This window comes from Petromyzon marinus, chromosome 63 (genome assembly GCF_048934315.1).
Source record: "Petromyzon marinus isolate PM22_M1 ecotype Great Lakes invasive population chromosome 63, UKy_Petmar_22M1.pri1.0, whole genome shotgun sequence".
NCBI classification, from domain to species: domain Eukaryota; kingdom Metazoa; phylum Chordata; class Hyperoartia; order Petromyzontiformes; family Petromyzontidae; genus Petromyzon; species Petromyzon marinus.
This window is the reverse complement of record NC_133729.1, coordinates 6,228,904-6,282,253: the sequence shown is the minus strand read 5'-3', so window position 1 is coordinate 6,282,253 and position 53,350 is coordinate 6,228,904. Positions and strand designations below refer to the sequence as shown.

At 51.8% G+C, this 53,350-nt stretch overlaps 1 protein-coding gene across 1 annotated transcript; it reads left to right on the top strand.

Moving 5' to 3' along the window:
• Positions 1–25,904: 25,904 nt before the first annotated feature.
• Positions 25,905–52,930, top strand: LOC116956036 (coagulation factor XIII A chain-like). The gene is made up of 15 exons (XM_032977459.2): positions 25,905–26,182; positions 29,443–29,509; positions 33,814–34,047; positions 34,556–34,807; positions 36,204–36,322; positions 36,961–37,068; positions 38,078–38,252; positions 40,157–40,295; positions 41,260–41,363; positions 42,359–42,447; positions 43,081–43,234; positions 46,180–46,560; positions 47,198–47,358; positions 48,996–49,132; positions 51,498–52,930. The coding sequence occupies exons 1-15, from the start codon at positions 26,057–26,059 to the stop codon at positions 51,664–51,666; spliced, it is 2,415 nt and encodes an 804-aa protein (XP_032833350.2). The 5' UTR covers positions 25,905–26,056; the 3' UTR covers positions 51,667–52,930.
• Positions 52,931–53,350: the final 420 nt, after the last annotated feature.

Here is a 53,350-nt window from a genome sequence, read left to right as displayed (position 1 = left end):
CTGCACTCTGATGTTGTAGGAGAAAACATTTATTAAACAGTCTATTTAATTAAGTAGAACGTGTTGTCCATATTTATTTAAAGTTGCGCATTTTGATGTGACGTCACATTTGTCAACACCCCTCACTCGTCACACATCGTCACAAATGTCTGACCCCCCACCCCCCCAGGTGCGTGACGTCATTTATGGACGGCCTCGTTATCATTCTCGATTTGAAGCTTTCGTCACTGCAGGAATCCCCACTCGTTGGTTCTTTCGGTGAAGTCACGTGGGTAGAAACACAAATAGATCACGACGTTTCGATCGCACACAAGCAATCGTCATCAGGTTGGGGGACAACCACGGCGAGAAAACAAACTGCTCAAGTAGGCGAGAGATCTGCCGTGGCACGAGGTTATATAGTAGGCCTCGGCAGGAGGGGGGAGGAGGTGGGGGAGAGAAGAGGTGGGGGGAGAGAAGAGGTGGGGGGAGAGAGGAGGTGGGGGGAGAGAGGGAGGTGGGGGGAGAGAAGAGAGGAGGGAGGAGAGAGGAGGGGGGGAGAGAGAGAGGTGGGGGAGAGAAGGGGTGTGGGAGAGAGGAGGTGGGGGGAGAGAGGAGGTGGGGGGAGAGAGGAGGTGGGGGGAGAGAGGAGGTGGGGGAGAGAGGAGGTGAGGGGAGGTGGAGGGAGAGAAGAGGTGGGGGGAGAGAGGAGGTGGGGGGAGAGAGGAGGTGGGGGAGAGAGGAGGTGGGGGAGGGAAGTGGTGGAGGGAGAGAGGAGGTGGGGGGAGAGAAGGAGGTGGGGGAGAGAGAGGTGGGGGAGAGAAGAGGTGGGGGAGAGAAGAGGTGGGGGGAGAGAGAGGTGGGGAGAGAAGAGGTGGGGGGAGAGAAGAGGTGGGGGGAGAGAGGAGGTGGGGGAGAAAGGAGGTGGGGGAGAGAAGAGGTGGGGGGAGAGAGGAGGTGGGGGGAGAGAGGAGGTGGGGGGAGAAGAGGTGGGGGGAGAGAGGGTGGGGGGAGAGAAGGAGGTGGGGGAGAGAGGAGGTGTGGGAAGAGAGGAGGTGAGGGGAGGTGGAGGGAGAGAAGAGGTGGGGGGAGAGAGGAGGTGGGGGGAGAGAGAGGAGAGGTGGGGGGAGAGAGGAGTGGGGGAGGGAAGAGGTGGAGGGAGAGAGGAGGTGGGGGAGAGAAGAGGTGGGGGAGAGAAGAGGTGGGGGAGAGAAGAGGTGGAGGGGAGAGAAGAGGTGGGGAGAGAAGAGGTGGGGGGAGAGAAGAGGTGGGGGGAGAGAGAGGTGGGGGAGAGAGGAGGGGGGGGAGAGGAGGTGGGGTGAGAAGAGGTGTGGGAGAGAGAGAGGAGGGGAGGTGGGGGGGAGAGAAGAGGTGGGGGAGAGAGGAGGTGGGGGGAGAGAGAGGTGGGGGAGTGGAGGGGGGGGAGGTGGGGAGAGAAGAGGTGGGGGGAGAGAGAGGAGGTGGGGAGAGGAGGTGGGGGGGAGAGAAGAGGTGGGGAGAGAAGAGGTGGGGGGAGAGAGGAGGGGGGGGAGAAGAGGTGGGGGAGAAGAGGTGGGGGAGAGAGGATGCTATGGGGGGAGAGGAGGTGGGGGAGGAGAGGTGGCGGGCAGAAGTGTGGTTTCACACTTTCTGCCCCCGCCACACCTAGATAATGATTGCTTGTGTTGCAGTCGAAACGTCGTGAGAATTTTATGTTTTACATTTGTATATATTTAATGTTTCCCTTCTACGTAGGTGACTTTTACCGACAGGACAGAATATTCCTCACCTTGCTCATAATAACAGGTTTTTGGGTTAGATCGCGTTAATTTGTAAATGTGTCGCAACCCTCCACCACCCGACACGGGCCGATCGGTAAGAAAAGTGTCACGTTGACAAAAGACAAAATAGTTCACTACTTTAGCCCACCCGGTGTGTTGAAGAGTGAATCCAACATTTACAATTTGACTAGTACGACGTTTTCGCTGGAAATTACATCCAGCATCCTCAAACAATTTGCCAGAATAAGGGAGCCATTCCACCTGCTTCCGGTCTTAAATGGTGCAGGAGAACGTCATCGTTGTTGAACCCCATCAGGATTCGAGATCAGAGGCGGGGGGTGGGGGTGTATGCAATTACGTAATAGATCGGCCACTTAGCATGTGACTCACCTGTAAGGAATTGCAATGTGGTGTATTACTTAATTAATACGCTTGCAGGCTGCGCTGAGTCTACAGCTATCACCACGGTTGAAATTATTTGAATTCTTCTCTATTTCAATGGATTCTCTCACTAATCTTGGCCAGTAATAATTAGTACTGCATAACACTTCAACGGTATCAAAATCAACTGAATGTCCTTGTTGGCAAGCATGCTCTGCACTGCTGACAGCTGTGTTTGGGAATGTAATGTTCATTTGGTGTTCTTTCAGTCTTACGCTAATGTTATGTCGCGTCTGTCCAATATAACACTTGCCGCGTAAGGAATTGATCCGATATACACCTTCTGTTGATAACTTCGGTAATTCATCTTTGGTGGAAGACACTCGTTTTTTTTTAATTTTGTGCACCGTACCAAACTCTTACTTTCATGTTTTGGTCTGCAAAACACGGGCTAATTTGTCAATAGCCCCCAAGATATATGGTATTTTAATTGTTTTGATAATCTGATCACTTTCAGCAGTATTGATTTGGCATTCAGTGCTCTGTTAATTTGAGCATTATTGTAGCCATTCAGCAGGCTTCTTTAACATGCTTAATTTCTCTCCTTAAACGTTCACCATCTGACACTGCCTTTGCCCTTATGTATGAGCTTCTTGATGAGAGAGGATTTCTGTGCTGGGTGATGATGCGAATCCGCATTCACCTTGGTTTTATACGTCTCTTCACGGCCTGGCTCCTCCTCTATTCTAGAATGTCACTTTAAGTTCCTGCTCCGCTCTCTGCGTTCCAAATCTTTGCTGGCTCTTTCTGTCTCCTCCTCCTCTCCGTGTGCACGCTAGCTCTCTCTCTCTCTCTTAGCTCCCCTCTTCACTGGAATCACTGCACTTTGCGCGTCAAACAATCACCATCTCTCGTTCCTACCTTCCACTCTTTCTCTTAAACCCCGCTTCTTCTCTATTGCCCACCCTTCATCTCCCCGTGTCGTCCTCCCCACTAGCACGAACGCCACCTCCCCTGTCCCCCCACTCAACCATGGCCACCCATCACCATCCACTCGTCTCATTTCCATCTACGTCGATTCCACGCATCGTCACCGTCACCACCACCACCTCATTTTACACACAACAATCCCATTCCACTCATCTCGTTTTCATCTCACCAACCATCCTTGTATCATAGTATTTTATTCACGGCACGGCGTCTTCGTTAAGGCGCTATCTAAATGTACGATGACACGAAATAATTAGTTTGTGCTCAGACAGTCGGGATGGCGTATCCAGCAAAGCCCAAAAAAAACACGACTTCAGTTTCGTCACGAGAGGCTCGCGCGGTTCACTTTTAAGTCCGTCAGTCGCCACGCTGGGGCAACGTCGCCCGCACGTTGCCCCAGCGGACAGAGTTTGCTGTGCCTTTGTCCACTGCCGACAACAACAAGAACACAACGTGAGGCAGCGCTGCGAAGCGCATGGGTCGACAGCTGCTGCTGCTGCTGCTGCCGCCGGTGCGAGCTCGGTCCATCGCTTCCAATCCATTGCTGCGGCCACGCCAATGTATCCCCACCCCCCCCCCCCCCTTTTTTTCCAGCACAACGTGTGCCGCGTTGGGCCAACCATTTGTTGGCACGGTGCGAAACGTCGTTCAACACACACACACAGTACGGCTGAGCTGCCCGCTAGCGGCGGATGACGCTCGACACAATCGGCCCAAGGGAGTCGGAGCGCTGATGTAAAATTGTCAACGTCTCGTGTATTTTTTTGGGGGGGGGGGCTCCACTCGATTGGCTCTGTCCTGGGGCTCCATCCCCCTCGGTCGACTCAGCCTCAAATGAGTGACACCTTGGCGCGATGCGTACATATTTGCTCTTCGAGACGAGGGCGGGGCGGGGTGGTGCTTGCCACCCACCATACATCCACCCACCCATCTATCCACCACCCATCCATCCACCATCCACCCACCCATCCATCCACCCACCCACCCATCCACCCATCCATCCACCCATCCATCCATCCACCCACCCATCCATCCACCCACCCACCCATCCATCCACCCACCCATCCATCCATCCACCCATCCATCCATCCACCCACCACACCCACCCATCCACCCACCCACCCATCCACCCATCCATCCATCCACCCATCCACCCACCCATCCATCATCCACCCACCCATCCACCCACCCATCCATCCACCCATCCACCACCACCCATTCACCCATTCATCCACCCACCCATCCATCCACCCACCTCTTCCTTTCGCCGTGCCGGTCTTCATAGGTGCTACTCGCTAACAGCACTTGGCCTCTCCCCCCACACCCAGCAACAATCTGTGAAGTATGTATGTTGGACTTGTTTTGCAAACGTATGTTGCCAACCCTGCTAATCGGGGGGATCTTTGCCTTTTGAGTGACAATTGATCTTTATAGTCTTGGTTCTTTTGGTAAAGTCACGGAGAAGGGAAATAATAATATAATAAATTATAAAACATTCTTATTTTATTATTTCCCTTCTACGTGACTTTACCGAAAGAACCAAGAATATGAATCCCTGCAGTCACGAAAGCTTTAACTGACGATTGATCATTCAACTCGGCCGATCTTCAGACACCGAGGCGTATCGATGGCAGGTTTTAAAACAATAAAAATATATATATACATATGGAGTGCTTCAAAAATGTTTTAACACTTATATGGGACCATCGTTTTGAATGGAAAAAGAACGATAATGCACTGCAACATGATAACAAATGTAATGTTAATAGCTTCAAAAAGTCAAAGAGTCTCCCCACTCGTTCGCCATCGTTGTCAACCCACGCCTGGAATCTTGTCCAGGTGGTCTTCAGAGCCCGGAGGCACATTTCTCGTGGTTATTGTTGCAAATTCTCAGAAGAGTTAAAAAAACATTTTTTTTAAACACCCTGTATTGTCTGAAAGAATCCAGAACATCTAAACGATGTCAGTGTGTAGGCACATGGCCGGGTAACGCGATGATTGTCGCGAGGATAACTCCCTCCAATTGCCGCTCCCTCCTCCAGGTCCCGTAACGCGTAACTGCGGTTGAGATATGCGGAGGCAGAGTACCAAGTTAATTTGTACCTCCGTGTTGTGAGCCAGTATCCTATCACTCATTTTCAGAGGGGGAGGGCGGAGAGAGTGTGATGGCATTTTCTCCGATAAGACACACCCAATGTGAGTGAGGGCCGCCACACATCTGAAACTATTGAAGGAACGAAACGGGTGGACTTCTCCCACAAATCTGGCTGTCCGCCTGATGAAGCTGGTTGTAATTACTGGCAAAACGTCGTACTCAGATTGTAAATGTTGTTGCTTGGCTCTCCAACACACCGGTTGGTGCTGTACTAGTGACGAATTGGCCACGTTCTGTTGACGTGACAACCCTTACTAGTTGGCTGTGTCGGTGGTGCCGGGTTTTAACGACACAACATTTATACATTTACGCGATCTAACCCATAAAACCTGCATTGCGCATTTAGGGTTTGACAGCAGCGCGGTGATGATGATGATGGGGTGTGTTTTACATGCTGTGTATTGTCGGAGGCCACACATCAGGGGCCGCCCTAAAGGGACCGCCCTAAAGGGACCGCGCTAAAGGAGCCGCGCTAAAGGCTACCAGGGGCCGCCAATGACCCGCGGGCCCTGCAATGAAGAATTCTGCTGTAAGCTAAAACAAAATTTTAATTGACTTGCTTAACTTTCCTTCATCTTACCCTTGTGTCGTTTCTTGTATTCGTTGTTGTTGTTGTTCTTGTTGGTATGACTCGCTGACTCCGGCGCGTCACCCCTTGCCGGACATCTGTGAAAGAAAAACAACTTCATAGCGCCATAGATTCCTCCCCCGGAATAAATAAACATTCGGGGATCCGATTCTTTTCAACACCTCCTCGGCCTCACCCTGCGAGCAATCCGCTAACGCGAGCGGAGTTTCGCAATACACGTGCGTGATCCGCCAAACCTCGCCCGTGCCTCCAACAGCGGCTGGATTACGGGGCAGGCCACGTACGGCAGCGTAGCCACGGCCACCACCGCCGCCACCCCGAATGAGCGAGCACTACTCGGTGCGATGCTTGCTAAATTGTCGAGGGCTACTTTGCTGAACGTGCAACAAAAAAAAGTATATCTCGAAAAATCTAGCAGCCGCCTGGAGACTCTGGGGTTTGGCCGCTATCCCACTTGGCATCCCCGAATCTCCCGCGCATCTCCCTGATATCTCAACACGAGGCCATGCCCCAATTCTCGATCATTCTCGCTGACTCTGGACGCTCGCTCCACTGGCAGACTCCACCGTCCTCTTCCGTCACCTGACGACGCTCCCTTATAGAACATTCCCATAGCCACCAGTCCCTTCGCACTCACAGCTGACTCCCCTGTCATTACCTCCCGTGACCACTAGTCCATTCACACTCACAGCTGACTCCCTGTCATTACCTCCCATGGCCACTAGTCCCTTCGCACTCACAGCTGACTCCCCTGTCATTACCTCCCGTGGCCACTAGTCCATTCGCACTCACAGCTGACTCCCCTGTCATTACCTCCCGTGGCCACTAGTCCCCTCACAAGACATGCAGGCTCTATTGTCATCGCACATACATACCCTGGTTATTGTTATTGTTGTTGAATGACGACGTCCAAAACATGTTGGTAATAAATAAAATGGCGTTGATACGTTAATATATATTTTTTAAAGGTTATCATTTAGTTAAAAGAAAACAAAACAAACCTCGCCCGCTTTCTCACATATTGCGACGCTGCACAGAAAATCGGATCCATGCCCATTACGGGGGGGGGGGGTGGGGGGGGGGGGCAAGCGCCGAGTCTACAGAATACTGAGCCATCCCCGTGTCACGTGGCCCGGCGGTTGGGCATTTCGCCACGTGATTGCAGCGCTTCGCCTGTCCTGCTGAACATCTTTCGCACCGTACGTAGCCAAACGTGCTAACGGACACGTGGAGAGCGGTGGTGTAGCGGTTAGCGCTTTGCTGCGCTACGAACCCGGCCACCCGGGTCCGACTCCCGCTCACGGCCAACACCGGCGACGATTATTTTGAACCAGGCCTGGGTCGACTTGGCCTCAAATGGGTACCTGGTGCGGTGTGTAAAAACATCGCCACTGGAGAGACAAAGGCCTGCCGGGCGTGGTGCTGGCCACCAACCCCCTCGTATGTATGTGTGTGTTGAACTTATTTCGCACTGTACGTGGCCCATCGTGTTAATCGGCGGTGCGGGGGGAAGGACAAGAAACTGAACACAAAGTGCAGTGATAAAGAAATTAGTTTTTTGCATCTTGAGCGTTATTTGTCTCCTGTTAATTTCCACGTGATAAGTCACTTCGTTGAGCTATCATTTGTGGCCAGGTTGATTCTGAAAAATAGGTCCTATACAGCTCAGTGGGTCATTCCTGGTAAAATATTAATCGTTTAAGTTTATTTATTCGTTTAATTTTTCGTGACTTGCTTCCCTTTCCTCTACTTTGCACTCCTACCCCCCCCCCCCGACTGGACATCTGTGAAAAAGAGCTTAATAGCTCATCGGATTTTTCCAGGATAAAGAAATATTCTGATTGTGATTACTGGCGTGTGTGCATATTAACAGTGAACACACTACTACCAGTCTAACACGTAGTAGCGGTAGTAGGGCTATCGCGACAGATGTTATCCACAATATCTATTTTTGGGTTACATTACGTAAATATATAAGTGTGTCGTTAAACCCTCCACCACCCGACGCAGCCAATTAGTGAGGTTTGTCACGGAAACAAAACGTGCCAATTAATTACCATACTCTCTGGTTCTTTCGGTAAAGTCACGTAGATATAAAAATAATGATAAAAGAACACGACGTTTCGGTCGCAACACAAGCGGCCTTCTTCAGGTGAGCAAGAACGATCAGTTGTTGTGGCTTTTTTCTTCTTTGGTTATTTCGGTAAAGTCACGTAGAATGAGAATAAAATAATAAATTGATAAAATAACACGATAAAATTCTCACGACGTTTCGGCCACAACACAAGTGGCCTTCTTCAGGTGAAAGGAACAAACCTGTCGTCCTTTCACCTGAAGAAGGCCACTTGTGTTGTGGCCGAAACGTCGTGAGAATTTTATTGTGTTATTTTATTATTTTATTCTCAATCTACGTGACTTTACCGAAAGAACCAAAGAAGATGAATCCTCGCCGTCACGAAAGCTTTAAATCGAAATGTTGTGGCTTTATTTAGGCACGGGGGAGGGGGGGGGGGGTGGTGGTGTAGAGTCGTAGCTGTGGGAGTTCACGGCGGGAGAGGGGGAAGGGTTTGTGGCGTGCGGGGACGGGTGGGGGCTGGAGAAATTAGCATGTCAATGAGCTTGAATTACTAAACGAAAACAGCACGGGTGGGTGAGCGAAAATCACAGCAGTTAAAACTTGACGTGGTTTATCACGTCCTTCCAATGATGTGTTTTGCGACCGAAACGTCGTGGTTTTTTTAAATTATTTTTTTTCTATCTACGTGACTTCACCGAAAGAACCAGAGAGTATGGGTTCATGCAGTCACGAAAGCTTCAAATGAAAATTCATTACGAGTTCAGCACACCGGTGTGTTGGAGAGTAATTGTAGACGTTGCGGGTTTACTCGCCAACACACACCGGTGTGCTGAACTCGTACCGAATTGGCACGTTTTGTTTCCGTGACCTTACTGATTGTCTGTGTCGGGCGGTGTCGGGTTTAAAGACGCATTAATATTTACACGCTCTAACCCAAAAAACCTCGATTGTGGACAGTACTACTACGACTACCACCATGCACGCCCACTGCTAGACTAGCGGTGCACTTTAAAAATCTCGTGATGTTCGAAACGAGGAAGCCTCTGCGTGGCACATTTTTGCCAAAATAAAAAAAATGACACCGAAATTTTGATTTTTTTAAATCAATTGAGATTACTCCAAACACAACGATCATCGCCCTCGTCCGGCAGACCAAATGCCCGCTTTGCAGGCCACGTGGCGAGTCACGGCGTGCCACGCAGGGACAGCTTGCCACTGGGGGTGCCGCCCTTTGAAAATGTGTTGAAATCAGGGGGGGCTGGGGGGGGGCGCTCAGCCCTCCCTGAAATTTTGGGAAAGTCGGTAATCGGGATAACCGGATATCCGGCTGCTGCAAAATGCTGCTGGCTGCCACCTCGTGCTGCCCTGCAGGTTGCCACCTTGTGCTGCCCTGCAGGCTGCCACCTTGTGTGCTGCCCTGCTGGCTGCCACCTTGTGCTGCCCTGCAGGCTGCCACCTTGTGCTGCTGCCCTGCAGGCTGCCACCTCGTGCTGCCACCTTGTGTGCTGCCCTGTAGGCTGCCACCTTGTGCTGTCACCTTGTGCTGCCCTGCAGGCTGCCACCTTGTGTGCTGCCACCTTGTGCTGCCCTGCAGGCTGCCACCTCGTGTGCTGCCCTGCAGGCTGCTTGAGCGGCAGCCTTTCGAACTTATCGAACTTATTAGCCACGTCGGCGGCTCCGACCTATTAATAAACTCCGCGTTCAAATCCAATCCAATTTGTTTTATACATTTGTGGCGCCCATTGGAAAACATTACACACACTGAGATATCTCAGAATATTGAAGTCAGCCCACCCCCCCCCCCCCAAGTCAAAATCCTGGCTCCGCGCCTGGTTCAGATGCAAGTCGAATTTGCTGTGGCCGGAACCGCCTTCGTCTCTCCCCAGCCGCGCTTCGTAGCAGGTGTTAACTTATTTAAGGCTGAGTCGACCCCGGGGTGGAGACTCCAGTTCAGACGCCGCTCTCGCTGCCGTGGCAGGGAGGCGAGCGCACCCGGTTCCCAGCGCGATGCGATCAACATCGCGTCGACGCTCGGACCCAACGCTCGCGTTCGCAAAGCTGCAAAGATTCTCCGCATAGCCTTTCACAGACAGTTGGGGCAAGTGCTGCTCGGCGTGCACAAATGCAGGCCAGCACGGCACACCACGGGGGTGGACACCAACAACAACAACAACCGCCATTCGCCACTAAGTGGCGGTGACGTCACCACGACGCTTGTGCCAGGCTATGTGCACCCTGAGGCCACGTGAAGTGTCGAACGCCCGCTGGCAGGAGGTCACGGGGCAGACCCAGGTGCCACGGGTCGACTGACTGAGATGACTGGCTGATGCACCACCTGTGCCCCCTACTGTGCCAACCTGCTGTGCTTTAGCCACCCGGCGCTCCGCTCGCTGTTGTGAGCGTCGCTCCTCCGCCCTCCGTTGTTGTTGGAGGGCGACTGCCTCCAACTGCCCAGTAGCATCCTTCACGAGCCTCCTCCACAGAGGCCGATCTTGACACCGCTGGTACCAGTCATCGGCAAGTCCACTCAGCTCCACGTCCTCCTGTACCACATCACTCCATCTCTTCTCTAGCCCGTGCCGCGCCCGCTTAGCCCCCTCAATCCGGCCAAACAAAAGCTGTTTCGGCATGCGGTGGCTGGGCATGCGGGCTACATGACCCAGCCATCGCAGCCTTGCCTGCCGGAGGAGCTCACCGATGGGACCCTGCCCAGATCTTTCAAGGATTTGTGAGCTCCTCACACAATCCAGTCTGGTTAAACCCAGGATGGATCGTAGGCAGGCCAGCCTAAATGTTTCTAACCGGCGAAGATGTTCCATTAGGGGGGTCCACGTTTCGCAAGCGTAGAGAAGGGAGGGAATGACCGTGGCCGAGAAGACCTGAAGCTTAGTGCGGAGCGACAGACCGGGTAGCTTCCACACAGCGTTACGCAACCGATTAAAAGATATTGCCGCTCGACTGATTCGGAGTGAGACCTCTGCTGTTAAACTGGAGCCAGTCATAAGCACACTGCCCAGGTATGGGAAACTCTCCACTCTCTCCACAACTGCCCCATCACCGATTGGGAGTTGTGGGGGTGGAGTGTCCGATGGCACAAAATACCCAGGCAGGTGCTTAGTTTTGGTGGGGCTGATGGTAAGGCCCCACCTCTTAGTGGCACGCTCCAGTCTCAGCAGCAGCGTCTCCAACTCCTCCTCTGACTGAGCAGCTATTACCAAATCATCAGCATACATAACGTGGTTGAGCAATAGGGAGCCATCCCTTGACTGCACCCGGGCATCGATTAGCCTCCCATTATATCTGTACCATATGGAGATTCCCCCGGTACAGCTATTGAAGGCTTCACGAACTACGTGGTCAAAATAGATGTTAAATAATGTGGGAGCCAGAGGACATCCCTGTCGCACCCCAAGGTGTACAGAGAATGGCTCTGACTCCCGGCCACGTAGTTTTACCCGGGCCCGCTCACCATCATGAAGGTCCTTAATGATCGTGAGCAGAGGGTCAGGTACTCCAAAAGTACGAAGAACGACCCAGAGCCCAGGTCTACTGATGGTATCATAGGCCTTGACCAGGTCAATAAAGCAGAGATGTAGGTCTTGTTGGAATTCCCTACACCTCTGCTGTAGCAGACGGACAGAAAATATGGCATCTGTACAGGACCGCCCTTTCCTGAAACCGCATTGGGGCTCCGCAAGCCTCTCCTCAGCGTGCCTGGCAAGGCGATGCTGAATAATCCTTGCCAGGACCTTTCCCGGCACACTGAGGAGTGAGATGCCCCTGTAGTTGTTACAGTCTGTGCGGTCCCCCTTCTTAAAAAGGGGGACCACCAGGGCATCCTTCCAATCCTGCGGAACCCGTCCAGTGGTCCAGACTGTTGTTATGATGTCATATAGGGCAGTCTGTGCACAAACGCCACCCTCCCTCAGCATTTCGCTTGGGAGATCATCTCTGCCCGCTGCCTTTCCTGGTCTCAGACTCCGGATCGCCTTCAATACTTCCTCAGCAGATGGCACCTCAGCCAGCCACTCACAGGGGGTGACTTCATCCAATATTTGAGGCACCGCAGCCTCAGCAGGGTCATCCTCACTTTGTGCCACGATGTTTTCCTGGCTGAGGGATTTTCCCTCCCCCAGGACCTCACAGAAATGCTCAGCAAATCTGCGAACCTGTTCCTGGGGGTCGGAAATTGGATCACCGTTTTTTCCCCTAATGATGGTAATAGGTGTGGCGATGCAGGTTACTTTTTTGATGGAGTTAAATAGAGATTTGTGATCACGGGCCACTGAGGCAGACTCCATCTCCTCAGCAACCCGCGACCACCACCCATCCTTGCAGCGCCTCATGGCTCTCCGAACCTCCGAGCGAAGGCTGCGGTAAGCCTCCTCATTCTCTGACGTGGGATTCTGTAGCCGATGACAGTGGGCCTGTCGCTTTTTCTCAACCATCCTGAACAACTCCTCTGTCAGCCAGGGTGTCTGGGGAGGTCTGGACCGCGTACCCAAAGCAGCCATGGCAGCTGCATGAGTCATAGTCCTAAACCTCACCCATTTACCCTCGACATCAGGAGGAGTCGGGGACGATGCCAATCCCAGCCGCAAGCGATGATGAAATTCTCGCTTGCAACTTTCATCATATAACTAAGACCAGGCCACTTTGGTTTGGAATGGGGTCCTGGGTGTACACCCACCACCGGAGTGGAAGAATGGCAGGCGCATCTTACAGATGACTAGTCGATGGTCAGAGGGCAGATCAGCTCCACGGTAGGTCCTGGTGTCAAGGACATGGGCTCGCATTCGCTGGTCCGTCACTATGTAGTCCAGCAGATGTTCTTGCTTGGACCCGGCATGCATCCATGATGTTGTGTGGATGCGCCGATGCCGGAACAGCGTGTTGGTAATTACAAGCCCATGGGCTGCACAAAAATCTAGCAGCCTCCTACCGTTGTTATTGAGCTGATCTGGCCCATGCCCTCCAATCACTCCAGACCAGGTGCCAGTATCATGGCCAACTCGGGCATTGAAGTCACCCAACATGATGACTCTATCCCGAGGGGCCACTTTAGCCAGCACCTGTGACAGGAGGTCATAGAAGGCATCTGACTCATCGGCTTTGCCTGCATCCCTCCACGGATGTTCATCTTCGGTGGGGGCATAAGTAACCACGACCACCATTCCTCGCCTCCGGTTGATGGGAAGGCGAGCCCAAAGTAGCCTGGGGCTTACAGCTTCCCACACCTCACCGCCACGCTCCCACGCCCCCTTCATTCTTTTGTTCAAAAGAAGACCCACACCCTGTTGTTTGGCAGTCTGCTGCCCCGAGTAGAGGACTGTCCACCCCTCATGGTGGCAGGAGCCAGAGCCGGTCCACCGGACCTCCTGAATGCCGCATAGATCCAGGCGGTACCGGTCCAGCTCCCGACAGAGGAGTGGCAGCCTCTCCTCTGCAGTGAGCGTTCGAACATTCCACGTGGCCACCCGTAGTGGCTTTTCGTTGTTTCTGGAGTAGCCCCGAGGGTAGGTATTCAATCTCCTGGCTCCGCCAATTGCGGTTTGGCCAGGAGACGTCATAGACGCCTGGCCCCCCAGGGCCTCCGGCACAAGCTTAGTTGTTACATATTTCAGTTTAATTCGTGGTTTCGTGGTAATTAATTGAAGGTGAAGGGGTTACCAGCCCCTCGCACCCGTCCAGAGCCCCCGTTTAGCCCCTGTGGTGGACACATATGCCATGAGGGGAGGAGCCAATCAAAATTGGATCTCCCCCCACAGCGCTGTCCACGACAGAGTTGCCCGTCCGGCACCGCGAGGAGGTAGGGGGTTGTTTTGCCGGACACCACCACCACCACCACCACCACGCCCGGCCACCTTTGTCCCTCCAATGCCGATGTTTACACAACCGCGCTAGGTACCATTTAAGGCTGAGTGCACCTAAGAGGAGGCCCAGGAGCCACGCAGTGATCGGCAAGTCCACTCGGCTTCACATCAACGTCCCTTCTCCAGCCCGTGCCGCGTGCCACCACGGAGACGAACTTACCCCCTATGTAGCCTGAACATCCTTTCTATGGGGCAAGTGCTGCTACGCGAGTGGCACCTATGCAAGCCGGCACGGCGCACGAAAGGGGTTGGGGTGGCCAGCAACCACGCCCGGCCGCCTTTGTGTCCCCCACCCCTCCACCCCCTCCCCCACCCCCCACCGAGATGGTTTCTTCACGCACAACGCCAGGCACCCATACTCTTTGTTTTTTTCGGTAAGGTCACGTAGGTAAAAAAAAAAAATCACGACGTTTCGGACGCAACCCAAGTGTGCTGTCGCTAAGTTCTCCCCACCTGAAGAAGGACGCTTGTGTTGCGCCCGAAACGTCGTGATTTAATTTATTTAAAAAAAATGTTACCTCCGTGACCTTACCGAACCCCCCCCCCCCCCCCCCAAAGAGTATGAATCCTTGCTTGTCACGAAAACTTCAAATCTGGAGCCAGGCACTCATTTGAGGGCCGAGTTGACCCAGGTGGAGGGGGGCCAGGATCAGCTCGAAGGTCCGCCGCTGTTGATTGGTCCGTGAGCGCGCTGACCATCGCCCGCACACCGGGACAAGCGGCGAAAGGGCGCGTGGAGAGATGGCACGCAGCGAGAACGCTCGCGGTTTTAGTACAAAAAAAAACCACACACAAACACACGTGGCCCAGTGCCGGATGAAGCTAGTTGCGGGGCCTGTAGCACGATGTTATAAAAGGCGCTCTAAATTAAAAACATAAATAACACGGAAATATTAAACACACGTACATTTTTTACTTGCATGGTAAAGTCATTGTATGTATTTTTTTTCTTCCATTTACTACACGGGCAGATAATGCGACAAATTTCTAACCTTAAACACCCAGTCGTTCATAAAAGTCGAAGGCGGTATAGTACTATAGTAATAGAGCAAGTGCAGAATCACTGATGCTGCAGCGCATTGTCCTTGAAACTGATTGGCCTACACCGGTTTTTGCTTCGTCTCACCGGTGCTAAATATGAAAGGCTGCCGAGCGGGGAACAGTCCAATGTTAGTGCAAACGCATTGCACTGACCGTGGTGGACACTGACCACAGTGGACACTGTCCAAGGTGGACACTGACCACGGTGGACACTGCCCGTGATGGATACTGCCCGTGGTGGACACTGACCACGGTGGACACTGACCACGGTGGACACTGCCCGTGGTGGACACTGCCCAAGGTGGACACTGCCCGTGGTGGACACTGCCCGTGGTGGACACTGCTATAATTTTCTACCCTCGGTATTTCCCAACCAAAGCCCCCGGTGGTTCATGAACCATACAACTCCCCCGCACGGATGGATGATTGCATGACGGATTTCCAGAGAGATGCAACCCGAGTTTGTCGTGTTACTCATAAAGTGGGGGCGAGACTAGCGGTGCAGACGGTGCGGGTGGGGGTCATGGGTTGGTCGTGGGTGGTGGGTGGGGCGATGTGGCCATCAGATATGACACGAAATACGGACATTTTAATGCTATCCCATCATCATGCAGAACCACATACCTTTCATGCGTTTACGAATGACTGCCGGAATCGGTGGCAACGAAGCACACCGCTCTTGCAAGCGCAGGGCGCCATGGCCGCGAGATGTCAACTACCTCGCCTGGTCTACAGGAGGTTCGTGGGTTCGATCCCGACTTTGACGCCTGCTGCGTATTTGGAGTTTGCGCGTGTCTCGTTCGCTCTCTCTCTCTCTCTCCCCGTGATCGCGTGGATTTTTCTCCAGCCCCTCCGGTTTTTTCCCCTTCACATTCAGACTCACCATGCACTTCAGAGTATTTGGCTGCTATGCATTTCCACGTGATGTTGATAAGCCACTTCGTTGAGCTGTGGGTTTGTGGTAGCAAGGTCGCTCTTCTGAAAACGAAGCTAAATAGCTCAGCGGGGCCTTACCCGGTGAAATAAAACAAAATCACGTAGTTTTGCACAGAGAGACAGAGAGGCAGAGAGGCGATTGCTGCATTGGCAGGGTAAGATAAGTACAAGATTGGGTATAATCGGATGGCGTGTCACGCAATCCAATGACGCAACGCGGAGCGGTGGGGTCTGTCGACTTCACGGGAGAGGTCGAGTCGGGTATTTAAGAGTTGCGAATATAATTGCAGCGTGTCATTAATGACGCCTGTCCATAGGTTTGAGCCAGCGCGTACGTGTGCGTGGCAAGACTGGCACGCTGACAGAAATCCCACGACAACTACGTATGATGCATGTTGAATTAATTGCAGGCGGCAAGTCTCGTCGCAGCTGATGGCAATGAACAACGGAATGCCCAACTCGTTAATTTATGCACATGTAGTGGGTTCAACTGAGTCGCAGACGTAGGCTTGGAGGCAACACATTTACTCAGTTCCAACACACAGGGTAAGGTTCCTCTTAACAAAATAACAACCTATGGTGGTGACCACCCCGCGAACTACATTAGTTTCTACACTAGCTACTACACTAGCTACTACACTAGTTACTACACTAGTTACTACACTAGTTACTACCAGGCTAACTACACTAGTTACTACGCTAGTTACTACACTAGCTACTGCTAGTTACTACACTAGTTACCACGTGACTGGTGTAGTTAGCCTGGTGGTGACTACCAGGCTAGCTACACTAGTTACTACACTAGTTACTACACTAGTAACTACACTAGTTACAACGTAACTGCTACTATGGATCGGGACCAACAGCTTCGTTCCGGGTCCACGTGTTGGAGACTCGTTGAACGGAGAACGCAGACGATGGGTTTCTTCCAGGACGAACAACAACGCCGGTCCCTCTCGGGACGCGGCTAATGTTCTCTGTGGGCGTGGCCGGCTCCGCCCTTGGCCACGCCCACCTTCCAGAATCCTCGGGAAGGATCTGGGTCCCAATCAGGTGACCACCCCCTAGCCCTCTCTTGGGGCCCCTTTCTGTCAGCTTAACGGGTCACGTGTCCTCCCGGGTCAACCAAAGTGCCATGGCCTCACATAACCTCATCCTTCCGGCCTGCACCCACACACCCTGTCCTGTAGGGTCGGCACTGCAAGCCAAGCGTGGTGCCATCCAGCGCTATTACATTCAGTGCTCACCGGGCTCCTCCAGCGCCGGTACTACACCCACACCGCTGTGATATCCGCGATGTCGCGACACCGCACGCAGTGCCTCTCCACGGCCGGCTCTGCACCCAGCATTTAATCTAGATTTATACCTACGTGACTTTACCGAAATAATCAAAGAGTATGCACCCAGCATGTTGACATCCAGCGATGTCACTACACATACATTCAAACAAAGCTATAATAGAGTTTTTTTTTAAATTGGGGGGGGGCGAGGGGGAGCGGTTAGATCGCGCAAATATGAATGTGTCTTATTCTTTGGGTCTTTCGGTAAAGTCACGAAAGGCCCAAAGAATATGAATTCCTGAAACTCTTAAATAACCGACCCGACCTCTCCCGAGAAGTCGACAGACCCCACCGCTATTATTTTCTTTACTTATTTTCTTTGAACCTATCTACGTGACACTTCGGTTCTTTCGGTAAAATCACGTAGAAAGAAAATAAATTAAATAATAGAATCCGACGTTTCGATTGCAACACAAGCATTCGTCATCAGGTAGAACTGAATTTGAGAGACAAAACACGGAGACGCACAGACAGACACACAAGCAAAGAGAGAGGCACACATAGATATACAGAGAGAGACACACAACATAGACACACAGACAGACACACAAGCAAAGAGAGAGGCACACACGGATACACAGAGAGAGACACACAGACAGACACACAAGCAGAGAGAGACACATAACATAGACACACAGACAGACACACAAGCAGAGTGAGAGGCTCACACAGAGACACACAGAGAGATACACACAACATAGACACACAGACAGACACACAAGCAGATAGAGACACACAGAAAAAGAGAGAGAGACACAACATAGACACACAGAGACGTGACTTTAGCGAAGGAATATGAATCTGAATTCCTGCAGTCACGAAAGCTTCAAGTCAAGATTCATTAATGTGTCATTCAACCCGCCAATTAGCGAGGTTGCATCACGTAAGCACAACCGGTGTGTTGGAGGGGAACCGTGCCAATGGGAGGTGCGATGGGGGTGTAAGGACAACAAACTAAACACACAGGAAGCAATCGAGATTTGAGGTTTTCGAGACTGCAGGGATTCACACACTTTGGTTATTTCGGTAAAGTCACGTAGGTAGAAAATAAATGAAATCACGACGTTTCGATCGCAACACAGGCGTCCGTCATCAGGTGGAACAGACACAGCAGAGGAACTGCTGACACGTGTCAGCGATTGAAGCGTCGTGATTTAATTTACTTTATTTCATGCCTCCGTTACTTTACCGAAACAACCATAGAGTACACAGAAAGCAGTCCTCTGGAAATCCGTTTGTGCAACCTACCGCAATTCTAGATTTGAAGCTTTCGTGACTGCAAGGATCCATACTCTTTGGTTCTATTCGGTAAAGTCACGTAGGAAAAAAAATAAAACAACAAAAATCACGACTTTTCGGCCACAACACAAGCGGCCTTCATCAGGTGAAGGGACCAGACTGTCTCGAGGACAGCGCTGGAGTGAACACAGCCACGCTCAGACAGCGACCTTTAAGCTGTGTGAGAGTAATTAAGGTGCCTTGACAAAGGAATTAGCATAAAAAAATTTGCATTTAATAGGCGGACTTAGCATGATGAAAGGTGGGGAGAGGGTGAACATGTGCAGGCTGGCGAGAGGGCAAGGTAGAGTCCACATTCTGGTGGTGTGAAAAGGGAATTTTAAGAAGCTGCGAAAGTTTGGGGTACCACTACTTGAAAAATATACTGTACCATTGAAAATTAGTTTAATGTTTGGTTCGATTTAGAACATATTTCCAATGGTTGCTTAATTTGAAACCATCTTCTCGGTTGAAATTGTGTCTGTGTTTGTAGATCTGAATTGCCTCGTGAACAAATCTCTGAATAAAACCCGTGGGTTTGCAAAGAACCTTGATATCGGAGAAAATTATATCGTGATCACCCACAGCGTTGTAACGGTGATCAGCTACGGCAGAATTCGTTCTTCTGCCGTAGCTGTAACAACGCTGTGGGTGATGCCAATCGGGCCGATGAATGGAATTGTAAATTTATACAAGAAGAAGAAGAAGAAACAACCTGGGGTTGGGTGCATTTTAAGGCAGGGCGATTCGCGCTTTGTGCCTTACCATCTCACCACAGCTATTATTATGACGACAATAAATAGTTTCGCAATCTATTTAATTAATTTGCTTCATTCTCCTGCTACGTGCAAGAGCGCGCGGCGCACGGAAATGCTTCGCGCTCGGGCATCGAGCAGAAAGCGCCGTCTGGCACATCTGGTCGATGTCCCACTCACCTCCTCCACCTCCTCCACCTCCTTCCTCCAGCATCCCCTCTCCCTCCACACATCCTGCCTCATACTCCTCTTTCCTCTACCTCCCTCTACCCCCTCCGTCCTCCCCGCTCCATCTAAACCCCCTCAACGTCGTCTTCCTGACATTATCCCAACTTAGCTGGGCTATCTTTGCATCCCTTCCTATCTCTCCATCGACCACCACGTCCTCCTGCTGCCCTGGACCATCATCTCCACGTCCCTTCCACAACGGTGGCTAGGAGATGTTTACTCCCTCGCCTGGTATACAGGAGATCGTGGGTTCGATTTCGAGCCTGACGGCTGTTGATATGTGAAGTTTGCGTGTCTCTCTCTCTCTCCCCCCCCCCCCCAACAATAACAACGACAACGACGTCGGGCAGTTAGAGTCCGACGTTGTTGACAACACAAGTGAAACGAACCTCCCGCAAGTCCGGGGGGGTGAAAGAGCACAACCCGCAGCTCATCCTTGACTACCGAAAAAGCACCTTTCAGTAGCCGTGGGGATAGCGTCGGAAAGTCCTATTTCCCCGACGCGCGTGGCTTCATGCAGACCGCGCAACGGATTTGTAAAGAGCCGCACAGGTACGCCTTCAGCCGGAAGGAGGCCAGCAGGCTGGAGGCTCTAGCACAAAAGGTAAAGAGGAAGTACTCCTCCCAGCCAAAGGGACCCCCCGGTGGCCACCGCCAAACATCAACACCTAGCGCCATGGCTTCGGGGATTAAAAATGGAAAGGTGCGCGATGGTGCGCGCGGACTCGAAACGGTTTCCTTTGCACAAGCAATCACCTGCGCTGGCGGTTAGACTCTGAGCCGCCTGCGCAGGGTGAGACCACCTGAGCTGGCGGTGGCCGCGCCAAGAGGCGTGCTGTGCGTGCCTTTTCCGCAGCATTGTGACACGCGTGGACCCGGAACTCCACCGTTTGTAGGTACAGCGGTGACGCTGCCACCTGAGCGCGCGAAGACGCGCGTGGACCGGGGTGTTTTTTTTTCCCCGCTCCATTTGTAAGTCGGTCACGCGCGCGATGTCGAGCGTGGACCTCGAAGCGTTTTTTTTTCTCTCGCATGTGTGCACTCACCTGTGCTAGCAGGGGACTCGCCCCCCCCCCCTCCCCTCCCCGCCCCCCCCCCCCCCCCCCCGGCGCAGCGCATGTGTCGCGTTCTAGATCCGTTTTTTTTTCTACTTCTTTCGTTGTGAAGCGGGTTTTGTATGCTTACCTGTGCGGACGGTGATCAGTTGTGCCATTTGACTGCGCGCAGTCCTGATTTTGTCTTTGGTGCTTCACACACAACCCAACACTGAAATCGCCCCGGCGCATTTTTTTTGCGGCCGAGGTAATAAAGGTTATATTCTTAGTTTTTTCGGTAAAGTCACGTTGAAGAGAAACAACAAAATAACAAAATATATATAAAACAATAAAAAATTCTCACGACGTTTCGACCATAACTCAAACGGTCATCATCAGGTGTGTCGGTTTGCATAAATTTATTTTGAAAACGGCATATTTATTTATATATATATAAAAAAAATAACGTTTGCGTCACGCGCAACGATGGCAGTTTGCCAGGACTAGTCCATCTATTTTTTTGAAAAGAGGAGGGGGGAGACGAAATTTGTTTTTATGTATGCTGTCTGAAAGGCACTGTAAGCGTGAACAATCAATCAAGAACTGAAATGATTTATCAAATCTTTCCAATGATTGCTAAGATAGAATCCATCTTCTCGGTTGAAATTGTCTCTGTGTTTGTATATGTGGATAGCCTCATGAACGAATCTCTCATGGAAGCCAGATGGCTTACAAAGAACCTCCGTCTTGGAAAAGTCAATGGCATGTGAGCCTACTGAATTAGAACAATGATCTGCTACGGCCGAGGTGTTGGTCCTACCGTGTTTAAGGTCTGCTTTATGTTCACGAATGCGGTCCGAGATATGGCGTTTGGTTTCTCCAATGTAACTACTACCACAGAGGCAACTTAGTTTGTAGACACCAGGGTATTGTATGTCCGGAATCACATCTTTTACAGACGGAACCAGATCACGGATTTTATGTAATGTGTTGAAACGGACCTGGATCTTGTGTTTATTCAAGATTTTGGAGATCTTTTTTGTGATCCCAGCAATGTAGGGTAAAGTGATGGTTTTGAAAGGCTCCTCAAGAGGGTTCTTCTTCATGGTTTGAGTGATAGCTTTGCGGATTGTATAGTCGGAGTAACCATTAGCCCTAAGAGCTTGGTGTACGTGCTTGAGTTCACTGCTTATGTGTTCCTGGTCGGATATGCATTGGGCTCTATGATACAGAGTCTTGATGAGAGAATTCTTCTGTGATGGATGGTGGTGGGAATCCGGTTTCAGATAAGCATCCGTATGGGTAGCTTTCCTGTAGACAGAGTGGCTCATTGAACCATCAGGTCTCTTTTTAATTAGGACATCCAAAAAAGGTATCTTGCCATCTATTTCGACTTCCATGGTAAATCTGATGGCTGGGTGTATGGAATTGATGTGGTCGAAGAATTTGTCTACAAACTAAGTTGCCTCTGTGGTAGTAGTTACATTGGAGAAACCAAACGCCATATCTCGGACCGCATTCGTGAACATAAAGCAGACCTTAAACACGGTAGGACCAACACCTCGGCCGTAGCAGATCATTGTTCTAATTCAGTAGGCTCACATGCCATTGACTTTTCCAAGACGGAGGTTCTTTGTAAGCCATCTGGCTTCCATGAGAGATTCGTTCATGAGGCTATCCACATATACAAACACAGAGACAATTTCAACCGAGAAGATGGATTCTATCTTAGCAATCATTGGAAAGATTTGATAAATCATTTCAGTTCTTGATTGATTGTTCACGCTTACAGTGCCTTTCAGACAGCATACATAAAAACAAATTTCGTCTCCCCCCTCCTCTTTTCAAAAAAAATAGATGGACTAGTCCTGGCAAACTGCCATCGTTGCGCGTGACGCAAACGTTATTTTTTTTATATATATATAAATAAATATGCCGTTTTCAAAATTAATTTATGCAAACCGACACACCTGATGATGACCGTTTGAGTTATGGTCGAAACGTCGTGAGAATTTTTTATTGTTTTATATATATTTTGTTATTTTGTTGTTTCTCTTCAACGTGACTTTACCGAAAAAACTAAGAATATGAATTACTGCAGTCACGAAAGCTTTAAATCAAAATGTAATAAAGGTTGTTTAAAAGTCAAAATTCTCCCTCTCTCTCTCTCCCCCCGTGGTCACGTTGATGTTCTACGGGTCGTCCGGTTTCTCCCTCCACATTCAGACTCAACGTGCTATACATTTTGCACACGATAAGCCACTTTGTGATGGCCAGGTCGCTTCTGAAAAAAGAGAAACATAGCTCAGTGGGAACTTGGTAAAATATGTTTTAATGGTTTATCCTACCTCCTCCCCCGTGTCTCCCTCCACTTCCCTCCTCCTGTCCTGAGCCATCATCCCGACGTCTCCATCCACGGTCCTCCGTATACTTCCTCATCTAATACATGTGTAGTGGAGTACGAAAGTGCGTTGTGGAAACAGCGCGATTACATGATCACACAGACAGTACGGGTTATCTTTGGTCAGCCTGTAGCGAAGGCAAATACAGTGCAGGTTATGTTGGGGCAATTAAGCTGGGGTAGCCGTGGACGGCTGTGATTGGTTGGTGCTGTTGCCGGGGCTGGAGAGGCGTCTGGAAGTCTGGCGAGAAACAGGTGCGGACGGTCACGCGGAGCGCCGTTGGCACGCGGGTTCATTAATTGGGGGGTGTAATGAGAGCGGGTATAAGAACGCGAGTCGGAGTCAACAGCGGGGGTTGAATGGTGGAGAGCTTGGAGTTGAGTTGAAGAAGTTGAGTTGAAGGGAGTTGAGCTTGGAGATGGGTTGAAGTTGGAGAGCTTGGGAGAGTTGGAGTGAAGAGTTGAAGGGTGGAGTTGCTGAGTGCAAAGACGCTGTGTGTGATGACGCTGTGTGCGAAGATGCTGTGTGCGGAGTTGCTGTGTGCGAAGACGCTGTGAGCGGAGTTGCTGTGTGCGAAGACGCTGTGAGCGGAGTTGCTGTGTGCAAAGACGCTGTGTGCGGAGTTGCTGAGTGCGGAGTCGCTCTAGTGCGGAGTCGCTGAGTGAGGAAGTTGAAGGTGGAGAGAGCATAGTGACGGTGATAGCGGAGAACAGAGATGAAGCAGTTAGCAGTGGAGTGAGCATAGTGACGGTGATAGCGGGGAGCGGAGACGAAGAAGTTAGCGGCGGAGTAAGCGAAGTGATCGTGGGGGAGTGGAGAGACAAAGGTGGCGAGCGAGTCGAGTGAATCACGGCTAGCGAGCCGTGGCGACCAGGATACTGTGGAATGTGGAGGACATGCTGAGAGTTGTAAATAAAGCGGTGTTCGGAGAAAGACAACCGTTGTCCGAATGAAACCGAACACTACACATGAAACAAAGATGCGTACATATACATGTACGCATTTACAAAATATGCATTCGAAAAAACAAATATTTATTAGAAAAAAAACAACGGATATGTTATGGATGAATTAAGGACATTCCGTAAATTGAGTTGATCTTGTAACAGAATTTCGTTTGCTGCATATTCCTGTGGTTGATCATCGGCACGCTCTGGGGGACCTGTACATCGGCTACGATTTTTAACTCTCTCCGACAAACAGCTGACAAGGAATACGTCGTTCCCTCACTATTCGTGAACTTGCTATCCGCGGGTTTGGCTCTCCGTGAATCGCATCTGGAACTCAACTACGCGACTGCATCGAGAGAGAGAGACAGAGAGCGACAGAGAGAGCGAAGTGATGAGATAAAATGGTGAGAGAAAAAGTGATGAGAGATAAAGTGGTGAGAGAGAAAGTGACGAGAGATAAAGTGATGAAAGATAAAGTGATGAGAGATAAAGTGATGAGAGATAAAGTGATGAGAGATAAAGTGATGAGAGATAAAGTGACGAGAGATAAAGTGAATGGATAAAGTGATGAGAGATAAAGTGATGAGAGATAAAGTGATGAGAGATAAAGTGATGACAGTTAAAGTGATGAGAAATAAAGTGATGAGAGATAAAGTGATGAGAGATAAAGTGATGAGAGATAAAGTGATGAGAGATAAAGTGATGAGAGATAAAGTGTTGAGAAATAAAGTGATGAGAGATAAAGTGATGAGAGATAAAGTGTTGAGAAATAAAGTGATGAGAGATAAAGTGATGAGAGATAAAGTGACGAGAGATAAAGCGGTGAGAGATAAAGTGATGAGAGATAAAGTGATGAGAGATAAAGTGATGAGAGATAAAGTGATGAGAGATAAAGTGATGAGAGATAAAGTGATGACAAAGAGATGAGAAAGATGAGTGAGTGCATCGAAGCTTTAGAAGCATCTGGCAGACGTTGCGCAATGCGATATTCGTACAGCGAATATCCATTACATTTCGATTTAAAGCTTTCGTCACTGCAAGGATTAATCTTCTTTGGTTCTTTCGATAAGGTCACGTAGAATGAGAATAAAATAATAAAATAACACAATAAAATTCTCACGACGTTTCGGCCACAACGCAAGCGGCCGTCTTCAGGTGAAAGGTACAGACCTGTCAGGACGACAGAGCCTCAATGGGTCTCTGTGTTAGCTCTGTCGTCCCGACAGGTCTGTACCTTTCACCTGAAGACGGCCGCTTGCGTTGTGGCCGAAACGTCGTGAGAATTTTATTGCGTTATTTTATTATTATTTTATTCTCATTCTACGTGACCTTACCGAAAGAACCAAAGAAGAATATCCATTACCCCAAAATGCGCTTATTCGCGAGCACCTCCGGCAGGTGTCCCGAGCAGCAAATAACGAGGAAAAGCGTTGCAACAAATTGCACGAAACTCTGGGCCAAAGATGAACTAACGTGCCACAGCCCAGATCATAATCCTTAATTAATTTTCATTTTTTAATTCTCGTTAAAAAAAAAATATGCATCCATCCCGCAAACCATTTTCGGGAGCCAACATCGTCGTTATTTGTCAACAGTTTGGCAACAGCGGAACGGCTCACACACCCTTTGCACGCTGACACGTAATGCCAGCCGCCGACACCCACACACCCACACAAAAGACAAAGATCCCCCGTGTAGCCTTAACAGACTGGAGGGGCAAGTGCTGTTAGCGAGCACCGATGACTGTTAGCGAGCACCGATGAAGGCCGGAACGGTACACGATGGGGGTGGGGTGGGCCAGCACCACGCCCGACCGCCTTTGTCTCCCCAGTGGCGATGTTTACTACACATCGCAACGGGTACTCATTTCAAGCTGAGTCGACCGAGGGGAGGCCCAGGACCGGTTCAGATAATCGTCGCTGTTGTTGGCCGTGAGCGGGAATTGAACCTGGGTCGCCCTGTTCAAAGCGCAGCGCGCTAACCGCTCCACTACCGCTCCCCACACACGCACCCACACCCAACCACACCCCCCTCCCCCCCACCAAAATCGCTGTCCCAAAAGTCACTCTCCCTGACGAGGATTACGCAAGCCGCGCGCACCCCGTTTTGTCAAGATTATAAAAGAGCAGCGTGGCAAGCGATAGGTGCAGAAGAGTTTGGATTTCGTTGAGGACAGAAACGATCGCAGGTCGCAGAGACTCGTCGTCGTCTTCGTCGGCGTTGAAGTTGCGGTCTGAGAATCGTCACGAATTTGGCAGCGAGCTAAGCGAGAGTGAGAATCTGTCGAGATGTCGAGCGCCCACGGCCTCGTTCCTTCCCCGACCTCGACCTCCACGTGGACGGACGCTGGGCGCTGGTCCGCGAGTCGCATCGCGGCTCGCGCGGCGCTCTCGTCGGACTGCACCGGCGGCGCGGTACGGACACCCCCAGCGACACGCAGGGGCACGTGTGGAGCACACGTGGGGCACACGGGGGGGGGGGGGCACACGCGGGGGAGGGGGGGCACGAGTGGACACGGAGACACGTGGGTACACGGGGACACACGGGGACATACGGGGGACACACGGGGACACGCAGAGACGCACCCACGTGGACGCACGGAGGCGCGTCCAAGTAGACATGTGGACATGAGGACACGTGGGCAAAGGAACACGCGGACAGGCAGAGGCACAGCGACGAGAAGACGGGGACACTGCATGGGACACACAGTGGCGCGGACATGGAGACACGCAGAGACGCACACACCGTGGGGACACGGACACACAGAGGCGCATGCGTGTGGACGAGGAGACACGCGGACACGTGGACACGCAGAAGCGCAGTCAAGCGGGCACGGGGACACGCAGAGGCACAGCGAGGAGGAGACGGGGACACTGCATGGGACACGCAGAGACGCACACGTGGGGACAGGGACACTGCATGGGACACGCAGAGACGCACACGTGGGGACACGGGAACGACTGGACAAACGTGGACGCATCTCGTTTGATCTTAAAATCATTCACGTAGCGCCTTATCCAAGGCGCTTTACGCAGAAGTAGCAGCGGTGCGCGTGAATGTCATGGTGGCGATGATGTGAATGAAATCGATGGGGGGAAGCTATGGGTGGCAAATCCGTGATGCGTGAATTCGGTGAAAGCGAAACTGATGACGGTAAATGATGACGAATGATTGATGCATGATTGAATGATTGAATGATTAAATGATTGAATGATGAATTCTATGATGATGAATGATTGAATGATGAATTCAATGATGATGAATGATTGAATGAATGAGAAATTATTGAATGATGAATGATTGATGATTGATTGATTGATGAATGATTCAATGATGACTGAATGATGATGAATGATTGAATTAATGATAAATGATTGACTAAATGATGATGATGAATGAGTGAATGCTTGACGATTGAATTATTAATGAATTATTGAATGATGAATTAAATGATGATGAATTATTGAATGAATGGGGCTTAATAAGTGATAGCCATATAATGAATATACGAAGAGGGAAGGAGCAGTAACGGTGGTGATGGTTATTCACGTGGTGTTATCGAGGGGTAACAAGAAGTGAGTTTTGAGTGCGGAGCGGAAACTTAGTGAGCGAAGGTGCCCGGTTAATGTGCAGGGGGAAGTTTGTTCCAGTGAAGGGGGGCTGATGAAGAGAGAGAGAGGTAGAGAGCGACGGCCTGGATTGAGCACAACGAGGAGCACAGAGAGAGAGAGACGGCGAAGATTGAGAACGTTGTGGGCGAGAAGGCGACGTGCCATAAACGAGATATGTGGATGTCAAGCGAGGGAGTTGAACCTGAACCTGAGCAGGTGCAGTGGGGAGGTCGGGGGCCGCCTGCGAGGTGGCACTGCCACACGATGGAGGGCAGCGGAGGAGAGTGAGCTATGAAGAAGGGCCATCGCCCCAAACGTCGCCAATTATATACACACACACATTCCTACAGCGGCGTTCGTTTTTAAGACCGCTGTGTTATTAACGAAATTTGTTAATATAGCTACTAAAATAAAACTATAAACTTTTTTTTAAAAACATATTTTACCAGGTAAGGCCCACTGAGCTCTCTTGCTCTTTATTTTAGAAGTCACAAAGGGTAGCTCAACGAAGTGGCTCATCACGTGGACATTTATAGCAGACAAACGCTCTGAACGCGTGATGATGTTGATTCTAAATGTGGAGGGAAAAACCGGAGTGCCCGGAGACAAATCCACGCGACCACGGGAAGGGAGACACGCAGACTCCAAATATACAGCAGGCGTCAGGGTCGGGATCGAAAGCAACGATCTCCTGTATACCAGGCGAGGTAGGTAACATCTCCTCGACACCGTGATGATGATGAAATAGAGAGACGCAGACTCCAAATAAACAGCAGGCGTCAGGGTCGGGATCGAACCCACGACCTCCCGCATACCAGGCGATGTAGTTAACATCTCCTAGCCACTGCGATGGTGATGAGAGAGACGCGCAAACTCCAAATATACAGCAGCAGGCGTCAGGGTCGGGATCGAACGCACAACCTCCTGTATACCATGCGAGGTAATTAACATCTCCTAGCCACCGCGGCACCCAATATACTCTAGTGGTAGTGCCTCACGTCGATATTCCGTCCCTACCACTCCAAGCAAACCCTGTCAAGCCCTGGTAGCGATTCGTGCAACAAGACTCAACGTTTATGTATGCTGGACTTCTTTCGCACCGTACATAGATAGCCAACCGCACACATTGGAGGTGCGCAGAAGCAAGTTGAGTTTCTCGCTCGCTGGGCAACGAGGCATCATCGGTGTCCATCTCCCGTTCACAGCCCCACAGAGCCAGTCGTGGATATTCCACCTTCCTATGGCGGTGCCGAGTCTATATATATATGGGACAACCGCTGTTGACTTCCTCCAACAATGTTGTACTCAAATTTCGATTTAAAGCTTTCGTGACTGCAGGGATTCATCTTCTTGGTTCTTTCGGTAAAGTCACCACGTAGAATGGAAATAAAATAATAAAAATAAAACGTAAACAAAATTTTATTTAACATAATACATTTTTTTCATTTTTTTATGTTTTATTTTTATTCTTTTATTTCCATTCTACGTGCCCTTACCGAAAGAACGAAGAAAAAAAAGTGGTACTTATTGTATCGACTCCCCACATGGGGAGAGGGGGGGGGAGGAGAACTATGGGCTGAGTAATCATCCAACTGTGTGGCGAGATGTTAACTACCTCGCCTGGCATGCAGGGGTCGTAGGTTCGTGAACCCCAACGCAACCATGCTTTGAAATCTCAAGCCTTCTTTCGTTTTTCAATTGCGAGCCGTCCGTTCTGCCACTGAGCCAACCTGGGCCATAACGATCCTCGAAGATCATTCCCGGCCGTTTCGGCCACAACACAAGTGGCCTTCTTCAGGTGGAAAGGGACAGACCTGTCGGGACGACAGAGCTTCAATGAACGCCGTTAAGATTCGCAGCGTCTTTGAAGCTGGTTGAGCGAAGTAAGGCACCCTAGGCAGCTCTGGGATGAAGCAAGGCGAGGTGGGTGGATGCTGCGGTGATCGGGTAAGGGATGGCTCGGTGGTGGTGGGGGCGAGGCAATTCAGACAGTGGGACAGCAAAGGAGAAGGAGGGGTGGGGGAACCGTCCATCTCATGTCTCCGTGAACGTTGTCTCGCTAGGTGGAGGCGGCGGCGGCAGCGAGACGCGTTGCGATGGACATCCGGCCTCTGAAACCGTCCTGGCCCTGTGAGTTATCCACCCCCCTGCAAAGTGCAAACCGATTCGCCTCCTGCACCGGTGGCGCGGTCAAACGGCGGAGGCGGTGGCGCGATGGTTTGGGGCGCCGCGCCGCGAACCCCCGGAGGGCCCGAGGTCGACTTCCCCGGAGCCGTCAAGCCACGCGGGTTCACCCCGTATTCGTGCACAGGGATAATTGAGTTTTCAGGTCCATACGGCGTAACAGCCGTTTCAATATTTCGCTCGTGTTTCTCCCGCTTCGATGGGACTTTGTGGGATGAAACGTGGAGATTTAGAAGGGCATTTGGGGTGATCAATAAAAGTCTGAGTTGGTCTGTACTAAGGTAAGGCACTGATAATGGGTTGACAGGTATGTTTCCTGCTCACGGCAAACACCAGTGTTGGAGTATCTTAACCGGTCCTGGACCTCCCCTAGGTCGACTCAGCCCCCAAATGAGTACCTGGTGCGGTGTGTAAACATCGCCACTGGGGAGACAAAGGCGGTCGGGCGTGGTGTTGGCCACTCACCCCCGTCGTGTACTGTCCCGGCCTTGATAGGCGCTCGCCAACAGCCCTTGCCCCTACAGTCCGTTGAGGCTACAAAAACGAGCTGTATAGTAGCTTAGTGGGGCCTTTCCTGGAACAACAACAAAACAACACAATTTGGTTTTGGTTCAGATCGTCACGATTGTTTTTCACAAATCTGTCGATTTGAATCGGTTTAGTTTTTATCGACTAATTTTTGTTAACCATCACCTTTCCATGGTGGGCCCCCACCGGCATCCTGCTAGCGGGGGATCGGCCCAGCGATACACAGAAATATCATCATCATCATCATCACCAGCACCACCACCGTGTTACTTACGTAATAAGCCAAGACTATACGGCCCGGAAATGTCGACCCAGTCACTGGATTCGGGCCAAAAGTGTCATGTTGGGTGCGGTTGGTGGGGCCTGTCCGTGGTGTTTTATGTTTGTGTCACGGTTGCTGAGACACGCACAGTGCGCCTGTATGTGTGTCCGTATGTACGTTGAACTTCTTTCGCACCGAACGTAGCCAACCGTGCTGATCGGAGGTGCGAGAGAAGGGCAACAACATGAAACACTACAACGCAGTTCTAAAGAAGTGAGCTTTTAATCGACATTTAAATGAAGGAAGGGACGTTCCAGACGGCCGCAGAAGCGCATCCTGAAAGCGCGCGATGCCCTATAGAACCACACAGGGCCCCATAGGGTTCCACACGTCCCATATGACTCCACAGGTTCCATAGGGCCCCACAGGTTCCATAGGGCCCCACAGGTTCCATAGGGCCCCCCAAAGGACCCCACAGGGCCCCATACAGCTCACAAGCTCCACTAAATTGGCTAACAGTGGCCCAGCAGCAAGGGAACGACAATTGTCCAAGTCCTAGGGGTTTTTTTTTCCTTCTTATTATTATTTTAGATGTTCAATTCGGTCATGAAGAGTCTTGACACAGGAGCACGTGGAACTGTTGGACCATCGCTGGGCAAAAGAGAGAGAGAGAGATGGGGGTTATAATTTTTCCTGGCGCGCAACCAAGGCGGAGTGCTTATACATCTGTGTCTGTGCGTGCTTGTAATGCACGAAGGGTTGTCAATTATTGTAATGCGATATGGATGACGGTTGCCATCATTCCGCCTAGGATGCGGGGTGGGGTTGTTTTAGAATAATAATAATAATAAATAAATAAATTCGGTTTATTACATTTTTATATTGGCGCCTCTCAATCGCTGGAAGGCTGCCCAGGCGGTGTGGAGCCGGCACTGCCAACGATTGCTGTGCACCGGTCTACGCATTAGGATGGCGATGAGTGATGGGTGTTTGTTACACTCGACGTGGGAGGAAACTGGAGCCCCCTCGCGCATGCGAGGGTGCAATACTCTATCCCCGTCCACGAGAGGCAGATGGATCAAGGCCGTAGCCATGGAGTCAACATTGGGGGGGGGGGGGGGGGATCAAATCTTCCAGGGTGTCTGGGGGTCCTAACACAGAAACATATCTAAACTTTAAAACTAATTTCCTGCCAAAAAATATTTTAAAAAATTCACTAACCCATGGGATAGACTTTTTTAAATATTTTTTTTTACAATAATGTCTAATAGTGTTATTGTATTTACATTGCTCTGTTTTTACTTTTTTACCATTTCTTGTTTCATTGTATGTAATGGCAGAGATTAGGGATTAATAAAGTACAACCATAACCACAGTCATATAAACAGAAATCGATGCATTGATTTATATGAAGACAAGTCCTGATATTGTGGCCAAGGTTCAGCAAATTGTTGTTTGTATTTACATAGCATAGCATTTTAAAAAAAATATAGCAACAAATTGGGGGGGACATTTTGAGCATATTTGAATATTAGGGGGATATGTTCCCCCCAATATATATTATAATTACGGCCGTGAGATGGATGATCAGTCCATACGGCTCCTCCTCGATGCCCACAGGAAGGGATCACACACCATGTAACACGATTTTCTTATCGCTGGGTAGTAAGCGTTATTTTTTAATTGCTTATGCCTACAATTATATAAAATGACTATTATTATTATTATTCCCCACAAACTTTGCTTTTGTGACCAGGACTTTACGTGAACGAAAGACACAAATGCACACCACGTGTTCTCTTTGAAAATAGGTAAATTACTAAATATCACTGTCCTGGTCACAAAAGCATAGTTTGTGGGGAATAATATCCACTGTATATACTTTTTAGGCATAAGCAATTCGGAATGAACACTTACTACCCAGGTATAAAACGTTTTTTTTCGTTACACAGCGTTCATATTATTGTTTAGATAATTTTTGCTGATGTAGATTTCCACGTGATGATGATGATGATAAGCCACTTCGTTGAGCTAACATTTGTGGCCAGGTCGCTTCTAAAAAAAGAAGCTAATAGCTTAGTGTAATAAAACATAGTTTAGTTTTCATTCGTATTTTTTCGTGATTTGTTTAAATTTCCTGTAACTCTGCACTCCTATTGTGCGTTTTGCTTTGCTTGTTGTAAAGTTCTGCCCCACTCCTACTGGACATATGTGAAAACGAGCTTTATAGCTCATCGGATTCCTCCAGTATAAGTAAATATTCTGATTTTAACGAGAGACATACAGAGGGGGAGTGAAGGGAATTCAGATTCATATTCCTTCACTAAAGTCACGTCTCTGTGTGTCTATGTTGTGTGTGTCTCTCTTTCTCTGTGTGTGTCTCTCTCTCTGATTGTGTGTCTGTCTGTGTGTCTATGTTGTGTGTATCTCTCTGTGTGTCTTTGTGTGCGCCTCTCTCTCTCTCTCTGCTTGTGTGTCTGTCTGTGTGTCTATGCTATGTGTCTCTCTCTGCTTGTGTGCCTGTCTGTGTGTCTCTCTCTGTGTATCCGTGTGTGCCTCTCTCTTTGCTTGTGTGTCTGTCTGTGTGTCTATGTTGTGTGTCTCTCTCTGTATATCTATGTGTGCCTCTCTCTTTGATTGTGTGTCTGTCTGTGCGTCTCCGTGTCTGTGTTTTGTCTCTCAAATTCAGTTCTACCTGATGACGACTGCTTGTGTTGCAATCGAAACGTCGTATTCTCTTTAATTAATTACCTTTCTACGTGACTTTACCGAAAGAACCAAAGATTAATGAAAACAAGTGTTAAGATGTTCGAACACCAAATTGATTCCTTTTTCAAGGCATCAAGTACTGCATTAACCACACGTGCTTGTGGTGAACATACAAGCACACACGCTCTGATTTATATGCATTGTCTTTGAAACTGATTTGCCTACAGCAGAGACAGCCTTCTCCGTGGCCTAGTCTCGCAACCAGTGTCAGACCAGAGAACAACGCCAAAATACGACCAGTGCAAAGACAATGCCACTATCAGAGCGCTTTATAGCTCGGGGTGAGCAGCTGTGTCATGGGAAACCTTTTTTGCCAAGCTGCAGACGACCAAGCTGTACTCGATGTGGCGACAGTCCTGTCCTACCCACGATAACTATTGCACCAACAGGAAACGCGACGTGCGATTTGACTTCACGTTGCAATTACGAGTAGACAAACCCGTTGCTGTGCAGCAGAGAATAAAACGAACCTAAACCAAACACATTTTTTCTTCGAAAGTACGATTCAATTGGCAAAAAAAAATTATAATAAAAATGTTAAAGTTGACCCACACACACACACAGAGCTCCGTAGCCCCGCGGGAGGGAGGTGGGGGGGGGAGGTGGGGGTGGACAGGAGCCCAGGCCAGCAGCCAGCCGGGGACACCCGAGGCGTGGATTGTTTCTAACGGCCGTGCGAAAACACCGTCAGGGCACTTGGCCGGGAGCGATTTTCCCGGCAACGATCCTGGCGTAGGGAGGCGCCGCCACCTCGCGGTGCTGTCGGTGGACCAGCTGATCGCGGCTAACCGGGCGCGGCACCGCACGAGCGACTACGAGGTGGACAACCTCGTGCTGCGCCGCGGGGAGCCCTTTGACCTGCAGCTCAAGCTGAACCGCCCCTACGACCCCATAAGAGACAAGATTCGCCTGGAGCTGCAGATCGGTGAGCGGGATGGCGCGGGGTGTGGTGGTTATCCCGGAGAGTGGTGGGAGACGGGGGGGGTAATTAATTTCCACGTTTTGTTATTCACATGACAAACTTCATGAATTGGGTGTGTCGGGTGGAGGTGGGTTAACGACATGTGGGCATTTGCTTAAGCGTGCTTGCCGGATCAACTGCCAAAGTCTGGCCTGAATTCCCAACATTCTAGCTTAAATCCCAGAAATTCTGGCTTGAGCCCCCGAAATTCTGACTTCAACCACTGAAATGTTGGCCTTAAACCGATAAATTATGGGATTAACCCCTGAAATTATGGCCTTAAACCCAGAAATTATGGCTTTAACCCCTGCAATTATGGCCTTAAACCCAGAAATTATGGCTTTATCCACTGAAATTCTGGCCTGAGCCCGCAAAATTCTGGCTCCAATCCCCGAAATTCTGGCATCAACCTCTGGAATCGTGGCTTTAACCCCCAAATTCTCACTTTTAACGGTGTCCCGTCGCTGGGCAGGACGCTTCCCGCTGGAGAGCAGGGGCTCCCTTGTGGTGGCGGAGGTGAGCGGATGGAACTCCGAGAGTCGCTTCGGGGCCACGGTGTCACGCTGCAGCGGCAACGAGCTCACCATCTCCATGAACCTGGCCCCCAACTGCATCGTGGGTCGGTTCGAGATGTACGTCGTGACCGAGTCGGACGGACAGCCGAACAGGACCAGGAGGGACCCCAATACGGACACCTACGTGCTCTTCAACCCGTGGTGCAGAGGTGGGTCCTCCCCTCCCACAATTCTCAGGGCCTCCATCGATGAATTTCGGTAACCTCCGGTGGGGGGGGAGGGGGGGGTGTGGGTCTCCTTCACCTCCATCGACGTCTCTCCTTGCGGCATCTCCTCTTGCAAACTGAGACCGCTTCCATCCCGAAGCTGTCTCGCGATTTTGTTTTGGTGGTGACACTGCTGGTGTTGCTGCTGCTGCTGCTGCTACAGCGCTGGCCGTAGTTTGTTGTCCTGCACCCGCACATCCGATGAACATGGTTGGCTACGTTCGGTGCGAAAAAAGTTTGCAGATCAGCGAGGGCATTATGGTAGGGGATTTTTTTTGGAGGGGGGGGGGCGAACATGGTAATAATAATGCTGTAATAATTTCCTTTTATATAGCTTCATTCATACTGATTGCATCACATGGCGCTGTACATTAATTATGTACAAGGGCCAAATCACGTTAAGCCAATGGTGACCGCTAGCTGAGACCATCAGCTCGCTACATCCGAGAACTGATGGTGTGCACTGGGCGTGTGATGAGAGCGCGGGGATGGGTGGTTCGGGTGGGTCGGTGGGTTTGTGGGTGGGTGAGTTGAGTGGGTTCGGTGGGTGGGTTGAGTGGGTTAGTTGGGTGGGTGGGTGGGTGAGTTGAGTGGGTTGGTTGGGTGGGTGAGTTGAGTGGGTTGGTTGGGTGGCTGGGTGAGTTGAGTGGGTTGGGTGGGTGGGTGAGTTGAGTGGGTTGGTTGGGTGGGTGAGTTGAGTGGGTTGAGTGGGTGGGTGAGTTGAGTGGGTGGGTGAGTTGAGTGGGTTGGTTGGGTGGGTGAGTTGAGTGGGTTAGTTGGGTGGGTGGGTGAGTTGAGTGGGTTGGTTGGGTGGGTGGGTGAGTTGAGTGGGTGGGTGAGTTGAGTGGGTTGGTTGGGTGGGTGGGTGAGTTGAGTGGGTGGGTGAGTTGAGTGGGTTGGTTGGGTGGGTGAGTTGAGTGGGTTGGTTGGGTGGGTGAGTTGAGTGGGTTGGTTGGGTGGGTGAGTTGAGTGGGTTGGGTGGGTGGGTGAGTTGAGTGGGTTGGGTGGGTGGGTGAGTTGAGTGGGTTGGGTGGGTGAGTTGAGTAGGTTGGGTGGGTGGGTGGGTGAGTTGAGTGGGTTGGGTGGGTGGGTAGGTGAGTTGAGTGGGTTGGGTGGGTGGGTGGGTGAGTGGGGTGGGTGGGTGGGTGAGTTGAGTAGTTGGGGTGGGTGCGGTGGGTTTGGGTGAGTGGGGTGGGTGGGTGGGTTGAGTGGGTTGGGTGGCTGGGTGAGTTGAGTGGTTGGGGTGGGTGGGTGGGTTGGTGGAGGAGGACGATGCGGAGTCGCCCGTCTCTCCGCGGGGTTCGCTGACCGCGAGCCCGTGCCGCCCGACGTGCCGCAGAGGACCAGGTGTTCATGAGCGACGAGTCGTGGAGGCGCGAGTACGTGCTCAACGACACGGGCTGCCTCTACCTGGGCACGAGCCAGCAGATCGTGACGCAACACTGGAACTTCGGGCAGGTGTGTGTGTGTGTGCGCGCGTGTGAGTGGCGAGGGGTTGGCGGGGCCACAGCTCGTTACGGCCTTCGCCGCTAATGCCACCCGCGCCACCGCGACGGAGCTCAATTTTCCGCCGCTGCCGACATTCGCGACCGCCGTAGTCAGCCATCACCGTCACGGCCACCGTTACCGCTGGCGCAATGGACACGGTTACCACCACCGAAGGCAAAGATCCCCCGTGTTTGCCTTGACAGTGTGTTGGGGCAAGTGCTGTTCGCAAGCACCTAATGAGGGCCGTCACTGTGGCACACGATGGGGTGGGTGGCCGACACCACGCACGGCCGCCTTTGTCTCCCCAAGTGGCGATGTTGACACATGGTGCCAGGCACTCATTTGAGGCTGAGTCGACCTTGGGGAGGTCGAGGACCGGTTAAGATATTCCAACACTGGTGTTGGCCCAATTACGGGTTTAATAATAATCGTCACTGGCGGTGACCTTGAGCCGGAATCAAGCTCGGGTCGCCGGGTTCTTAGCCAGCGCGCTAATCGCTACACTACCGCTGCCCATAACCACCACCACCATCATCACCGCCGCGAGGTAGTTAACATCTCGGCAACGCGATCGATCGATCGATGGCCGCGTGCGTTTGTTGTTGCAGTTCGAGCGCGGGATCCTCGATGTCTGCCTCTCCCTCCTGGACAAGGGGGACCTAGGCATGAGTTTCCGCGGGAGCCCCATCGCCGTGTCTCGCACCACCTCCGCCATTGTGAGTCGAACCACCCGTCACTCAAAAGAATCACCTGTCAATCGAACCCACGACCTCCTGTATACCAGGCGAGGTCGTTAACATCTCCTAGCCACCGTGATGATGATGATGATGAGACAGAGAGACGCAGACTCCAAATAAACACCTGGCGTCGTCAGGGTCAGGATCGAACCCACGACCTCCTGTATACCAGTCGAGGTCGTTAACATCTCCTAGCCACCGTGATGATGATGACGATGAGACAGAGAGACGCAGACTCCAAATAAACATCTGGCGTCGTCAGGGTCAGGATCGAACCCACGACCTCCTGTACACCAGGCGAGGTAGTTAACATCTCCTAGCCACCGTGATGATGATGATGAGGAGACAGAGAGACGCAGACTCCAAATACACACCTGGCGTCGTCAGGGTCAGGATCGAACCCACGACCTCTTGTACACCAGGCGAGGTCGTTAACATCTCCTAGCCACCGTGATGATGATGATGAGACAGAGAGACGCAGACTCCAAATAAACATCTGGCGTCGTCAGGGTCAGGATCGAACCCACGACCTCCTGTATACTAGGCGAGGTCGTTAACATCTCCTAGCCACCGTGATGATGATGACGATGAGACAGAGAGACACAAACTCCAAATAAACACCTGGCGTCGTCAGGGTCAGGATCGAACCCACGACCTCCTGTATACCAGGCGAGGTCGTTAACATCTCCTCGCCACCGTGATGATGATGATGATGAGACAGAGAGACGCAGACTCCAAATAAACACCTGGCGTCGTCAGGGTCAGGATCGAACCCACGACCTCCTGTATACCAGGCGAGGGAGTTAACATCTCCTAGCCACCGTGATGATGATGATAGAGGGAGACGCAGACTCCAAATATACAGCATCTGGCGTCAGGGTCGGGATCGAACCCACGACCTCCTGTACACCAGGCGAGGTCGTTAACATCTCCTCGCCACCGCGGCGCCCTGTCCGGCTATCCACCGTCCCCTCTTCCCCTGGAACAGTTGAACGCCAACGACGATAACGGGGTACTCATGGGCCGCTGGTCGGGAAACTACAGGAATGGCGTCCCCCCCACCGCGTGGAACGGCAGCGTCGACATCCTCCTGCGCTACGGCCGCGTGGGACGACCCGTCCGCTACGGCCAGTGCTGGGTGTTCTCCGGGCTGCTCACCACCGGTCAGGCAGCGCCGGGCAACGCCCGCTCGACCGCTCACCGGCTCGCGCGCTCGTCCACCCGCCAGCTCACCCTGCTCACCAGCTCACCCGCTCACTAGCTCACCGGCTCACCATCTCGTCTGCTCACCAGCTCGCCCACACACAAGCTCGCTCGCCTGTTCGCCAGCTCTCCCGCTCACCAGCTCGCTCACCATCTCGCCCGCTCACCAACTCGCTCACCAGTTCGCCCGCTCACCAACTCGCTCGCCCGCTCGCCCGCTCGCCAGCTCGCTCACCATCTCGCCCGCTCACCAACTCGCTCACCAGTTCGCCCGCTCACCAACTCGCTCACCAGCTCGCCCGCTCGCCCGTTCGCCAGCTCGCTCACCATCTCGCCCGCTCACCAACTCGCTCACCAGTTCGCCCGCTCACCAACTCGCTCGCCAGCTCGCTCGCTCGCCCGCTCACCAGCTCGCTCACCATCTCGCCCGCTCACCAACTCGCTCACCAGTTCGCCCGCTCACCAACTCGCTCACCAGGTCGCCCGCTCGCCCGTTCGCCAGCTCGCTCACCATCTCGCCCGCTCACCAACTCGCTCACCAGTTCGCCCGCTCACCAACTCGCTCGCCCGCTCGCCCGCTCGCCGGCTCACCAGCTCGCTCACCATCTCGCCCGCTCACCAACTCGCTCACCAGTTCGCCCGCTCACCAACTCGCTCACCAGCTCGCCCGCTCGCCAACTCGCTCACCATCTCGCCCGCTCATCAGCCCGCCCGTTCGCCCGCTCACCATCTCGCCCGTTCACCAGCTCACCAGCCCGCCCGCCCGCCCCTCCACTACCCTTTCCTATCCCCTACGCACCTCTCTACCGTGACCATCTCCCATTCCTCATCCCTTGCAAGGTCCCCCGCCATCTACTGTAAATCATGTCTTTGTTCATTAGCTTTGTAAATGATGTCAAGCGGCTCTAATAATAAAAAAAGGCGTCCAATAAATATAGAATAAGATCACCTGGCAGTTAGTTCCCCATCCATCTGCCTTGCCAATTGCCATCTGGCAGTTCAGCCGGCATTGCTTCGAGCGGGCCTGGTGCTGATGAGACACTGCATGTCAAAACCAATCTCTGCCCATAGTCGAGCAAACTCTGGACCGCGTTTCGACTCACCGTGGCCTCATCAGCAGCACAGGCAAAGGCCACCCGGATATCGCCGCTGGCGTAATGGCAACCGTGCCAGATTAGGAGCATCTCTTTTTAACGCCATTGATGAGACACTGAATGTCGAAACCGGCCCAGACTTTGTGCTCGCGTTGAACCAATGCCGCCGAAATTTGGTGCACACCCAGAAAGGAAGGCCGTGTGGCTGATGGAATGTGTCGAAGCGCAATTATATATATTTTTTTATATATTTACGTGGAGAGATGGGATATGGGAAGGTGGGATTTGTCTGCTTTATTTGTTTTGGTCTGGCACGGTGTGGTCTGGTGTAGCGTGGTGTGATGTGGCGTGGTGTGATGTGGCCTGGTGTGGCGTTGTGTGGTGTGGCGTGGTGTAGTGTGGCGTGGTGTGGTGTGGCGTGGTCTGGTGTGGCTCGGTGTGGTCTGGTGTGGCGTGGTGGGGTCTGGTGTAGCCTGGTGTGGTCTGGTGTGGCTTGGTGGGGTATGGTGTGGCGTGCAGTGTGGTCTGGTGTGGCGTGGTGTGGTCTAGGGTGATGTGGTGTGATCTGGTGGAGCCTGGTGTGGCGAGGTGTGGTCTGGTGTGGCGTGGTGTGGTCTGTTGGAGCCTGGTGTGACATGGTGTGGTCTGGAGTGGTGTGGCGTGGTGTGGTCTCGCCTGGCGTGGCGTGCTGTATATATATTTAACTTCTTTCGCAGCGTACATAGCCAACCCGTGCTAATGACAGGTCGTGGCGTGGTCCGCTGTTGCAGTTCTCCGCTGTCTGGGCATCCCGTGTCGCAGCATCTCCAACTTCTCGTCGATGCACGACCAGAATGCGAATCTGACAATGGACACTTACTTGGACCAGGACATGTGGCCCATAGACTCGCTGAACCACGACTCCATCTGGTGAGTCGAGGCACTGAGAGGGGGGCTGTAGACACAAGTTTTGTTAATTTATTTGACCCGGGCATCACCAGAATGACCTACAACGGCGAAATAAAGTTTGAGCGATGAAGCGATTGAAAACGCAAAATTCTGCGCAAAAACAACAATGTTGTGATTTTTTTTTGTCCAGCTGGTCACGGTACTAATTCTTTGTTAAGGCTCAGCCGACCTAGGGGTAGCCCGAACCTGGCGGTGAATCTGTGTCCCTTTGTCCACCACCACTGCAGCTGGTCACGGTACAGTAGTCATTCTTTGTTATGGCTGAGCCGACCTAGGGATGGCCCGAGCCAAGGGCGGGGCGTAATGCTGCCCCCTTTTTCCACCGCCACTCCATCTGTGGAGTGGCGACGCGTTCATCGTGAGGGTTGAGCCCGAAACCCCGGGGGGGGGGGGGGGGGGGGGGGTTGGGGCCGGAGCCAGGGTTGGGCTCAATGCCTCATGCCCGCTGAGGTTACAAAAAAACTAACAAAAAAAGACAAAAACTACAATTTAAACATAAACAAAAACTACAACAAAACAAAAACAAACAGAAACAAAACTAAAACGAAAGAAAACTAAAACGGAACTAAAAAGAATTAAAACGACACTAAACAAAAAACAAATCTAAAACCAAACAAATACAAAATAAAACAAAAACGAAAAAAAAAGCAAAAAATAAATCAAACAAATACTTAACAAAACAAAAACTTAAAAAAACTAAACAAAAACAAATTAAAAAAACCAGAACAAAAACAAAGCTAAAACGAAACAGACAAAAACCAAACAACGAAAAAAAAATAAAACTAAACAAAAAACAAATAAAAAAAAACAAAGCTAAAACGAAACAGACAAATACAAAACAAACAAACAAAAAACTAAACAAATACAAAAAAAACAAAAACGAAAAAAAAGTCCCCAAAAGTCCCGTCTCTCGCCCTCGTCGCAGGAACTTCCACGTGTGGAACGAGGCGTGGATGGCGAGGCCCGACCTGCCGGGCGACAACGGCGGCTGGCAGATCGTCGATGCGACGCCGCAGGAGCAGAGCAACGGTACGCGCACTCCCCCCCCCACCTCCACCTTCGTTCGTTCTTCATTCATTCTTCGTTCATTTATTCGACGGCTTGCGTTCGCAACGTTCGCTTGGGTGTTAGTTCGCTCGCTGGTTTGGTGTTTGTCAATTCCGTTTTAGTTGCTCGTTCGTTCGAATCATCAGTTAGCCCGTCTATTCATTCTTACTCGTTCAGCTAGTCGTTAAGTCATTCATTTAATTATTCGTTCGTTCGCTCATCTGTTCATTTATTCCGTCTAATTATTCTTACTCATTCAGTTAGTCCATTCTAGGTTTGAAGTTTTCGTGACTGCAAGGATCCATACGCTTTGGCTCTTTCGGTAGAGTCACGTAGGTGAAAAAATAAACGAAATTTTTTTAATTAAAAAATAAAAAATATATAATTTATTTTATTATTTTTAATTTTAATTTAATTTTTTCACCTACGTGACTTTACCGAAATAACCAAAGAAAATATTCAGTCAGTCGTTAAATCATTAATTGTATTCATTCATTCGCTCATCAGTTAGTTGTCTATTCATTCTTACTCATTCAGTTAGTCGTTAAATCATTAATTTAATTAATCATTCGTTCGATCATAAGTTAGTTAATTCGTCTATTCATTCTTATTCATTCAATAGTCGTTGAGTCATTCATTGATTACCTGTTCGTTCGCTCATCAGGCGTCTATTCATTCTTAATCATTCATTCTGCGCTACGAACCTGGCGACCTGAGTTCGATTCCCGCTCACGGCCAAATCCAGTGACGATTACCTGAACCGGTCCCGGGCCTCCCCTAGGTCGACTCAGCCTGAAATGTTGCGATGTGTAAACATCACCACTAGGGAGACAAAGGCGGCCGGGCGTGGTGCTGGCCACCCGCCCCCTCGTGTGCCACCGTGCCGGCCTTCACAGGTGCTGCTCGCTAACAGCACTTGCCTCAACAGTCTGTTAAGGCTACACGGGGGGTCTTTGTCTTTGTGTGCCTCCATTCAGGCCTCATGCAGTGCGGGCCGGCACCACAGGTGGCGGTCAAGAACGGCCACGTGCACATCAAGCACGACACCCCCTTCGTCTTCGCCGAGGTGTGTGTCTGTGTGTGTGTCTGTGTGTGTCTGTGTGTGTGTGTATGTTCTGTTTGTGTGTGTCTGTGTGTTTGTTTGTGTGTGTGTGTCTGTCTGCGTGGTCGACTCAGCCTCAAATGAGTACCTGGTGCGGTGTGTAGTAAACATCGCCACTAGGGAGACAAAGGCGGTCGAGCGTGGTGCTGGCCACCCCACCCCCTCGTGTACCGTTCCGGCCTTCATAGGTGCTCGCTAACAGCACTTGCCCCTACAGTCTGTTAAGGCTATATGGGGGATCTTTGTCTTTATCTTTGTCTGCGTGGTGCTGCCCCCCCCCCCACCTCGTGTTTCACAATGCCGACATTCATAGGTGCTCGCTAGCAGCACTTGACCCAACAGTCTGTTGAGGCTATACACTGGGGGGGGGGGGGGGGGGGGACGGGATCTTTGTCTTCATGCGTCTGTGCGTGATAACATTAAATCGCCTTAAACCAAAAACAAAAACGTTCAGTTTTTGTTTTTTGTTTCGTTACGTTTGTTCAAACGACGCATTGATATTTACGCGATCGAACCCAAACGACAACAACAACAACGACGACAACGACCAACCCTCCCCGGCCGCCGTTCGCCCGTCGCCCCCGCACGCGAGCCCAGGTCAACGGCGACCGCGTGTACTGGGTCTGGGGCAAGGACTGGAGGTTCCACAAGGTGTACACCGACACGTCCGTCATCGGCAAGGACATCAGCACCAAGGCGGTGGGCAGCATGCGACGCGAGGACATCACCCTGCAGTACAAGTTCCCCGAGGGTACGTCTCGCGTGAGAGAGCGTGCGCGCGCCAACGCGAGTTCGGAAAAAAAAAAAACCCCGCGGGCCGCCCCGGTTAATCGGAGCGCAGGGGAACGTCGAGTTCGATGTTTTACCCCGCTCGAGGAACACCGGGACACTTATTATATATATTTTTTAAAAATATATTTCAAACATACTCTGAAAAATCTAACGGCAGTGCATACTGACTGTGGTGATACCTGTTGTGATTACAGCAGTGCATACCGACTGTGGCGGTGCCTGCTATCACTACAGTAGTACATGCTGACTCTAGAGCAGTCTTTATGGACTCCATAGCACGAAGTACTCACCTGGCAGAGCGGCATGGTGAGGCCTAGTCCCGTGCAGAGCCTCTGGCCTCGCCTAGATTGTCCAGCAGGCCGAGGTGGCACCTTGGCAGGCTTGGGGCTGGGCTGCTACCCCTGACCCCCTCCCCCACCGCCAGGCACGATGTCTACGCCCTATAGTGGTAGCATCTACCGACTGTATAGTAGTAATAACTGCACACATGGGGGTGCGACTTGGCATGGGCCGTCCCCCCCACTAAAGGAGCGTGAGTTGGTATGGTCGTGCACGCGTCATCAATAAAGAAATAAGTAGAAAGCGCACAGAAATCGTACTAAATCGCTAATTAACCAATTTGTAAGTTGACGGATGTGAAAAAAGGAATAGTGCTTGCTCACCGCGGGGATTAGGGCGTGGTACGTGGCTATTTTTTTTTAACGTAAACCCCAACGTTGGAGAGCCAAGCACGCGACCACACAAACACACACACAAACCACACACACAAACCCACACACAAACACACACAAACCCACACACACAAACCCACACACAAACCCACACACAAACCCACACACAAACACACACACAAACCCCGCCACAAACCCACACACACACAAACCCGCCACAAACTCACACACAAACCCACACACAAACCCACACACAAACACACACACAAACCCACACACAAACCCACACACAAACCCCGCCACAAACCCACACACAAACCCACACACAAACCCCGCCACAAACCCACACACAAACCCACACACAAACCCCGCCACAAACCCACACACAAACCCACACACAAACCCACACACAAACCCCGCCACAAACCCACACACAAACCCCGCCACAAACCACACACACAAACACACACACAAACCACACACACAAACCCACACACAAACCCCGCCACAAACCCACACACAAACCCACACACAAACCCCGCCACAAACCCACACACAAACCCCGCCACAAACCACACACACAAACACACACACAAACCACACACACAAACCCACACACAAACCCCGCCACAAACCCACACACAAACCCACACACAAACACACACACAAACCCCGCCACAAACCCACAAACAAACCCACACACAAACACACACACAAACCCCGCCACAAACCCACAAACAAACCCACACACAAACACACACACAAACCCCGCCACAAACCCACACACAAACCCCGCCACAAACCCACACACAAACCCCGCCACAAACACACACACACGCAACTTTTGACTGATATATATAAATATAACCACCGGACGATGGCCTGTAGCTGCCACTACTGCCGACCCCTCTTGGGCTGTTGGTCCGTCCGTGGTAAGAGAGCCACTTGCCTCAATCAGCCGAGATGATGGCACCGATGCACGGCCGTGCCCTTTGTGAGTATTCGGGAAAGTTCGTTCGTTTTTTTGGTTGTTTATTCCTCGAGCTAAGGGTCCCCGGCAGAGCTGCTGTGTGGCTCTTGTTCAGAAGCGACATGGCCGTCACAAATGGTAGCTGAACCAGGTGGCTTACCACCGTTGTCGCGTGGAAATTTGTATCAGCGGCCAAACACAATCTGAACACGGGTGACGTCGATTCTAAACGTGAAAGGGGGAAAAACGAAAACCCGGAGGACCCAGATGAGAAAAACTCCACGCGACCACTGAGAGAGTCGGGATCGAACCCACGACCTCCTGTATACCAGGCGAGGTAGTCAACATCTCCAAGTCACCGTGATGATGATGAGAGAGACACGCAAACTCAAAATATACAGCAGCAGCAGCAGGCGTCGTCAGAGTCGGGATCGAACCCACGACCTCCTGTATACCAGGCGAGGTAGTCAACATCTCCAAGCCACCGTGATGATGATGATGATGAGAGAGACACGCAAACTCAAAATATACAGCAGCAGCAGCAGGCGTCGTCAGGTCGGGATCGAACCCACGACCTCCTGTATACCAGACGAGGTAGTCAACATCTCCTAGCCACCGTGATGACGGTGAGAGAGAGAGAGACGCAGACTCCAAATACACAGCAGGCGTCAGGGTTCGCGATCGAACCCACGACCTCCTGTATACCAGGCGAGGTAGTCAACATCTCCTAGCCACCGTGATGATGATGATGAGAGAGACACGCAAACTCAAAATATACAGCAGCAGCAGGCATCGTCAGGGTCGGGATCGAACCCACGACCTCCTGTATACCAGGCGAGGTAGTCAACATCTCCTAGCCACCGTGATGACGGTGAGAGAGAGAGACGCAGACTCCAAATACACAGCAGGCGTCAGGGTTCACGATCGAACCCACGACCTCCTGTATACCGGGCGAGGTAGTCAACATCTCCTAGCCACCGTGATGATGATGATAGAGACACGCAAACTCAAAATATACAGCAGCAGCAGGCATCGTCAGGGTCGGGATCGAACTCACGACCTCCTGTATACCAGGCGAGGTAGTCAACATCTCCTAGCCACCGTGATGACGGTGAGTGAGAGAGAGAGACGCAGACTCCAAATACACAGCAGGCGTCGTCATGGTCGGGATCGAACCCCCTGTGAGAGTTATCCCGCGGATCAGCGTGTTCATCCTTCACTTCCCGGCTCCCTCTCCTCCCTCCCCACCCCACCCCACCCAAGGATCGCGTGAGGAACGCGATACGATGGCCCTTGCCCTGGCGGGAGGCATAGACTTCGTCCCCTACTCGCCGTCGACGTCCGGGGACGCCGCGCGGCGCGTGCCGTCCCCGGCCTCTCCTCCGGCCTCCCCGGCGGCCGCGGACGACGCCGTCGCCGTTGAGCGCCGACTCGGCCCCGGCGACTTGGCCCTCTCGTTCGCCATCGGCGACGCGGCGGTGGGCAGCGACTTCGCGGTGAGGGTCCGCGTCGCCAACGGGAAGGGGACCGCCGCCACCGCCACCGTGACGGTGCACGTCCAGGGAGACTTCGCCTCCTACACGGGAGCCTCCAGGCAGCGCTTCAAGAGGGACAGGGCCACGGCGGTGCTCGAGCCCGGCGAGAGTGAGTGGGGGGGTGGGGGGGGGTGGGGGGTGACGATGGTGAATGGAGGGAGGGGGGGTGACGATGGTGAACGGAGGGGGGGGAGGAGGGTGAATGGAGGGGGGGGGGGTGACGATGGTGAACGGAGGGGGGGGAGGAGGGTGAATGGAGGGGGGGGGGTGACGATGGTGAACGGAGGGGGGGTGACGATGGTGAACGGAGGGGGGGGGGAGGGTGACGATGGTGAATGGAGGGGGGGGGTGACGATGGTGAACGGGGGGGGGGAGGGTGAATGGAGGGGGGGTGATGATGGTGAACGGGGGGGGGGGGGTGACGATGGTCAATTGGAGGGGGGGAGGTGACGATTCCCTCTCACGGCCACCTCCACCAACAGTGACGATTATCCGAACCGGTCCTGGGCCTCCCCTCGGTCGACTCAGCCTCAAATAAGTGCCCGGTGCGTTGTGCGGTAAACGTCGCCCCTGGGGAGACAAAGGCGGCCGGGCGTGACGCTTGCCCCCCCCCCCCACCACCACCCCCTCCCCGCCCATTCCCCTACATAGGTGCCACTCGCGTAACAGCACTTGCCCCAAAACACTCAAAAGGCTATACCGTCGGTGGGGGGCTGAATCTTTGTCTACGCGCGCGTTGCTCACAGCCGGTGAGTTGGAGTTCCCGGTGCTGGTGAGCGACTACCTGCTTCACCTGAGCGAGCACGGGACCATGAACTTCACGGCGTCCGCGCGGGTGGAGGAGACTGAGAACGTGGTCACGAAGGTCCGCGCCGTCAGCTTGCGCGCGCCCACGATCGACATCGCCGTGAGTGCCGTCACGCTCGCTCGCTGGATCGCTCACACACACACATACACTCACACACACACTCACACATACACTCACACATACACTCACACATACACTCAGTCACTCACACACTCACACATACACTCACACATACATTCAGTCACTCACACACTCACACATACACTCACACATACATTCAGTCACTCACACACTCACACATACACTCAGTCACTCACACACACTCACTCACACACACACTCACTCGGTCACTCACACACACTCACACACTCAGTCACTCACACACACTCACTCACACACACACTCACTCGGTCACTCACACACACTCACACACTCAGTCACTCACACACACTCACTCACACACACACTCACTCGGTCACTCACACACACTCACACACTCAGTCACACACACACACTCACTCACACTCACTCACACACACACACACTCACTCGGTCACTCACTCGGTCACTCACACACACTCACACACACACTCACACACTCACTCACACACTCACTCACACATACACTCGGTCACTCACACACACTCACACACTCACACACACACACTCACACACACACTCACACACACACTCGGTCACTCACACACACTCACTCACACACACTCACTCACACACACACTCACACACACACTCACTCACACACTCACTCACTCGGTCACACACTCACTCACACACTCACTCGGTCACACACTCACACACTCACTCGGCCTCACACTCACACACAAGCTGCTTGGGCATGCCGCACACCACCAACAACAACAACGACGACGAGCGGCGTTTTGCCCCCAACTCCTTGGGGTTCTAAAGTCGGACCTAAAGAGGTGACCAACGTGTTAGTCGGATACAAGTTGCACCGTGAGAACTTGACCATGCAGGCAGGCGAGTGACGGGGAAGAGGAGACCTGGCCTACGTGGAGACCGTGCGTAGGGTGGGCAACAAGAGGGCGATTCGAAGTCTGTTGCTGCCGTTGCGAAGGAAGGAAGAATTATTTACAGCGAATGTAACCGCGACGATGGGAAGACGCGAGCGAGAACGACGGCGAGGACCACAACGGGAGGCGGCGCCGCTCGAGCCGCGGTGGCACCGCCAGACAGAGGGGGAGAGGGCAGTGGAGAAGACAACAGATGGCGACACGTGGCCATGATGATGACGATGCTGACGACGATGATAACGATGATGATAACGATGATGATGATAACGATGATGATGATGAAGACGATGCTGACGATGATGATGATAACGATGATGATGACGATGATGATGACGATGCTGACGACGATGATGATGATGATAACGATGCTGACGACGATGATGATGATAACGATGATGATGATGACGATGATGATGATGACGATGATGATAGCGATGATGATGACGACGATGATGATGACGACGATGAAGATGACGACGATGAAGATGACGACGACGATGAAGATGACGACGATGAAGATGATGATGACGATGATGACGATGATGATGATGACGACGATGATGATGATGATAACGACGATGATGAAGACGATGAAGACGATGATGACGATGACGACGATGATAACGGTGGTGTTTCGTGGTCGCCGTCCCCGTCGTGGTGGCTGTTGTTGTCGCTCCACTGCAGGCGAGAGGGGAGGCCCGAGTGGACACGGAGATGCATGCCGAGCTGACGTTCAAGAACCCACTGCCCGTGTGCCTCACCGACGTCTCCTTCAACATGGAAGGCCCTAGCCTCCTCATACCCACAATCAGAACCTTCCGGTACGTGACAACCCCCCTCCCCGCCCCCCAAAATCCCCCAACCCCCCCACCCCCATACCACTCCCCCACCCCCATACCCCCCACCCCCATACCCCCCACCCCCATATCACCCCCCCACCCCCCATCCCCCCCACTCGTCTCCCTACCATCCAGTGACGGATGATCCTCGCAGCAAAAGTGGCCACAAAAGTGGCTACACATGTAGTAGTAGTAGCTACACATGTAGTAGTAGTAGCTACACATGTATTAGTAGTAGCTACACATGTAGTAGTAGTAGCTACACATGTAGTAGTAGTAGCTACACATGTAGTAGTAGCTACACATGTAGTAGTAGTAGCTACACAGGTAGAAGTAGATACTACACATGTAGTAGTAGTAGCTGCTACACATGTAGTAGTAGTAGTAGCTGCTACACATGTAGTAGTAGTAGCTACACATGTAGTAGTAGCTACACATGTAGTAGTAGTAGCTACACATGTAGTAGTAATAGCTACACATGTAGTAGTAGTAGCTACACATGTAGTAGTCGTAGTAGTAGCTACGGGCCCCGCACTTTCAAGGGCCCCGCGCTAAACGCTCTCAAGCTCTCAATTCCGGTTCAGCGATTCCGCACTTGCTCTATCACTATAGTACTGTACCGCCCTTCAACTTTTACGAACGACCGGGTGTTTAAGGTTAGCCATTTGTCGTATTATCTGGCCGTATAGGAAATGAAAAAAAAAATACAATTACTTCACTGTGCAAGTATCGTGGCTTCTACGGAGACACACTTTAATGTGGAGGCACCACGTTTATTATTATTATTATACGGCCCCAACAAGGACTTACCACTTTAACGTCACAACGGGTTAACTAGACCCCAACCGGGCCACTTCGTAACCAGGTCAGGACGGTAAGCTTCTTCCTGACCCACGGCGCCTGAAAGCACAATCTAAGACCGACTAGCGAAGCCCTGGCGAGGTCGCTCTTCGAGACAGCCGCGACCGCTCCGATCCCAATCCCTCTTATCCTGTGGCCTCGCTCCGCCTCCGGGCCACGATCTTCTCGAACCGGGACCAGCGTCAAGTGTCCCTCAAGCCCCCCCCCCCCCCTTTTCGGGGCCCCCCTTGCTACCCCGTGCCGTTCACGTGCCCTCTCTCTCTCTCTCGCCCTTCGACGGGACCATGCCCTCGAGGGCCCTCGAAGGCCCTCGCTTCCCTGCCATGCCTCCGCCGGTGGCAGATAGAGGGTACGAGACATTTGCAGTTGCCTGCTCGTGAACCTAGATGGCGGACAACGGCATAGAGAATCTGTTTACATCTCTACACAAGTAAAACATTTGTGTTTCAATATTAAAGTGTTTTTATTCATGGCCCCTTTATAACACACTAGCGGGAAGTACCCGGCGTTGACCGGGCGAAAAAGACACACACACACACATGGACTTAGACACACACACAGACATCGACCCATACACACAAACACATCGACTTATAAACACACACATATGAACTCACACACACAGACATCCACTTTAGATGCAACAACAACCGCCATTCGCCACTAAGTGGCGGTGACGTCACAACGACGCTTGTGCCAGGACATGTGCACCTTGAGGCCACGTGAAGTGTCGAACGCCCGCTGGCAGGAGGTCACGGGGCAGACCCAAGTGCCACGGGTCGACTGACTGAGATGACTGAGATGACTGGCTGATGCATCACCTGTGCCCCCTACTGTACCAACTTGCTGTGCTTTAGCCACCCGGCGCTCCGCTCGTTGTTGTGAGCATCGCTCCTCCGCCCTCCGTTGTTGTTGGAGGGCAACTGCCTCCAATTGCCAAGTAGCGTCCTTCACGAGCCTCCTCCACAGAGGCCGATCTTGACACTGCTGGTACCAGTCATCAGCAAGTCCACTCAGCTCCACGTCCTCCTGTACCACATCACTCCATCTCTTCTCTAGCCCGTGCCGCGCCCGTTTAGCCCCCTCGATCCGGCCGAACAAAAGCTGTTTAGGCATGCGGTGGCTGGGCATGTGAACCAGCCAACGCAGCCTTGCCTGTCGGAGGAGCTCACCGATGGGACCTTACCCAGATCTTTCAAGGATTTCTGAGCTCCTCACACAATCCAGATACACACCTGGAGTTATACACACAAATCGACTTAAACACATACAGCGACTCACACACACACATACGTAAACTCTCACGCACACATCGACCTAAAGCTCTTCTGTCGTCTCGCCGCATCTCTGCCCGGTGTCCATCTCTGCCCCCCCCCCCGCCCACGGCCCCCATCTCTGTCTCTTCCATCTCATCACTGTCTCGCTTTCGCGAAGGAGGCGCGCGTATCCTAACGGGCCGCGCGCGTGCGCGTGTGAATTCCCACAGAAACATCAACGCGGGTGAGAGCGTCTCTCTCAGCCAGAGCTTCACGCCCACCAAGGCTGGCGAGCGGACGCTGATGGCCAGCCTGCAGTGCAAGGAGCTCTACATCGTCACCGGCACGCTGGAGCTCGCCGTGAGCGGGCGTGCGGTGGCAGCCGATCAAGCGCTTTGAATCCGCGCCGTGTCCTCGAAGCGCTGACCAGGGACAAATTCCAAGATCTCGCACCCCACCGCACGACAATTCACAACTCATGGGGCGGGATGTTAACCACTTCGCCTGGTGTACAGGAGGTCGTGGGTTCAATCCCGACCCTGACGCCTGCTGCGGTATATTTGGAGTTTGCGTGTCTCTCTCTCTGTCTGTGGTCGCGTGGATTTTTCTCCGTGTCCTGCGGTGTTTTTTTCCCCTCCACGTTCAGAATCGACATTGCGCGTTTAGAGTATTCGGCTGCTGTACATTTTCACTCGACGATGGTAATCCTACTTCGTCGAGCAATCATTTGTGTCAATGTCGCTTCTGAAGAAGACTTACATTAGATCAGTGGATCTTACCTGGTAAAAATAAAAATGTGTTTAATTGGTTAATGTAAAAACAAGTGTTTTGTTTAAGTTCTTTTCGCTTCGTGTTATCTCATGTTGAAAGGTAGCTTTAAAATGAGTGGTTTAGATGGCACGGGCAGTGCAAGGGCCGAGGAAATGAGTGACCGTAACAGAGGGCACGTGGAGGTCACGGAAAGGGCTATAGGGGAGGGACGGGATGCGGAGTGGAGGGGTCGATGGGAAGGAAGAGGGAAGGAATGGACAATGGAGAAGCGGTGGGTCTATGGGCAGTGGAGAAGAGGTGGGTCTATGGGTAGTGTTGAGTGTATGGGCAGTGTTGAGTCTATGGATAGTGTTGAGTCTACGGGCAGTGTTGAGTCTATGTGCAGTGTTGAGTCTATGGTGCAGTGTTGAGTCTATGGGTAGTGTTGAGTCCATGGTGCAGTGTTGAGTCTATGGGTAGTGTTGAGTCTATGGTGCAATGTTGAGTCTATGGTGCAGTGTTGAGTCGACGGGCAGTGTTGAGTCTATGTGCAGTGTTGAGTCTATGTGCAGTGTTGAGTCTATGGTGCAGTGTTGAGTCTACGGGCAGTGTTGAGTCTATGTGCAGTGTTGATTCTATGGTGCAGTGTTGAGTCTATGGGTAGTGTTGAGTCTATGGTGCAGTGTTGAGTCTATGGTGCAGTGTTGATTCTATGGTGCAGTGTTGAGTCTATGGGCAGTGTTGAGTCTTTGTGCAGTGTTGAGTCTATGTGCAGTGTTGGGTCTATGGTGCAGTGTTGAGTCTATGGGTAGTGTTGAGTCTATGGGCAGTGTTGAGTCTATGGTGCAGTGTTGAGTCTATGGTGCAGTGTTGAGTCTATGTGCAGTGTTGAGTCTATGTGCAGTGTTGAGTCTACGGGCAGTGTTGAGTCTATGTGCAGTGTTGAGTCTATGGTGCAGTGTTGAGTCTATGTGCAGTGTTGAGTCTATGGTGCAGTGTTGTGTCTACGGGAAGTGTTGAGTCTATGTGCAGTGTTGATTCTATGTTGCAGTGTTGAGTCTATGGTGCAGTGTTGAGTCTTTGTGCAGTGTTGAGTCTATGTGCAGTGTTGAGTCTAGGTGCAGTGTTGAGTCTATGGGCAGTGTTGAGTCTACGGGCAGTGTTGAGTCTACGGGCAGTGTTGAGTCTATGGGCAGTGTTGAGTCTATGTGCAGTGTTGAGTCTATGGGCAGTGTTGATTCTATGGGCAACGCTGAATCTATGGGCAGTGTTGAGTCTATGGGCAGTGTTGAGTCTATGGTGCAGTGTTGAGTCGACGGGCAGTGTTGAGTCT

Coding starts and splice junctions, on each gene's coding strand:
- LOC116956036 (XM_032977459.2), top strand. CDS start 26,057: ATGTCGAGCGCCCACGGCCTCGTTCCTTCCCCGACCTCGACCTCCACG. Junction 36,323..36,960: donor AACACTGGAACTTCGGGCAG/GTGTGTGTGTGT, acceptor TTGTTGTTGCAG/TTCGAGCGCGGGATCCTCGA. Junction 47,359..48,995: donor CGCCCACGATCGACATCGCC/GTGAGTGCCGTC, acceptor GCTCCACTGCAG/GCGAGAGGGGAGGCCCGAGT.